This window comes from Rattus rattus, chromosome 4 (genome assembly GCF_011064425.1).
Source record: "Rattus rattus isolate New Zealand chromosome 4, Rrattus_CSIRO_v1, whole genome shotgun sequence".
NCBI classification, from domain to species: Eukaryota; Metazoa; Chordata; class Mammalia; order Rodentia; family Muridae; genus Rattus; species Rattus rattus.
In genome coordinates this window covers 7,648,200-7,720,288 of record NC_046157.1, presented here as the reverse complement: position 1 = coordinate 7,720,288, position 72,089 = coordinate 7,648,200, and the positions used below count along the sequence as shown (strand labels likewise).

Sequence of the window (72,089 nt, the reverse complement as noted above, 5' to 3'; positions counted from 1 at the left end):
TAGGGTCTCAGTTTTATAGGTGATAAACATAGTTATTAAAATCTTTTAAACTTCATTTTATTCATTAGTTATTTGCTTAAATAAATAAGTGAAATTCTGTTGCATTAAAATTCAGAATTTTATGGCTACGTATATTTTATTTTCTCAATCAATAATTGAGGTAATGTGTTTGTTTTGCTGAAATATTTTCATAAGGATGTTAAAAGTTTATGGGTTGAATTTATGGATAACTAATTACATTTTTTGCCCATTCCTTTCTTTGTGTGTATGATATATGTATGTATGTACATGTATGTATGGGAGTGCACACCTGTGTACATACATGTGAAAGCCATGTGCTCAGCAGACTCTAAAACAAAACAAAGGAAAAATTGAAACCAGGGAATAACTATTTCAGTCGAAGGCTTGTCTCTGGCTCTCTCTGTCCCTTGCAAACATTGATAAGCCAATCATCAGGGAGACAGGGACAGGACTTCTGGGCTCACCTGACAGCAGCTACAGCAGTCAACAAACTCATCGTTCAGTGAGAGACCCTGTCTTGCTTGGGCATTGCTGTGCAGTGCGCAATCGTATTTCTTCCCTCTCTGTGGTTTCTCTTCGCCATGGATGTCAGGGCTACCTGTGCTTTTCATTTCTCCTTTGCTTTCAGTTTTTATTCCTTTTTCTTCATTTTCCCGATGCAATCAACTGTAACATAGATACACTGTCATTCATTTTTGATAGATGTTTGTTCTCACAATGACTTCTGTTTGTGATTTTGAACCACCAGGATCATGGTGAGTGTAGGGGTCATACCTACGTGGATATTCATAACACAATTGCTGGCTTCTCACAGAGCTGTGACCTTTATCCAGGTGAGAAATCACACATGGAGACACAGGAAGTGGTGGGGCCTCCTTCTTACTTAGCTACATTATGTCTGTAAGTGACCAAGACAGCATGATGGATGAAGGAACAGTGTGGGTTCTCCAGACAAGGTAGCCTTCAGGGACAGTGGCACCTGCCTTTCCTTTTATATGAATTGTCCTTAAATCTGGTGTTTTGAGTTAGAGAGAACTGTATCTTGTTTTTAACCAGTCACCATGAAATCCTTCCAGGTAAAGGTAGGTTTTCCAGGGTGTTTTATCTGGGGAGCTTTCTGGAAAGCTTGTAGTTAGATCAGCATTTCTAATCAAACAGCTGAGTTCACTCACACTGACAAACAGTTGTGAACATGTCATATTGAGAAACAGAACTGTGTACCTGTTATGAGGAGCACCACTGTGCACCTGTCATGAGGAGCACCTCTGTGCACCTGTCATGAGGAGCACCACTGTGCACCTGTCATGAGGAGCACCTTGTGCACCTGTCATGAGGAGCACCACTGTGCACCTGTCATGAGGAGCACCACTGCACACCTGTCATGAGGAGCACCACTGCACACCTGTCATGAGGAGCACCACTGTGTATCTGTCATGAGGAGCACCACTGTGCACCTGTCATGAGGAGCACCTTGTGCACCTGTCATGAGGAACACCTTGTGCACCTGTCATGAGGAGCCCCTTGTGCACCTGTCATGAGGAGCACCACTGCGCACCTGTCATGAGGAGCACCACTGTGCACCTGTCAGGAGGAGCACCACTGTGTACCTGTCATGAGGAGCATCATTGGCACTGCCTGTTTAATGGAGCCATGGACTCCCAGCTGTCCATTGGAGAGTCATTGCTTTATGTTCACAATCATTTCCCTCAAAATTAAACATTTCTCTATAGTTTACATCAAAAAAGGGAAATTTTAAACTGGGCGTGGCAGTGCACATCTGTAACCATGTCAGTCAGGAAACTGAAACAGGGGGAATCAGAAGTTTTAGGTCAACCTCTGTGACTTATAGAATTCAATGCTGGCTTAGGACCCTGTATCAGGGTAAAAATAAAAAGAAATTATAGCCAATCGGTCAACAGGTGCAAATATGCTCTCCTATGCATATGAACTCCTGGAGAACAAGGAGAAGTGATGGTCTAAGGGCCAATATTCTCTTACTTCTGTTCCGTTTCCCTCACACCCTGTGTACACGAGAATGCAGAAGTTGTCTGTGACAGGATCAGGCCAGGACTACTCTTTGGGGGAACTTACTGACTTTCAATGTTATTTTCTTCAGGAGATGATTTGTTTGAACCACTTCCCAAGAATTGCCGTGGCTGCCCCAGGGAGATACCTGTAGACAGCCCGGAGCTGAAGGAGGCACTTGGTCATTCCATTGCACAGCTTAATGCACAGCATAACCATATTTTCTATTTCAAGATTGACACCGTGAAAAAGGCAACATCACAGGTCTGTAAATAGAAAATGGGAGTTTGGAGCCTATGTATGGATTGATTGGCATCATGTTCCCTATGTTGGCTCTGGTTGGGGACACAGTACTTGGCAACAGAATTTGGTGGGGTGTCCTTCATTTGGGAGGCAGAGATAGGATCCCTGAGTTTGAGGCTAGCTTGATCCGCAAAGTGAGTTCGAGGATAGCCAGGGTTACATGGCAAAACTCTGTCTCAAAAACAAACAAACAAGGAGGGTGGGAAGCTCAAGTGTGGTTTTTACCTGACAATGTCTGAAGCAAAGCTTAAATTGTATAACCCATCACTTCCAAACTCCAAAATAGTGTAAAAATACTAGAAACCACAGTGCAATTAGCAAAATGCAAGTGATGAAGTGCACTGTTTTATTCTCTGGCATCTCGGTCTCATCTCTCATAGAGACATCTTGTGCTGTGTTTTATGGTGCACAACAGTAATGCAAACTCTCAGAAGCTGAGACAGGAGGATTGCCACAAGTTGTAGGCTAGCTTGTTCTACACATAGCAAGTACACCCACATACACACACACACACACACCCACACACACACATACACACACCAATAACAACAAGATCCACAATATGGCCGTGGGTAAATGAAGCCAAGCAGAGCCTTACTCTTGAGTGTTAGGCAGAAAGGTTAAGGCAGCTTTGTAAAGAGTATTTGATGGGGGAGAGTTTCCTGCTTTACTCACTGCCTGTTAGTTTGTTTCCTATGCACTGGTTGAGAGTTTTAGTCCCTTGCTGTTTAGTTGCTCAAATGTTTTGTTAATTCTGGATATCAGCTGTTGTCTGAAGGGTAGCTGTAAAGATTTTCTCCCATCATGGTCTATGGGCCGTGCTGGTTGTTTCCTTTGCTTTGTAGAGACTTTGTATTTTCATGCAGTCCCATCTGTTGATACCTGGGGCAGATTCCTGTCTGTGCTGTTGGTCTTCCTGTCTGTTTTTCTGCCACTCACAGGCTGTCTCTGTCACTATGGCTCTACAGTGTACTTTGAGGTCTAGTATTACAATACCTTCAGTATTGTCTTACTCCTTAAGACTGGTTTGGCCATTCAATCTTATGTGGTCTCATATAAATTCATGTACTTTTCCTAAGCCTATGACATAAGCCATGGGAATTTTTATAGATATCACATTAATTCTGTATGTTAATTTTGGTAGTATAGACATTTTCACGCTATCAAGTTTGCCTGTGAAGGCATGGACGATATTTCCATTGTCCAGTATCTTCAGTAATTTCTTTGCCAATATCTAGAGATTTTTATTATAGAGAACTTTATTGTAATCGTCTTTGAATCATTTGGTTAGACATATCCCTAATAATTTTTTTTAATTTTTGAGAGAGGATCTCATTATACAGTCCAGACTGACTTCAAATTCACTCTGTAGACCAGACTGGCCATGAACTCAACAGAGATCTACCTTCCTTTATCTCCTCAGTGCTGGGATACAGCATGTTCCACCAAGGACTGGCTTGTTTAAATGTTTAAGTGGTTTCTTAATATTAAAAGTATAAGAGAATCAATAGATAATACAAATATTTTCCTAATATAATAATTTAAACTACATAAGAAATTTCTGATTCAGTATTTGGCAGAAAGACAACAAAAACGTTTGAAGAAAATACTTTGTTTTCCCAAAACCTAAGATTGTGCTAAAATCTAAGCACTTGAGTTACTTTGTAGGTGTGGTTTGAAGCCCTTGAACATTAAAATTAGTATGTGTATATTAAAGTAAAAGTTTAGCCTGCATATCTTTTACATAGTGAAGGAAGCTGGCCAGACTAATACCCAGAAGTCTTAGTTATGTGTACAGTTATGTACCAGATATGGGTAGCTTAGGAAGTGTGACACTTTAGATGGTCAGTTTATAATTAAAATTTCAAGATCCTAACTTTAAACTCACTGTAGTAAAAAAGTTTAATTTATTATAGAAATTCTTATTAAATATTTGTCTTGTCCTATTAACTTTACAGGTGGTTGCTGGAGTAATATATGTGATTGAGTTCATAGCCAGAGAAACTAACTGTTCCAAGCAAAGTAAAACAGAACTGACAGCGGATTGTGAGACCAAACACCTCGGTGTGAGTAGCGCTGTCCCTGTGTGAGGATCTAAGGGTCACTGCTCATGTGCCTCATCACTAATGCTAATTTATTTTTTTATTTTTTTTTTTCCGGAGCTGGGGACCGAACCCAGGGCCTTGCGGTTGCTAGGCAAGCGCTCTACCACTGAGCCAAATCCCCAACCCCGCTAATTTATTTTCTCTTGTCTTCTGCTTTCATGATTAGCAAAGCCTCAACTGCAATGCTAACGTGTACATGAGACCTTGGGAGAACAAAGTCTTCCCGACTGTCAGATGCCAAGCGCTAGACATGGTAGGATTTAAGTACGGGAGCTTGGAGTCAGCTCTGCCTATTCCAAAAGCAATATCTGGGTATGGAAAATGAATCATTACTGAAACAAAGTGGGTCCAGGACTACATTTTAAACCCATAAAAAGTTGTACATTTCTATGCTAATCTTGAGGTTGATGGCTGGAAAGGAAAACAGGTAACCTCCCAGTCACTTAGCTCATTGTCAGTGTTCCCAGGCAGTCCTGTGTCTGGTACTGAGGAGAGGGCCAGGGTACTAACACGAGCCACACCTTTCTGAGACTCACCCGAGACCTGAGTACTACTGTATGCTGTGCTCTGCTCTGAACATTGGAGGATTTTGTGAGGAAGGTGGCTTCACTCCCCTTCCACAGTTAATGAATGGAAACTGCATTTAAAAAGGCTCCTCAAGGGGTCCACACACACACAGTTCAAATCTGAAAGGCTGCACTCTGCACCAGGTTCTTTTAAGTCTTAATGTGCCTAGGGCTTCATCCCTTGCCAACGATGGGACACTAAGATTTGAAATGCTCTGAGACTCCAGAGTGAATCATGTCACTAAGTCCCTCAAGCCAGGCTGTGCACAGCCAGCTCCTTGCATATTCTCAATGGTCCTGAGGGCCCTGGGAAGCAGATGTTGTGGTTTTCATTTGGCAGGAAAGTGGACTCAGTCTGTAGAGTGTTGAGTGCAGCTCCTATCTGAGCCCACCCGTTCCATCATGACCCCAACTGTTAGAAGATGTTCGACTCCAAAGCCTAGTTCTCTCCTCTCTCATGACTAGCTTCAACTGTGGCCTCCCCACATTGGTAAAATGGAGGTGGAGCATATCCAGAAAGTCACATGTCTGTGCAGATTGTCACCTCTCTTTTCCTAGCTGAGCTTCTTGTCATTTGTGTAATATCTCTAACACAGTGTAAAAGGCCTTCCTGTCAAGCTTGTGAGAAGGCCCTATGGTGGCACAGCTGACAATGTTTAGCCATAAAGACCTTTATGGATAGTAACAGCAATGGTAGCAACAGAAATGATATCAAATTGCATACCCCTGGGATTACGTGCTCAATCACCCAGTTTTCTAAATGAAGAAAAACTCTTAGCCTTAGAGGACTATTAAGAAGAATCAGGACAGGGCTGAGGCTGTTACTCAGGTGAAGGGGTACCTGCCCAACACTTACAAAGTTCAATCCCTTGGACTACAAACAAAGCCTACACGTTTCAAGAATAATCAAGGGAGAAGTATTGTTGATTCAATTTTCTGGGAAGGTAATATAGCATTTGAAATCTGGGAAAGACTCTTGCTGTTGCAATACAGAATAGCATCACCATGTTCCTAGTCTCTTCTTCCTTCACAGACAGCCTGGTGCTAACACGATGCATTCCTCTCAATATTTCTGTGTAGATGATTTCTAGGCCTCCAGGATTTTCACCTTTCCGGCTGGTGCGAGTACAAGAAACTAAAGAAGGAACAACTGTAAGTCCACCCTACATTGACAGGGTGCAAGAAGAGAGGGATCCAGGAAATGAACACGGACCCATCCATGGGCATGGCTGGTTTCATGCAAAGCAAATAAAGGATAAGAATCACCAAGGTCATAAGCATGGGCAAGACCATGGCCATTGGCCCCCAAAGCAGCATGGTCTTAGCCATGGACACCAGAAACCACATGGCCTTGGTCATGGACATAAACTTAAACTTGATGACCTTAAATAGCAAAGAGATGATGGCTATAACTATAGACATCCAATGGGACATGGTCATGGTCATGGTCTTGGTCATGGTTATGGTCAGGGTCATGGTCACAGTGAGGGCAAACACACAAATAAATACAAAAACAATGTCAAGCACACTGACCAGAGAGCAGAGCCTTTGACAAGCTCTTCTGAAGACAGTACTACATCTACACAGATACAGGGGAGGACAGAGGGCTTCACCTTGAACCCTCCCCTAGCTCAGCCAGCTGTTATCTCTCGTGGTTTTCATGACTCAGGTTTCACTGAAGGTGTGATAGCTACCACATCACCATATGACACGGAGACCCATGATGATTTGAACCCTGATATCCATGTACAACCAGATAGTCTTTCATTTAAGCTGATATCTGATTTTCCAGACTTCCCAAAACTCTCCTCGGTGCTCATGGAATTCATTTAGTAGGAAGGATCCAACCACAGAAACAGCAGAATTTTCTGATTTTGATCTCCTTGGTGCTCTTTCTTTAAAAAAAAAGATTTATTTATTTAAAATATATGAGTACCCTGCAGCTGTCTTCAGACACAGCAGAAGAGAACACCAGATCCCATTACAGATGGCTGTGAGCCACCATGTGGTTGCTGGGAATTGAACTCATACTAGTGCTCTTTCTTAACTTATACAGCCCAGGTACTTTTACAAATGCTTTCCCAGCCTCTTTTTCTACTGCCCAAACAAAAAAATTTTGATATAAGTCATCAAGCCATGAGGCTCAGAACAGCCTGTCAGTAGGACTTTATAAATCCCTGTGGACTGATAATAAAACTGCCATCCTTCTGAATTCCTTCTGAGCCTGCCTCACACACTCTCTGAACCAATACAGGAAGAAGCCTAGCAGAATCCACTGCTCAGATAATGAGTGGGTATCTCAAGATACACATTAGCATTTCCAAACAGAATTATGGCCTCTGTGTTTAGAAAACAGAAAATCAAGAGACTGAAGGTTGAGTTTATGGATGGGGGAAAATAACAGCAAAACTTCCAGATGTCAGAGAAAGATAAGAAAACAGAAACAGGCTGATCAAAGGGAGAAAATGGGCAGTAATGACTTGACTTTATGTTTCTCAAGCAGGTTAAGTATATCAAACGAGACTCTCCCTTGAGCAGGTTAGCCTTGGATTTCCTTTTTGTGGGTGACGGTGTTCCTCACTAGTCTACCCCCTGGCTAGTCTTTGTCATAGCTTTCAACCAAGAGCTTTTCGGTAGTGTTGCTGAGGTCAGATCAAGCAATCCTTAGTTCTCAGAAGTTCTGCATCTAACACCAAGGACAGAAAGTAGAAGGAAGAATATTGAAGTAGGTTTGCTATGGCAACCTTTTAGTTCTTGTGACAAGGCATGTCGTGGGAGTTGATGGAAACTTCATTCCTACCTTTTAGAAGCCGGTTCCTTAACCTCACCTTAAATTGCTCTATCTTTTTGCTATGACGATGAGGACTATTGACTTTGGAGAAAGAGAAAGAGGTTATCACTCATGGCCTTAGAATGTGAGGAAGGTGTGTGCTTTACAACCCATGCCGTGCTTTTGCCTGGAAAAAGAAGATAGGACTTTCTGAAGGCAGAGATAAGTCCTCCAGGCTCCAGCAGACAGTTCCGCATCCATGATCTCTGAGAGACGCTAGGTAAATTCCCCTGGCCACTAAACAAAGACCTGAACCCCGGAAGTGACCCTGTAGGGAGGAGGGACCCCTGACAGGTATGGAAGGAGAACACAGAGTGGGGGATCAGAACAGTCAGAATGTGTGTGATTGTGGGACTCACTGCAGAGTCCCCACAAACCCGATTACAGAAAGCAAGGTGCCTGCAGAATGCACTGGAGAGATGTGTGGAATAGGAAATAAGGATGCTGCTTCACACAGCTACACAGCCTGTGGGTGTGTGTGGCTGCTGTGGGAAACTGCATTTGAGCTGAGTGTTCTTTCATTTTAATCATTGTTTACCTTTACAATGGAGACCCAATGTTACTGGGAAACATTCTCACCCTGTAACTGGCTGCGCTTGCTTTGCCTAAGTTGAGCAGAAGCACGAGATTAACAGCGTTTTACTATATTACAGAGGCTCCTAAACTCATGTGAGTACAAGGGCAGACTCTCAAAGGCAGGGGCAGGCCCAGCGCCTGAGCATCAGGCAGAAGCTTCAACCGTGACACCATAGCCTGGCAAAGACCCGGAGTGGAAGGACCAGAAGACTCCTGGGATGTGTAGCATGGAAGCGTGTTTCTTCATCACCCTGATCCTGGGTGAAATAAAGTTCAGACTCGATGCGTTCACAGTGGTCTCCTTCAGCCATTCCTATCTTGTACTGAATTGAAGCTGTCTCCAAAGCTTGAGTTTGGCCACAGAGGCTGTAGTCCCTCTCTGGAACATTCTCTCTAAGGCAGACAGGAATCTTTGGATGCAACGTCCTTACCTCATAGATCGCACAGGTGCCACAGGGGAGTCTCACTTCTGCAGGAGCTAAGAGCTCACTTTCTGTTCCCTCTCCCTGTTCACTGAGCCAAGGCGAGGAATAGTTAGACTTGCTTATCAGTGTTCCTAAATCTGTGTAATTACCCAACTAGAAAATAATCTATGTCAACACGGTGTCTACAAACATCTTATTATCACAAAGCACCCAGTGACCTGGGTGGCATATACTTGTTATCCCAGTACTGGGGAGACTGAGACCGGAGGATTGCTGAGAGTTTGAGGTTAATCTGGGTTGTATTTTGGGTTCAAGAGTCCAAGCACAGCCTGAGATACATAAAGAAAGGAGATATCTCCAGGAATGGTGATGTTGACCCTCAAACCCAGCCCTTGTCAGATAGCGGCAGGTAGGTCTTTAAGTTTGAGGCTAAAGAGAAAGTCCTAGGACAGCCAGAGCTACAGCAGAGAAACCTGTCCTTAAAACACATGCACAGGGGTTGGGGATTTAGCTCAGTGGTAGAGCGCTAGAGCGCTTTTAGCAAGCACAAGGCCCTAGGTTCTGGTCTCCAGCTCCAAAAAAAAAAAAAGGAAAAAAAAAAAAAAAAAAACACATGCACAAGAGTAGTCTCGTGAGCAGATTCACGTGTGCACACACACACCTTCATACATACACACACCTGCATACACACACATACACACACACCTGCATACATACACACTTGCATACACACCACACACACACACACACACACACACACACACACACACACACACATCTCTTCATACACGTGCCTAACATCTGAGAACCACTCTCTCCACAAAAAGAGATTCCCCCACTTTCCTCGAGCGAGCACACAGAGCCCACATTCTGGGACCCACCTGTAACACCTGCTCCCCTCACAGATAGAACCCTCAGTCCAACTCCCTCTGGTTCACTAACCCTAACCCAACACAGAGCAAAAGCCAATATCCCTTAATAAAAAGTCAAGAGAGCCAGAGAGCCAGACATGGTAACACATGCTTTTAATTCAGCACTCAGGGGAGGGAGGGGTTGCTATGAGTATGACTCCACCCTGCTGGTCTACAAAGCAAGTTCCAGGCCAGCCCAGGGTGGATGGGAAAGACTGAATCCAAAAAAAAAAAAAAAAAAAAAAAAAAAAAAAAAAGAAAAGAAAAGAAAGAGAGAAAGAAAGAAAAGAAAAGAAAAAAGAAAAAAGACTGATTTGGAACAAGCACATCTCAACCCAATATAGGAGCAGGATCATTCTAAATGGAGGAAAAACTTAAAGCAATATCTTTAAAATCATGAGCCAGACAAGGCTGACGATTCTCTTCATTAGTACTCATGTAGGGCAGTAAGAAAAGGGTTATTGCTGAGAGCTAGTGAGGAAAGCAGTGAGGTGCATGGTCAGTGGGGAGTGGGGATGGGGTGGGGGAAGGTGATGACTTCTGGCAATTAACACCTGCTGATGTCAGCCTGGGATTAAGAAAAGAAACTTAGTTATTTAGGCTCTTTATTCTGTGACTGGGATCTGAGCTGGCCAGGCAAGTTTGTTACTGTTTGTGAGCCACAGGAAAAGGAAAAGAAAGAAAAGAGGGAGAGAGAGAGAGAGAGAGAGAGAGAGAGAGAGAGAGAGAGAGAGAGAGAGAGAGAGAGAGAGAGAGCCAGGCACACAGAAGCATGCACACTGGATGAAACAGAAAGGGTACCTGGTCACTTTATTTTCACTCTCAGTGTTTATACTTTTCCAGACAAAAATTACCGCATGCAATTCTTTCCCATTAATTTATTTATTCACTTTACATCCCAATCCAGCTCCTAGTCCCCTTCACACAGATCCTTCCGCCATTTCTCCATCCCTTCCCCTCTGAGAAAGGGGATTCCTCCCATACACAACCATACACCCCACACATACACATCAAGTCACTGCAGAACTAGGCACATCCTCTCCCACTGAGGCCAGAATAGGCAGCCCAGTCAGGGGAATGGGATCCACAGTCAGGTAACACAGCCCCTGCTCCAGTTATTGGGACAGCCACATGAAGACCAAGCTGTATGTCTGCCACATACGTGGGAACCAGGTCCAGCCTATGCTCCCTTCCTGGTTGGTGGTTCAGTCTCTGGGAGCCCCCAAGGGTTCAGGTTAGTTGACTCTGTAGGTCTTCCTGTGGAGTCCTTGTCTTCCGATCCCTCAATTCTTCCCCCAACTCGTCCACATGACTCCCTGAGCTCCATCCAATGTTTGGCTGTGGGTCTCTGGATCTCTTTCCATTCGTTACTGGGTGGAGCCCCTCAGAGGAGAGTTATGCTAGGCTCCTGTCTGCAACAGAGTATCATTACCGGTGTCAGGGATTGGTTCTTGCCCTTGGGATAGCTATCAGTTGGGGGCTGCACTTGGTGGGCCATTCCCTCGGTCTTTGCTCTGTCTTTGTCCCTGCACATCCTGTAGGCAGGACACCTCTAAGTGAGGTAACCAAGGCCCAAAAGGTCTGTACTCACGTATAAGTGTATTCATTTTCATGCTCTGCTTTTTATTGACTACTGAAGCAGGAGAGACGCCCCCACAGCAAACACTACTTACAAAAATACCTTCAAGCTTCTGCCTAACACTCCACCATAGGGGTCTGCTTGGCCTCATTCAATCTTCCCATGTTGTTGATCTTGTTATTAGTGTGTGTGTGTGTGTGTGTGTGTGTGTGTGTGTGTGTGTGTGCACATGGGAGAAGGGTGCATGCCATGCATGTGTGTGGAAGTCAGAGGACAACTTTGTGGGACCAGTTCTCTCCTGTCTTCCTGTGAGTTCCAGGGATGGGATAAAGTCCTTTATCATCTGAGTCATCACTGGCCCTGTGGATCAGTTGGACAGTTTACCACGTCTTTCGTTCTTGTAATCAAAAGGGCAAAGACTATGGTTGCATATAAATTCTCTCGTTTTAGATTCCCAGAAATGCGACTACTAAAGCAAATGTATGAACTTTTAAGTAAGAATTTTCTTACTATGCTTTGAAGATCCTGTCGGCTTCCACAAGAGGTTACTTCTATTTGGAGAAATTTTCATTACTCTGCATCCAGGGAAGCCAGTCTCTAGAGATGAAACCTGTCCTTAAACATTCCCATCATAAATGCAGGAGCTGGGCTGGAGAGATGGCTCAGTGGCTAAGAGCACTGACTGCTCTTCCAGAGGTCCTGAGTTCAATTCCCAGCAACCACATGATGGCTCACAACCATCTGTAATGAGATCTGATGCCCTCTTCTGATGTGTCTGAAAACAGCTACAATGTACTCATATATAATAAATAAATAAATAAATCTTAATAAATAAATAAATAAATAAATAAATAAATAAATAAATGCAGGAGTTGTTGGAGATTTTGGCTTTTCTTATCCAGGTACTCGTTTTAGAGATGGTGCGGTTGTGCTGGCGAGATGGCTCAGTGGTTAAGAGCACTGACTGCCCTTCCAGAGGTCCTGAGTTCAAATCCCAGCAACCACATAGTGGCTCACAACCATCTGTAGTGAGATTTGATGCCCTCTTGTGGTGTGTACTCATGTATAACAAATAAATAAATCTTAAAAAAAATATTAGAGATGGTGCCACAAAGGATGAGATTTTTTTTTTTTATTAACTTGAGTATTTCTTATATACATTACGAGTGTTATTCCCTTTCCCAGTTTCCGGGCAAACATCCCCCTCACCCGTCCCCTTCTTTATGGGTGTTCCTCCCCAACAATCTAGTTCACTGGGGTTCAGTCTTATAGGACCCAGGGCTTCCCTTCCACTGGTGCTCTTACTAGGATATTCATTGCTACCTATGAGGTCAGAGTCCAGGGTCAGTCCATGTATAGTCTTTTAGGTAGTGGCTTAGTCCCTGGAAGCTCTGGTTGCTTGGCATTGTTGTACATATGGGGTCTCGAGCCCTTCAAGCTCTTCCAGTTCTTTCTCTGATTCCTTCAACCGGGGTCCTATTCTCAGTTAAGTGGTTTGCTGCTGGCATTCGCCTCTGTGTTTGCTGTATTCTGGCTGTGTCTCTCAGGAGCGATCTACATCCGGCTCCTGTCGGCCAGCACTTTGCTTCATCCATCTTGTCTAATTGGATGGCTGTATATGTATGGGCCACATGTGGGGCAGGCTCTGAATGGGTGTTCCTTCTGTGTCTGTTTTAATCTTTTGCCTCTCTATTCCCTGCCAAGGGTATTCTTGTTCCCCTTTAAAGAAGGAGTGAAGCATTCACATTTTGATCATCCGCCTTGAGTTTCATTTGTTCTAGGCATCTAGGGTAATTCAAGCATTTGGGCTAATAGCCACTTATCAATGAGTGCATACCATGTGTGTTTTTCTGTGATTGGGTTACCTCACCAGGATGATATTTTCCAGTTCCAATCATTTGCCTATGAATTTCATAGTCATTGTTTTTGATAGCTGAGTAATATTCCATTGTGTAGATGTACCACATTTTCTGTATCCATTCCTCTGTTGAAGGGCATCTGGGTTCTTTCCAGCTTCTGGCTATTATAAATAAGGCTGCGATGAACATAGTGGAGCACGTGTCTTTTTTATATGTTGGGGCATCTTTTGGGTATATGCCCAAGAGAGGTATAGCTGGATCCTCAGGCATTTCAATGTCCAATTTTCTGAGGAACCTCCAGACTGATTTCCAGAATGGTTGTACCAGTCTGCAATCCCACCAACAATGGAGGAGTGTTAAAGGATGAGATTTTAATAACCACATAGTCACCAAGGATAGAGGTGATGTAGACCTGATCCTCTGGCCACAGGAGAAGGGAAATAGCCTTTATTGACAGGGTGAAAGGAGAGTCAAGTCCCTAGGGATAGAGTTATAAGAAATGAGGATGTCCAGGACAGAGGTAGCAGCGGGAGAAAGAACATGGCACCGAGAGTAAAGGCTGTACGTGCGTGCGTGCGTGCGCGTGTGCGCGTGGGTGTATGCATGTTAAGATGCGTGTCCTGTGAGCGAGGAGACTATTATTTTGGAGAATGAAAACTATGCTTTTCATTGCTTGAATTTTGCTAATTACACAGTGGTTTCTGTACCACAGTGGTTTTTGTACACCATTTTGGAGTTTGGATGTGCTGTTATTCATTACCTGACTTTTGCCTCAATTATTTTCAGGTAGAAAACACAGCTTTTTTTTTTAATGTCTTTGTTTTTTGAGACAAGGTTTCTCTGTGTAGCCCTGTCTATCCTGGAACTCACTCCGTAGGCCAGGTTGGCCTTGGACTCAGAGATGCGCCTGCCCCTGTCTTCCAAGTGCTGGCATTCAAGTTGCAGGCCACCACTGCCCAGCAAAAACAGAGCCTTTTAAAGATACTTGTCCAAGACACTCAAGCACACTGCAGAGTTGTGAATTGGGATTTAATCCACCAAATCCTGTTGCCAAGTACTGTTTCTCCAACCAGAGCCAACATAGGGAACATAGTGCCAATCAATCCGTACAGAGGCTCCAACTCCCTTTTCTATTTACAGACCTGTGACATTGCCTTTCTCACGGTGTCAATCTTGAAATAGAAAGGATGGTTATTCTCTGCATTAAGCTGTGCAATGGAGTGACCAAGTGCCTCCTTCAGCTCTGGGCTGTCTACAGGTATGTCCCTGGGCAGCCATGACAATTCTTGCAAGGCAGTTCTACCAAATCATTTCCTGAAGAAAATCAGATCCAAAGTCAGTAGGTACACCCAGACAGTAGACTTGCCTGGCCCTTGTCACACACAACCCCTGCTTCCTCATTCATGCAGAGTGCAAGGTAAACAACAGGGACAAGGGAAGGTGGTCCATGCAACAGTCACTGCTCCCCTGTGTCCTCCTTGACCTCACATTTAGGAAAGTGGGTTTGCCATTCTCACCCATGTGCTGGAACTGCTTTGAGTTTTACTCCCTGACACAGGGTCTTATGTGTCGCAAACTAGGCTTGAATTCTGTGTGTAGTAGTTGACCTAGAACTTCTCATCCCCCTGCTTCAGTTTCCTGACTGACATGGTTACAGACGTGCACTGCCATGCCAGGTTAAAATTTCCCATTTTTGATGTAAACTATAGAGAAATGTTTAACTTTGAGGAAAGTGATTGTGAACATAAAGCAATGACTCTCCAATGGACAGCTGGGAGTCCATGGCTCCATTAAAACAGGCAGTGCCAGTGGTGCTCCTTATGACAGGTGCACAACTTGCTCCTCATGACAGGTACACAGTGGTGCTCCTCATGACAGGTACACAGTGGTGCTCCTCATGACAGGTGTGCAGTGGTGCTCCTCATGACAGGTGCACAAGGGGCTCCTCATGACAGGTGCACAAGGTCCTCATGACAGGTCCAAGGTGCATGACAGGTGTGCAGTGGTGCTCCTCATGACAGGTGTGCAGTGGTGCTTCTCATGACAGGTGTGCAGTGGTACTCCTCATGACAGGTGTGCAGTGGTGCTCCTCATGACAGGTGTGCAGTGGTCCTCATGACAGGTGCACAGTGGTGCTCCTCATGACAGGTACACAGGGTGCTCCTTATGACAGGTGTACGTTGGTGCTCCTCATGACAGGTGCACAGTGGTGCTCCTCATGACAGATGCGCAATGGTGCTCCTCATGACAAGTACACAGGGTGCTCCTCATGATACATATACAGTGGTGTTCTTCATGGCCTGTGCACAGTGGTGCTCCTCACGACCATACAGGGTGGTGCTCCTCATGACAAGTGCACCTTTAGGGTGCACATCATGACACAGGTAATTTGTTGCAGTAACAGAAAGCCGACAACACAATAGATATTGTCTTAGTTAGGGTTCCCATTGCTGTGAACAGACACCATGACCAAGATGACTCTTATAAAGGACTACATTTAATTGGGGCTGACTTACAGAGGTTCCGCCCAGTATCATCAAGGCAGGAGCCTGGTAGCTTCCAGGCAGGCATGGCACTGGAGGAGCCTCAAATTCTACATCTTCACCCAAGGGAAGCCAGGGGCAGGATGACTCTTCCACACCAGGTGGAGTTTCAAAGCCCATCCCCACAGTGATGCACTTCCTCCAAAAAGACCACACCTCCTCCAACAAGGCCACACTCCTAATAATGATGTCTGTATCTGTTCATAAGTTCATTTTATTTTAGTTTTTATTTTTAAGGGACCCTTCCAACTATCAGGTAAGTTACTTAGCTGACCCAGCTTCAGCTTCCTCTCCTGAAAAATCAAGGTAAATAACTTCCAGTACTTGCTAGGAATTGAACTCAGGACCTCTGGAAGAGTTCTCCAGCCCCTGAAGATCTATTTAATTATTATGTATACAGCAAGCATTCTGCCTGCAGGCCAGAAGAGGGCACTATATCACATTATAGATGGTCTTGAGCCATCGTGTGGTTGCTGGGAATTGAACTCAGGACCTATGGAAAAGCAGCCAGTGCTCTTAACCTCTGAGCCATCTTTCCATCCCTTTTAACTGTTTTTAAATATTTATTTGTTTGTTTGTTTATTCCAAACAGGATTTCTCTGTGTTACCCTGGCTGTCCTGGAACTCTCTCTGTAGACCATGCTGGCCTTGAACTCAGAGATCTGCCTGCTGGGATTAAAGGCATGTGTCACCACAGCAGGCTGCTTATAGCTTTTAAGAAATATCATTTCCAACAGTGTGTTTCCCACAATGGAACCATGCTGTAAGGGCAGCCTGTAATCTCTTTTGTTACTATATACAAACACAATGAAGTCCAGGGCTAGTGGTACATTTCTTCAATCCAGACAGCCAGACCAGAGTCAAGTGGGTCTCTTAGAGTTCAAGACCACCCTGGTGTTGAAGTTCCAGAGTAGCTAGAGCCACTGTGTGAGACAATGGTATCTTTTAGGTGCATCTTTAGTTTTAAATCTTATAAATTCATAACTATTTCATTATGTCATAACGTGTAACCTTTGCCCAGTATTAACAATGCACGGCTGAACACTTCAGTAAGAAACTCTGGTAGCACAAGCATTGTTTTGATGATGTCACGGCCTGTGACTGCCTTCACGAGTGCAGAACCACGGTGGACATCGTCAGCCTTTGAAATCCGGCTTCCGGGGGAAACCAAGGGCCCTTCACTAACAGGTATTCCCATGTTTAAAACGTGATTTCACTTACGTTTTTAGTTTCATTCAGGTGCACATGAGGAGTCTTTGTGCCTGAGGCCTAATGGAGAGTAACATTAGAGTTGGGTGAGTTTCTGGGAGGCTGCTCCTGGCTGGGGCTGCTCCTGCCTGAGGCTGCCCCTCATCCTTTGTAGGGAAGTGCTTCCTGGTCCCTACTCCACACCACCCATGCCCAGAGTCATGAGTGGCTTCTTTGTGGACTGTGGCTACTCTGAGAACCTGCTCTCTCCTCTTGGTGAATGCATTTCATGCTGTGCTCGATAGTTTTCTGTCAATGCAACACAAGCTAGTCATGAGACAGGAGGGAGCGTCAACTGAGGAAATGCCCCCACAAGATCTGGCTGTAGGGCAATTTCTTAAATAGCTTAAAACTGTTCAACTCTGCCAGGCCTTGTGGGGCCTGCTCTGTAGACTCAAGTGTTAATGATTAGCAGAAGAAATCATCTGCCACCTGGTGCCCAGCTGTGAAATTGCACCCGGGGACTTTCCAAAACCCACCAGGAAGTCTAGTCTGCAAGTCCACGAAGACTGAAACCTTAAATGTCTTCTGGACCAGGAGCAAAGCGATGGTGATGTTGCTTCCAGATGAAGAGTCTCAGTCTAGACAGCAGTTAAAACTGTCAGAACCAAAATAAAATTTATGAATATAAATTGCATTACGGATCTCTTGCTTCTGGTGGTCTGTTCCAGGCTGATGGTTAACCGTGTCCAGGAAGGAGCTGGGACTGTAGTGCTCGGATATTCTCAAGAGGAAGGTTTAAAGGCTGCTGGCCCTGTAAATGCAGGATTCTTTTGGAGACTCATCATTGCCTTTGTGTGAAGACATGTTGCTTTGCAATCGTCTCAAGTGTTGTGTCAAACTCTCTGGTTATGCTTGGGTCATGGCCCGCTCACATGTTCTGTGATCAGCATGGCATATAATACACCTCCATATAACCCTCAACATAAAAGCATGGTGAAGCCTGCAAAAGGTACTTCCTTTTGCCCAGAGGTGTGGAAAGAGATGGGATTAAGTTTTCCAGTATTTCTGGATGCTAACGGGCATCGGTATCATGAACCCATTGATTTTAAGACTATAAAGCAATTGGCAGAATCTGTCAGAACCTATGGGGAACCCTCGGAGACCCTGATACAGCTATGCCTCTCATTAAACAGCTAGTGTATGAGCAATGTACAAAAGAATGTAGGACTGCTATAACACCATACAAACATAAAGGTTTAGAAATTTGGATGAAAGTCTACAGGGAACTGGGAGGACCATTGACTAATGCTGGCCTAGCGGCAGCTGTGGTACAGTTAAGGAAAACCACCACCACGGATACCTGTTTCAAATGTGGCTTTCAGTCTGTGGGTTTATGTGTATTATTACCAGTGTCTGTGACGCATAGCAATAGTTCCAGGCTATCAGATGTGTAGATGTCTGTGTATTATTACAGAGCCCTAGCTAGGTTTCCAGGTGGGAGGAAGGGGAAAGAGAAGGAAATGGAGGAGCTGGCAACTGGGAAAGGAGGAAGTTAGGAAGCACAGTGTCAGGAAAGACTTGGATCACTGTGGCATTTCTAGTGTAGAATCACACCCAGGAGAGCCAGGAGGCAAACAACGCAGAATTGGAGAAGGAGAATCTGAGTGATCATCTGAGCTGTCCGGGTTACTAAGGGTCAAAGCACGTGACTGAGTAAGCTTCCTTATGTCTGATTATGGCAGCCTGTGTCTCACACCCAATCTCATTCCTCCCTGGATACATTTAGACTGTGTCTCAGTTTTGCATTAAGTGTGCCTAGTGGATTTTAAATTTGACACCAGTCTAGGCAATCAATGAACGCCATCTGAAACAAAATAGAACAAGAAAGACACAGTGATAAGCAAGGGAGAGGGAGGAAAGGAAGGCACACTTCCTTGTCTGTCTTTGTCTCTGAGGTGTTTCCTGCATGCAGCAAAATGCTGAGTCCTCTTTACATATCCAATCTGTTGGTTTTTGTTGTTTTATTGGGGAATTGAGTCCATTGATGTTGAGAGATATTAAGGAATAGTGATTGTCACTTCCTGTTATTTTCATTGTTAGAGGTGGAATTATGTTTGTTTGTCTCCCTTTTGGTTTCATTGCAAGGAAATTATAGTCTTGCTTTCTATAAGGTGCAGTTTTTCTCCTTGTGTTGGAGTTTTCCATCTATTATCCTTTGTAGGGCTGGATTTGTAGAAAGATATTGTGTAAATTTGGTTTTGTCATCGGAATAACTTGGTTTCTCCATCTATGTTAATTGAGAGTTTTGCTGGATACAGTAACCTGGCCTGGCATTTGTGTTCTCTTAGGGTCTGTATGACATCTGTCCAGGATCTTCTGGTTTTCATAGTCTCTGGTGAGAAGTCTGGTGTAATTCTGATAGGTCTGCTTTTATATGTTACTTGACCTTTTTCCCCTACTGCTTTTAATATTCTTTCTTTGTTTTGTGCATTTGGTGTTTTGACTATTATGTAATGGGAGGAATTTCTCTTCTGGTCCAGTCTATTTGGAGTTCTGTAGGCTTCTTGAATGTTTATGGGCATCTCTTTCTTTAGGTTAGGGAAGTTTTTTTCTATGATTTTGTTGAATATATTTACTGGCCCTTTAAGTTGGGAGTCTTCACTTTCTTCTATACCTGTTATCCTTAGGTTTGATATCCTTATTGCATCCTGGATTTCCTGGATGTTTTGGGCTAGGAGCCTTTTGCGTTTTACATTATCTTTGACAGTTGTGTCAGTGTTTTCTATGGTATCTAAGAGATTCTCTCTTCTATTTCTTGTATTCTGTTGGTAATGCTTGTATCTACGACTCCTTGTCTCTTCCTTAGGTTTTCTATATCCAGGGTTGTCTCCCTTTGTGCTTTCTTTATTATTTCTATTTTCATTTTTAAATCCTGACTGGTTTTGTTCAATTCCTTCACCTGTTTGTTTGTACTTTCCTGTAATTCTTTCAGGGATTTTTGTGTTTCCTCTCTAAGGGCTTCTACTTGTTTACTTGTGTTTTCCTGCATTTCTTTAAGGGACTTCTTTATGTCCTTCTTAAAGTCCTCCATCATTATCATAAAATGTGATTTTAAATCTAAATATTGCTTTTCCTGTGTGTTTTGATAGCCAGTATTTTCTTTGGTGGGAGAAGTGGGCTCTGATGATGCCAAGTAATCTTGGTTTCTGTTTCTTAGGTTCCTGTGCTTGTCTCTAGCCATTGGGTTGTCCCTGGTGTTTGCTTGTCTTGCTGTTTCTGAGAGTGATTTGACCCTCCTGTAGGCCTCTGTGTCAGCACTCCTGTAGAACTGTTTTCTTGTTTTCTTTCGGCCTTTTCTGAGAACAGGTGCTCTGATTTCAAGTGGGTATGTGCTCCTGGTGACTGTCTTTCAGCTCTAGGTGTGGGCAGGAATCAGAAAGGTCCTGCCTGTGATTGCTCCTAGGTCTTTTGCACCCAAGGGGCATAGTGTGCACTAAGCAATTCCCTCTTGGGTCTAGAATGTGGGCAGTGGGTAGTCTTCTCTGGCTTCTCAAGAGTGTCCACACTTCTGAGGGTCCAGCTTTCTCCCCCATGGGATTTGGGTGCAGGGAACTGTTTGGCCAGTTCAGTTCAGTCCTGGGCCCAGACCAGAACCACAAGTACCATTGGCTGACTGTTCCTGTACTCCTGTGTCTAGAGGCACTGTGCAGTTTCCCCTGAACCAAGGATGTGGGCAGAGGTGGGTAGAGGTGGCAGTCTGTCTCACAGATGGTCTCAGGATGTCTGCACTTCTGGGTGTTCAGCTCTCTTCCCCATGAGATTTTGGTCAGAATTCAACTTTTGAGATTTGGTTCTTTTATTTCTCCTTTCTTTTATTTCTTCTTTCCTTCATTCCCTCCCTCCCTCTGTCTTTCCTTTCCTTTCTTTTATTCTTCATTATTATTTTTAGTGTGTGCTTGTGAGAGACAGAGAAAGCATGAGAATGTCTGTGTGCTCACACAGAAAAGACATGGCCCACATGTGCATGTCAGAGAGCTCACAGGAGTGGGTGCCTTTCCAGACACGTTGGTGTGACAGGTCCCCTTGTTTTTTGCACTTTCATACTCGAGGGCACCTCATCTTCCTGGTGATTCTGTGGCCTTCCCCTCCAGGTTAAAAATATGAATGCCAGGATGACAAATGTGTGTCACCATCCAGAAGTTTCCTGTGAACTCCCAGCTTCAAACTCTGGTTGTCAGCCTGAGGCTGGTGAGGCAAGCACTTCATTCAGGTGAGAATCTGCTGGCCCCTCCCCTTCTTCTCATGGGCTAATAGAACTGAGCAGAGAGGCTGGCATGGCCTGAGGCCAGACAGGATGCCCATGGTTTGTCAGATGTGCCAGTGTCCTGGGTGGAGCTCCCAGCCCTTGGCTGATGTTCCTGCACTTGTGCATTTCAGGAATGTACCAGAACTGACAAAACCCTGTGTCTGTGTCTGTGTCTGTGTCTGTGTCTGTACTCCCTGACATGCCATGAGCAGTGATGTGTGGGAAGAGGTGCTCATTGTTCTCATTGTCCTCATTGTTCATGTATGAAGAGACCTTTGTAACTGGGCCAGGAGTAGTAAGATGATACTGGAAATGGTTGTTGGTTTAGCATTTACTGGTTTCTGCTGCAATTCCCTGGGGAGAGTTGGGCAATGTTTTAGAAATGGGCTGTGTACTCCCACATTCTTTCCAAAGGCAAACAAGCAGGTCAACAACCCCTTGTTGCAATGCCCCAGCTGGGTACCTGCTTGGACATGGAGCAGAGTCCTGTTTGTTCTCTGGGAAGAGGGCAAACAAGGGGTGACTGCAGGAATCCAAACAAGAACCAAGGCAGGGAGAGCATAGGCAGGAGAAGTCAGAGACTGGAGGCTGCTAAAAGCAGCTTCTGAGTTGGTTTCCCATTCTTGGCAAAACAATTCCTCAATTCCAGAGGGAACCTTTAATCATGAAGCTAATTACTATCCTGCTCCTCTGCTCCAGGCTTCTGCCAAGTTTAGCGCGGGAAGAAGATGCCCAGGAAATGGACTGCAATGATGAGACTGTATTTCAGGCTGTGGATACTGCTCTGAAGAAATATAATGCTGGGTTAGAAAGCGGCAACCAGTTTGTGTTGTACCGAGTTACTGAGGGCACTAAGAAGGTGAGTGACAGTTTTTCTGTGAAACTACTTGTAATTGGTGCTCTCAGGCACAGGGGTAGAGGGCTGGAATGGCTGGTCCTTAGGCTTCCTGGGTGATCATGAAAGCAGTATCCCAGGAGGAAAGAAACCACAGCAGATGGAGCTGTTTGAAAGAGACAGGCGTGGTGGGACTCCAGCAATCAGTCAGCTTGCAGCAGGAGAATCTGTGAACTCAGCCATCTCCCAGCCTTAAGTGAGAGTTCTACATGGGGATGGATACAGGGAATGAGAAGAGAGTTGGCATTATTGCTTGGACCAAGAATCTAGCACAGAATGTGTGTGGATGACTCTTTGATGTTAATGGTAATGTTTCCATTTGTTCTTCAGGTTTTTTTTTTGGGGGGGGGAGGTTATTCTAGGGTGTCATATAGCCTTAGGCTAAGCACAAATATCTGTGTAGCTGAAGATGAACTTAAACTTTTGATCATCCTGGAGAACAAAGTCAGGATTGTGTATGATAGGCCAGGACTTTACCTCTAAGTTCCATCTGGAGCACTCTTTGGCATGTTTTTTACTATTTTCTTCCTGCTTTGTTAGTTCTCTCAGGTAGGAAACAAATGAAAGCAGGATGCATAAACTAGAGAAAAACAATCTTCAAGAATTTTAAAATATAGTTTATACATTATAGAGATGGCTCCACGGTTCAGGGTACTGGCTACTCTTGGAGAGTACCCACAGTTACTTCCTAGCATTCACTGTAGCTCACAACCATGTATAACTCTAGTTCCAGGGACGTTGGTGATTCTTCTGAACATCCTGGGCACCAGGTACACTTGTAGTATACATACACACATTCACACATACACTCCTATGCTTAAAATAAAACTTAAATAGAATTAAAATTTTAAATGTTTTCAATAAATAAATTTCAATTAAAAGATTTTCTTTGCATTGGTCATGCTATTTTCCAGGGAAAAAATTCAACCTTTGAGACATGAGGATGAAAAGAAAGCCCTATGGGACACAGACATGTCCGATTCAGAAGGGGAATGAAGCCCTTTGCTTGTCACTGCAGCACAGCCTGCAGTCTGTCCCTCCACTCAGGGCCACAGCCTCCCAGTGTCTTCATTGACTGACAGATGGGGGCCCATGGGAGTTTGGTTGCCCAGTGTTCATGTAGCTGCCCTGGCCTTGAACTCACAGTACCCCTGTCTCATTCCACCAAGTGCACTACTGGGCTTACAGGCTTCAACCAGACAGGATGAACTGATAAATGTCCATGAGAGCCAGGGTTTACATAAGAGAGGGCAGGGACAAAACTGCGGATACTGCTATGAGATCACTAAGAATGCAGGCATAGTAAGCATATCCTTCCAAGGGGCATTTACACAACTGTAAGCACTTATATTTTAATGAACGTAGCTCTCCTTGAGTCTGATTAGGACTGGTATTTGTAATATGTCAGGGTCCACAAACTTGCTGCTGAGTGACTCCAAGTGTCACCTTTGCTTTCCCCAGGATGGCTCTAAAACATTTTATTCCTTCAAGTATCAAATCAAGGAGGGCAACTGCTCTGTTCAGAGTGGCTTCGCCTGGCAGGACTGCGACTTCAAGGACGCTGAGGAAGCCGTGAGTGTGCTCTTTATACAAAAGCCCCAGCCTGACCCACACAACCCTCATTTATATTTGTAAAATATAAATGAGACAGGAAAACTGATAGACCAAGTATGAAACTTGTGTCTAGCATGGGGTACACCTGATGACTTGGTTCCCAGGTACTTGTTTAAAGCAGGGTCACCTGTCACCTCAGTCATCAGCTGTTCATGGTGACAAAATTTAAAGTCCTTTTAGCCATTCTCAGTTAAAAATATAGCATTGTCATCTTTGTCCACTCCAGTCTGTCACTCAGTAATCCTTGGCCACCCCTGTCCTATGCCAGCCTCCAACTGCTGGTGACTCCTGTCCTGCTCCTAGCATAAGGGACATCACCCCCTGTCATACTTTGAGGTCCTGTCTCTAGATGCTCTCATTAACCAGCTGGTGTCCAGTTCCTTCCATGTTGCAAGTGGCAAGATATAATTATTATTCTCTTCGGTATATACACACAACTGCTTGCACACCATTAGATATGGATTACTATTAATTACAAGGAAATGATATATATTATAGAGCCTATTAATACAGGATGTACATGTTATATCTGTGTTCTTGAGAAGAAAGGAAAGCCGGGAATATGCCAATTGTTAAACATGTGTGTGTCCACTCAGTAGAAGGTGGTCCATGCAAACAACCAAAGCTTGTGCATTGGACCCCAGGGAGACAACAGGAAGACATTTGGGCTGAGTTCGAGGTCTAGTTTAGGAAGAGTATGGCAGTTTCAGCTCTATTGAGCCCCAGTACTAGTCTTGACTCTGCTGCTCATCCTCCCTCAGTAGGTGCTTTATCCTATTAAAATGAGACATTCTTGATCTCACTGGCTGTAGGAGGCTGACACTAGAGACATTATACAAAGCAGCTGTTAACCAAAGCATCTTAAAGAAACACTGGGTCCACCTGATGCTTGCCTTGCACTGTGAGAGGGGATTATCTGCCTGAGAAGCAAGCCTGTCTTCTCACAGGCTAGCATTCCCCTCTTAACCAAGATGTCAGCATCGTCCATGTGTTTGTTTAAGCACTGTGCTCATTCACAATTGTAACATGCACTGGGTTCCAGATTAGGAGACCAGGATTGCCATTCTGGCTCTGGCTCTGGCTCTGGCTCTGTGAGGTTGTGTGGCAGCGCTATGCCCTGCAGTCAGTCTCTCCGAGCTACCAGGAGACATCACAGTGAGCTCTAGCTTCACACAATAGCCTCTGATACTCAGGACAGGGGGCTAAAGTGAAGGTCAAGTCAAAACTATTCAACAAATGTTATTCATCACTAAGAGTGGGCAGACAAGTGTAAGCACCGACTGTGTGCTGCTCTGTTAGGCGCTTTCTGTGTGTGGGCACACCGATTCTCCACAGCAACCTTTTAAGTACATGTGGTGCTGTTTCCACAAGGTGGGTAAACTGAGGCAGTGGGGAGCACCAGGGCAGCAGGAACAACTAGCAGCCAGCGGTGTGGAAGTGGGATGTTCTAAGAGGTTCAACTGAATTTATGTAAAGAGCAGGTAAAAACAAACTGAGGGGGGAATCAAAGAGGAAGCTCATCCTGTTGGTCCTGAGGCATGGCATCCATCTTGGTGGCAAACAAGCAGCCACAGATCGCTACATCATGGCTCAAGTTTTAGGCCTTACTCTGCCTCTCCTCAGTCCCGTGAAGATCAGTGGCCAGTGGAAATAATCACAAGGTCACATAAATATTCATTTTCAAGCCTCACAAGTTTCTTAATGGACTGGAAAGATTGCTGAGTGGTTAAGAGCGCTTGCTGCTCTTGAGAATTCCTGGCTTGGGTTTCTAGCACCCAGATGGACACTTGGAACCATCTGTAACTCTAGTCCCATTGCTTCTGCTGCTATCCTCTGGGTTCTGCAGGCACCAGGCACACATGAGGTGCATAGACACTCACATGCATAATAACAAGTAAATCAAAAGAAAACAAAACCAAATCTCTATTAGAGAAAAACCTTAGTCCTTTCTCTGTTTAAAAATCCACCTTTATTACCAGCACTAGCTAGGTGTCTCCAGGAGAAAGAAAGAGCAGATCAAATGCCCTCTTTTTTTTTCTTTTTTTTCTTTTAGGCTACTGGTGAATGCACAGCAACTTTGGAGAAGAGAAGAAATAATAAATTCTCCATAGCCACCCAGATCTGCAATATTACTCCGGGTGGGTGATATATCTGGGGACCTGGCCTGTTGGTGGCAGTGTGTCAGAGCCTGGGGTTTGTTGATGTTAATTATTCCTGTGTACCAAGAACACAGCCCAGACCAGACTGCTTCACTCTCCCAGAAGGTGGCAATGCCATCTGCAGTGTTGGAATTGTGGTAGATGTTGGGTAGAGTAGCACTGCAGCAAGTTCTTGGATTGGCTCAGGCTTGTGTCAATCATCCCCTGAGACCTATCCGAACTCCCTGTGCTGTGTCAGCAGGGGTAGGTGGAGGTGGGTACTTGGGGTTCACTGAATGAGGCACCATGAACCTGCCTCCAATCCTTCACAGCATCCTACATGGAGCCGAGTGTGGGCTTTGAGGCGTGCCCTGGTCTGGAATCATTCCTTCTTTGTTGTCAAAATTATTTAATCTCATTCCAGGGTTTCTACTTTGCCTTAGGTCATTTAGTTCCTGGATAAAAGTCACACTCAGCCTTCATATTTACAACAAACCTGAAACAGTACAAATTCTGGGCAGCTGCCTCACCCCTATGCTGTTAGAATCTCTTTCCTATAAATAAGGCCAATAATTACTTACTATATTTCACCTGGCTGCTGTTAACTGCAACTGGCCAACCCACAGGGATATGTTTCTATGGTTCACCCACCCCATGGTAGCTTCTCCTTCTCCTTCTGCACCTTTTTTTCCCTTAGTGGTCGCTGTCTGACCCCCAGTCTGGGAAACCTAAACCCCACCTATTCTTCTTCTATGAAGCTATTAGTTGTTGGAATCTTTATTTACCAATCAAAAATAACTTGGACCAAGGTATATGTGCTTTGGGACAGCCAGGTCTTAAAGGTCCACACTCAGCATCACAACAGATAGCAAAAGAAGAAACCTCAGCACTTCTTTTTTTGTTTCTTTGTTTTGTTTTCTGTTAGTTTGCTTTGGTTTTGGTTGTGTTTTATTTTTCAATGCACAGTTTCTTTGTGTAGCAATTTTGACTGTCCTAGAGTTGGCTTTCTACACTGGGATGGCCTGGACCTCACAGAGATTCACCTACTTCTTCTTCCTCAGTGTTGGGACTAAAGTTGTTCACCATCACATCCAGCTTCATTCCAAATTTTTATCCTCTTCCTTTTCCTTTTCCACGTCTCAGAAGGGACATAAGAGAACTGCACCCTTGAGAGGATGGGGTGCCGGGAAATGAGATGATAAATCTAAAAATGCAATGTCTGGGCATCTTACCCCAGACTCGGGACATTGATAGCTGACACTCATGTGTTTATATAAAGATAAAGAGAGGTGCCATTATGTTCTATGGAGGTGTGAGGGAAGGGGGGTGCCCCTGTGTGCCAATGCTGAAGCATCCCTCCCCCCTGTTGGACCAGTCACATAATGGTATAGTATAGAATAGAGTTTATTTAGGGCATGGGGAGGAGAGTTAAGATGGTTAGGGACAGAGAGAGAGAAAGAGAGAGAGAGAGAGAGAGAGAGAGAGAGAGAGAGAGAGAGAGAGGAAGAGGAGGAGGAAGATTGAGAGGAGGAGGAGGAGGAGAAAGAGTAGAGAAATAGAAGAGTAGAGTCGAGTATGAGCACATGGAGAGAGAGAGAGAGAGAGGGAGGAGAAGGGAATGGGGCAAGAAGGGGCAAAAGAGGGAAAAGGGTAAGATCAAGAGAGCAAGAGAGTGAGGAGGGGGCAAGCAGTCCCTTTTATAGTGTTAGGCATACCTAGCTGCTGCCAGGTAACTGTGGGTGTGGAGCTTAGACAGAATGCTAACAGACACTCACTGAGCATTTAAGATCTGGAGACTTTACATAAATTCACTCCTCCCACCATTACAAGTCAGTCAGTGTGGTATACACTCTCATTGTCAAATGAGGAAACTGAGGCTGGAATTGTGAAGTAACTTACCTAAGTTATCCAGACAGTCTGTAGGAGAGTGGGAAGAATAGGTCATTAGTTGTAAAAAGTAAAAAATCCTCCTTTAAGAATAAAAAGAAAAAGCGAGATACAGCCATTATTATCATTTTCTACAATGTTGTAAAGGTGCAAAGGCTTTATAGAGCGATGGGTGTGTATGGTTGATGCCAGTCATGAAAACTTTCCTGGAGCTGGCCTCTGCAAGGTAGAGAGAGAGAGAGAGAGAGAGAGAGAGAGAGAGAGAGAGAGAGAGAGAGGGAGAAGAGAGAGAGAGACACCATAGAGGCATGTTTTCCATGCATTGGCCGCAAAGGCACCAAACTTCAGTACTTGCAAGAAGTTGCATTTAAAAATATCAGCCCAAGGCAGAGAGGAGCTCATCAGTCCCCATCAGCAGTGAAAAGTTCTATTCCTATTTTAAACCCTTCTGTATAAAAATATGCAGCATGGAAGGCACTCACTTACCCAGGAAAAATGTTACCCTTCTTACTCTTCCCTCCCTTGAAACCACTCTCTTCTACTCCATTCTGCCTTGCATGAGAGCTGGCTGGTGGGGGACAATTCTGCCCTGATCATCTCCACAGCTTATGTGGCTTGCACCTCTTTTGATCAGTAAGTCTCCCATCCTTCCCATCAAATTCTACAGTGCTTTGATTCAATATCTTCTGAGAGAAGAGAAGGGGAAGCCATTTATAAAGTTTTCCTGACTGCAGTAGAGAGGCCATACACCACACAGTCCTGAGGAGAACTGTGTTGAGCACCTTGTAATGTGAGGGGTTGAATATCATCAGCAGAGCCCAAGGCTTAGTCTACCGACTAGATCACACCTATTGTGTTAAGTGAGCTTTTGGCTACCACAACAAAATTACCTCAATTGGTGCCTGGTACCAGTGCTCCCTCCTCCCCCACCCCAGGGTCTTCTTTCTTGTTAGTTGTTTTTCAGGCAGTGGAGAGGGAAGAGGGTAAGATTTTGTCTTATGAGGTATTTAGTGTTGATGTATAATAAGAAAAATTTACTTATCTAAGTTTAGGCTACTTTGTTACTGTAGCTGTCCTGCCTTTTGTGTTCCTCTGAGGCCAGAAACTGCAGTCTCTGGCACTTAGCACCTCATCTTAAAACAGCAGGAGATTAAATAAAGGATTAATTGTTAGAGCTTTTTCCCTTTTGTCCAGATGCCTCTTGCTTGTCATAGTAGGGGGGAAGTTTGGAGAAATAAACTTCTATTGATACCAGGAAAGAGAATCACACTCTTGCAGAAGGAAAAACTTCTACATAAGTAAATATGCATAAACTCACATAAGTTCATATACAGATTCACGAATGCACATTAATACATTTCTATTCAAATCAATTGGGTCCCACTTGCATGCATTCTCACAATTACATCCTTACCTACACATATCCATACTTACATGTGTATAGGAGCAAAAGCCCAAGTATGAGGGAAGACAGACCTCATTTATTCTGGATGAAAAATGAGCTTCAATCTTTATCGCATAGAAAAGAAAACTCTTCTACCCTTTTATTGATAAATGAATTAAACCCAAGTTTGTAAGAAGAAAGCTTTGCTCCTTTAATAAGACTAAGCCTGTCCTGTTACTAAGGACCTGTGTGTCTCATGGTTAGGAGAAGCCTGCCTGCTCCCTCTGCTCTCTGCAGCTTCTTCTATTTTCCTCTTTCCCTCTGCATTCTGCACATTGGTCTTATAATTCTTTAAAGTTGCCTCATAGCTTCTAAGTTGTTCCACTCTGCATTCTCCTTCTAATCTTGCTCTCTCCTCCTGCTCTGATGTCACAGTAATGCTCTTACTCTCAATGTCTTTCTCCCAATGCTATGCCTTCACTTCTAAGATCTTCTTGAGTTCAGTTCTGTCTAAAAAGTGTTCTGTTTATAAAATTCTCCTCAGCTCAGTTCTGACTCTTTTCTTTGTCCTCAGCACTTTTACATCTTTCAGAATACATGATTGCATGTTAAAAAGTTCATCACAAGTTCACACATAAATTCAATTCATAAATTGAAATAGAAGTTTACAACCGAGAATGCTTATGTGCATATCCATTAGGAGTAATTATCTGGCTAAACATTCATCACCTGTCAGAACTCCACAGGTTCACTGAAGGTTTAAAACCATAACTAAGTTATTAGTGAAGTTTTGTATAGATAAATGCAGTCGATATTTTACCTTCTGTCCAAACACCTATAATAGTCCCCCTTTATGACCTTTGGTCAGTGGTTTTACAACTTCTCAGAATGTGCTCTGAGTAGTTGAAGCAATTAACTGGTGACACATGGAAGAATGGCAGAGTTCTCATTACAGTTTTGACTATCAGAAAAGGACTTAGTAGCACTCCTACTATAAAAGAGCTGAATAAATACTGATATAATTTTGGGAATTCTAATAGGATCATCATAAAGATTTGAGAAGTCATCTATTTGTTTATATAGCATCACTATGAGACAGTACATACTCATAGATTTGAACAGATCTGCTCAAAAAAGTGGGGTAGTACCTAGTGATTGTCATATATGTTTAATAATAACAGGAAAAGCATACTAATAGCAGGAATCTTAATTAAAATATTTTCTCCTAAGCCTTGCCTAATGGAGTTCCATTGTAGATTTTAATCTGAGGTGGTTATCTCAGAAAGATCACCTGCTAGTTATTAGCTTGTCCTATGCTGACTCCTGACAAATTGGACTTTGTGGTACATTTAAGATCCAAACACATCAAAGTACAGCACACCTATAAAGCCCACACTGGGGAGATTGAGGCAGAAGAAGAATGAGGATGTTACATTCATTCTCAACTATAGAGCAAGCCGGAGGATATCCTGGGGTATATGAGGCCTTGTCTGAAAAGAAAAGTGGGGAAGAGGGAGGGAGGGAGGGCTGGATAGGGAGGCAGGACTTGAGGGAGGAAGGAAAGGGAGAGGAGAGGGAGAGGGAGAGAGAGGGAGGGGAGAGGAGAGAGAGAGAGAGAGAGAGAGAGAGAGAGAGAGAACAGAGGTAGAAGGAGAGATCCATGAACAGTAGGCACCCAGAAAGTGTGTTCCCAAGAGGTAAGGAAGCCTTTGATCCTGAGACAATTTAGCATAAATACTGATAAAAATGTTTGACATCATTTTATTGCAAACCATTCAGTGTTTCCTCCTTCCACACAGCAAACTGAATAGATGTCACGTCACACACTACTGTTCCTTTCCCATCCTGACTTCTCAGCACCATCAGCCCCTTCTCCCTGCCCCCCCCACTGCGAGTCACCCCCACATGTCTTGTCGATGCCTCTTGCCACCTTCTTCCTTTTCTCTCAGCATTCTCACCTTTTCCATACCCATCATCCCTCAGCCCCTTTGGCCTCATGTATTTTCCTAGCTCTTGCCCATCCCATGAAATGGTCTGTCTACACTCTTTCCTTTCTACCTGACAGTCATTCTTTCACAGATGGGACACTTAAAATCTCCCTATAACCTGCCTATAACCTATTGCCTGCCAGGGGATAGCAAGGGCAGATAGACTTCAAGGAGAGGCTTCTCTTGGGCTGACTGATAAGAAAGCCTCTTGTCTTGTGTTCTAGTCAGATGCAAACAGAGAGGAATACTTTCTGGCTAGCACACTACCTCACACTGACTTGCTTTAGATGGTGAAACACTGAATGTAAAGATTAACAAATTTAACAATAGTGTGCGACATAAAACAGAAAGACCATCCTGGTTTGGGTGGAGGGGAAGGCTCTTCTCCAAGAGCCAAAGCATTTGACTGACATTATCAGATGGAGTTAGGTGTCAGGGAGCTCTCATTAACCTTGAGAAACAATGATGTGCCTATAATATCTTCCCTTTTATAAAATGGTTGGCGTATTGTTGTGATCATTAAAATACATTAAAATAAGGGCCTAATGATGTAGCTCAGCTAAATTCATGACCCTTAAGGCAATGGGACCTGGGAGAATATACCTGATAAACGAGGCAGGCTACAGTCTCATGAAATAACCAACTTTATTCAGAGCTTCAGATAATGTATGCTCTGAGGGTTAAGAAAGGTCAGCTGAATTGGGTTCCCATGAGTTCAGACTGTATACAATCACAGGGATAAGCTGCATGTGACAAAATAATGTTTTCCATAAGGTCAAATACAGGAGAGTTTAAAGATTGAATTGAAGAACAACAGCAAACAATAATGAATATTCTGAAGTAAACTCATTCCTACCCAATACATCTGGGAGGAGCCTAAACCCTCATTCCAAGAATAATTCTCTGCTTTGAAGAAACTGAAGTCACAAGTCTCCTGTCTTGTATTCTTGGAGTGTTCTCACAAGCACTCAGAATTCTCCTCACACAACTTCCTTCCTCAACCCTGTTGTGACAAGCTAGAAGGCCTGCACACCTGGGTTCCATCCCCTCTGTCCACACAGCAGGCATAGAAGCCTCTGGAGAAGAGCAGAGGAAGGAGGATGAGCACTGGAGGCCAGCCTTAGCTGCATAGACAGTTCCAGACCAACCTTGGATATAAGAGACCCTGTGAAAATGGAAATCAATAGCATAGCCATTCCTAATACTCTGCACCTTTGCCTCTGACTGCACTGGAGTCCTAAACTCTCATTAGCTTTAACTCATACCGGAAGGAGATACAGGAAAGTCAGGTGTTCAGGATCTTTCTAAATGACCTTGTGCTTTAGGATCATGACTATGAGATGTGTTTTCAGTTATTAATGCTGTGTCTTTGTCTGCTCTTTGTCAAGGTAAGGGTCCCATAGTGACAAACGAGTACCACTGTCTGGGGTGTATGCACCCCATCTCGGTGGATAGCCCAGAGTTGAGGCCTGTTCTGAAACATGCTGTGGAGCATTTCAACAACAACACGAAGCACACCCACCTCTTTGCTCTCGGAGAAGTAAAGAGTGCTGACAGACAGGTTTGTTGTTCAATTGTTCTTGACATGAGATATTGTAGTGACAGGGAAATGTTTGTGGTTCCCCAAAAAAAACAGAGGAGCTGATCTGATACACCTCCCAGCAGGGTCTTTATTCTATTCGAGCTAGCTCCCCTCCCCTCCCCTCCCCTCAATCCACCACCATCACACAGGATGGTTTTGGTGTGTGTGTGTGGGGTGACCTCTGAATGTCTATGGGGCAAGGCTTTATAGTAATCAGCAAGCAGGGGTAAGTGGGTAAGCATCTAATTGGAAAGCTACTGTGTCCTTTACCATAGTTGTCTGGTGCTAGGAGTCACATCATAAACTTAAGTTCTGTTCCCCTCTGCATTGGTGGTTGTTAGACAGGGGTTGGGCTTGTAACCTGGGGGTGCAGGTTTCCTGGGGAGTAACCTGGAGACACTGGTCTTGTTGAGGGTGTATCCTGGAAACGTTGGTCGGGTTGGGATTAGCCTAGAGATTAGAGTGAGGCTCAGGTGTTTTTGGGGGAGCAACTTGGAAACTAATGCTAGGTACCAGCCTGCTAGTTTTCATGAGTTCAAACTTAGGTCAGGTACTCAAAAACGGAGTCTGACCTTAAAAGATGTAGCATCTCAATATGGTTGAAAATCTGTTAGATTGGCATTTTGTCACTTAAAAAAGAACCACTGGCAGGAGAACCTGCCTGGCCACATGCTGGCATGTGCTGGAGTGTCCTGTGTTTTCATGAGAATATCTCGTATGACAAGGGGCTTTGTCAGGGTCCAGGGAAGTTGAGAGACCCATGAAAAGGAAAGGAAACTCTCACACTCCAGTTCCCTTGGCATTACGTGCTTTCTTCCCAGAAATGGAAAAATGGATGGCATTATGGCTTCAAGGCTTTACCAAATCTATATTTTTATCTTCTTATCATTAATTAAAAATGGCATAAATACATTAAATTGTTTGTAAAAAGATGCACACAACTTTTGGTTACACCCTAAATTATACTGCCCACTTCTTCCTGGTGGCGTGGGGTGGAATATCTACTAATCTGACCATTTATTTATTTGCTTCTCTTGTTCGCTTGAGGCAGAGTCTCTACAAGTCCTGGCTGCCTTGGACCTCACTCTGTAAACCAGGCTGGCCTCAAACTCACAGAGATCTTCCTACTTCTGCCTCTGATGCTGGGATTAAAGGCTTTGATCACCAGGCCTAGCTTGTGATCAGAACTTTGTATTGGCTCCTTTATCAAGGCTTTTCTGAGGTTTCTTAAGAATCCCTCAGGTTAGAGAGTAACACTCTCTATTTTTAGTTCAACTTGCTCCTGTGTGAGATGTGGACCTTGCCCACCTGAGGTCCTGTACAGCGCTCAGCACAGGGACATGGTGACCATGGACACAGATTGTGGGAAGGGGCCGCGAAGAGCAAAGCAGGAGAACCTCACTACCTGGTGACCTGCACCCAGAGGGCTCGCCAGGAGAGGTCACTCCCATTCCACATTGCTCCGAGCTAGACAATCATACTGCTTCACTAACCTGATACTCCTCCACTAACATACATGCATTCTTGGCAACCTGGGAAAGAAAGATTGTGGGGGTCTTTGAAGATACAGATATATCATGTATATGATATATAATGTATACACATATGATATATATGCATATTTTTTTATGTTTGCAGTTACTTAGAAATGCCATGGGAGTGTGTTGTATGTGTATGTGTGGGTGTCTGTACATGTGTTTGTCACAATACCCAACATTTGCTTAGTGATTCTATGGTCTACTAAAAATAATGGTTTGTATTTCTGGAACAGTTACTATATCCAGTTCAACATTTCAAGACATTTATAACTTTTGCTCACTGTGAATATTGTTCAACCTGAGGTTCAAGTACTCATTCCACATAAATCATTTCAGGTGGTGGCTGGCATGAATTATCAAATTATCTACTCCATTGTGCAAACAAATTGTTCAAAGGAGGATTTTCCTTCCCTCCGTGAAGACTGCGTGCCCCTTCCCAGTGGTGTAAGTAGTAGACGTTTAGCAATAGCCTTTCACACTTTGCTGACAGCATTTCCGGAATGTCAAGCTCTGGGACTTGACACCGAGATGTCATTTAGTGGTTCACATTCATGTTCACCCGGGGTCTTAGGACCTAAGTTGCTGGTCAGGCAATCCATGTGTGTGTCACACTAAGTATTTCTGTCCTGTCAGGGATTAGAATGGGATTTGCCATGCTGATGGGTTGTCACACTCTCCTGGCCTCCTCTGCCTTCCTGTGTGTTCCATATTCACACAGGATGCTCTGTGTCCCAGCTCCTTCCTGTAAACTCTCCTGTGGTGTTTGCTCACCCTCCCTCTTCTCCTGTCATTCCAATGAATGCATTCTGGGAATTCTCTCCCTCTGTGCATGACATCTTGTCATTGTAATGATGTCAGTGGCTGACCAGTGGCTTGTGGATGCCAAGGTGACCAAGGACCGAACCTTTCTGGAATATTATTGCAGATATTTCTTTAATCTAGTGTCTCTGCTTTGAGAGTTCTATGTTGTGAGGAAAAGGTGAGAAATCTAGACCACACTTTGCTAATTTTAATGGTAGAGCACTTGGGACATATGCTATTATGCCTTCTTAGGTCATGCATATGTAGGTTACAGTGGACCATAGATTAATACTGCTTCCTGAGCCTTCTGTGTCACTGGAAAATCATTGTAATATGTTAAGGACAAGTCAAAAACCAGGACACAAAGTGTATTCACAAGAGCATGGAGAAAGGAGGATTAGGAGTTCAAGAGCGTCCTTAGCTGCATCCTTAGTTTGAGGCCATCAGTGGTTTGAAAAGCTGCTGTTTCAGAAAGAAAAAAAAAAGACATAAGCAAATAAATGAAGACAAGGAGGAAGCGGGAGGTGGGTGTGGTTACACACACCTTTGGCAGCACTCCAGAAACAGCTTATGTCCATGAGTTCAAGACGAGTCTGCTCTACAGAGTTCTAAGCCATCTGGGGCCATATAGAGAGATGATGCTGTATCAAAATTTGTTTTCAATTTAAATTAAAATCAAAGGAAAGGAAGAAAGGGCAACTATGTATGCAGAGTCAGTCAAATATACAAAGTAAAGTAATATAAATATAAAAGTAATAGAAAATACATGTGTTATAATTCAGAAAGCTGTTACCTTCAAGAAGAGTTGTGGGTGTTCTTTTCTGAATTTACATACTTTGGGGGATTTATTCAATACTTCTCAAATGTTCTGGTTAGTAATGTATTGATTTATAGCCGCTGAAAGAATCATAAATGACTATCAAGAAAGACACAAAATGAAAGAAAACATTTGTGAATCTTCTGCCCTTTAAGGGCTTAACATGGAGATCATGTTCAAAATTCCAGAACTCAACACCAAAAGACAAACCACTTCTAAAATGGGCAAAGGACTGAACAGATGCTTCCAGATTGACAGGTGACCCACAAGCCCATGAGGAGACCCACAGGACCACTAGCCATCAGGAAATGCAAATGCAAGCAGAATGGTCCTAACCCCCAGAGGGATTCCTGCACATTCTCTTTGTCTTTTTCCTGGGTGGAGATGAAGGAGACTTGTGGGAATATTTCAATGACTTTTTCTTTCTTAAAAGTTGTGGTTCTTTTATTTAAATTTTTTAGATTCATTTATTTCAAATATATGGGCTTTTTGCCTACATATATAATCTGTAGACTATGTACTTACAATATCCACAGAGGCTGGAGAGGGCATCAGATCCCTTGGGACTGAATTTGTAGGTGGTTGTGTGTTGCCATGGGGATGCTGGGAATCGAACCCCGGTCCTCCATAAGAGTAGTTAGTGCTCTGAACCTCTGAGCCATTTCTCCAGTCCTGCAATTATTTTACATGCTCTACTTTTTTTCACCTAAGAATTTTTCCTCATCATTAGAAATCTTGGTAAACTTTAAAAATGACTCTGTATTAATATTCCAGAAAGGACAGCATAGATTGTTTTTTACCACAGCACTCCTATCTTTTGATACCTAGGTTATTTCTACTTTTTTATATAATTACTAACTTAGCAGACATTTGTATTTTTTCCTTCAGAATAGGGTCTCAGTTTTATAGGTGATAAACATAGTTATTAAAATCTTTTAAATTTCATTTTATTTGTCAATTGTTTGCTTAAATAAATAATTGAAATTCTATTGAATTAAAATTCAGAATTTTATAGCTAAGTATATTTTAGTTTCTCAATCAATAATTGAGGTAATGTGTTTGTTTTGCTGAAATATTTTCATAAGGATGTTAGAAGTTTATGGGTTGAATTTATGGATGACTAATTACAATTTTGCCCATTTTTTCTTTGTGTGTGTGATATATGCATGTATGTACATGTATGTGTAAGAGTGTACACCTCTGCACATACATGTGAAGGCCATGTGCTCAGCTGCCTCTAAAACAAAACAAAGCAAAAATTGAAACCAGGGAATAACTATTTCAGTCAAGGGCCAGTCTCTGTCTCTGTATCTCTCTCCCATGTAGACATTGATAATCCAATCATCAGGGAGACACAGACAGGACTTCTGGGATCACTTGACATCAGCCTACAGTAATCAATGAACTCATCGTTCAATGAGAGATCCTGTCTTACTTGGGCATTGCTGTGCAGTGTGCAATTCTATTTCTTCCCCCTCTGTGGTTCTTCCTCGCCATGGATGTCATGGCTAGCCGTGTTTCTCACTTCTCCTTTGCTTTCAGCTTTTATTCCTTTTTCTTCATTTTCCCGATGTAATCAACTGTAACATAGACACACTGTCATTCATTTTTGATAGATGTTTGTTCTCACAATGACTTCTGTTTATGATTTTGAACCACCAGGATGATGGTGAATGTAAGGGTAATGCCTTCGTGGATATTCATAACACAATTGCCGGCTTCTCAGACAGCTGTGAATTTTATCCAGGTGAGAAAGCACAAATGGAGACAGGGGAAGCACTGGGGCCTCCTTCTTATTTAGCTGCACTGTGTCTGTAAGTGGCCAGGCAGCGCGGTGACTGAAGGAACAGTGTGGGTTCTCCAGACAAGGTAGCCTTCAGGGACAGTGACAGCTGCCTTTCCTTTTGTACAAATTGTCCTTAAATCTGGTGTTTTGAGTTAGAGAGAACTGTATCTTGTTTTTAACCATCCACCATGGAATCCTTCCAGGTAAAAGTGGGTTTTCCAGTGTGTTTCTGGGGAGCTTTCTGGGAAGCTTGTAGTTAGGTCAGCATTTCTAATCAAACAGCTGAGTTCACTCACATTGCCAAACAGTTGTGAACGTGTTATGTTGAGAAACAGAAATGTGCACCTGTCATGAGGAGCACCTCTGTGCACCTGTCATGAGGAGCACCACTGTACACCTGTCATGAGGAGCACCACTGTGTATATGCCATGAGGAGCACCACTGTGTACCTGTCATGAGGAGCACCTTGTGCACCTGTCATGAGGAGCACCTTGTGCACCTGTCATGAGGAGCACCACTGTGCACCTGTCATGAGGAGCACCTTGTGCATCTGTCATGAGGAGCACCTTGTGCACCTGTCATGAGGAGCACCACTGTGCACCTGTCATGAGGAGCACTTTGTGCACCTGTCATGAGGAGCACTTTGTGCACCTGTCATGAGGAGCACCACTGGCACTGCCTGTTTAATGGAGCCATGGACTCCCAGCTGTCCATTGGAGACTCATTGCTTTATGTTCACAATCACTTTCCTCAAAGTTAAACATTTCTCTATAGTTTACATCAAAAAAGGGAAATTTTAACTGGTTGTGGCAGTGCACATCTCTAACCATGTCAGTCAGGAAACTGAATCAGGGGGAATCAGAAGTTTTAAGTCAACTTCTGTGACTTACAGAATTCAATGCTGGCATGGGACCCTGTATCAGGGTAAAAATCAAAGAAATTAAAGTAAATGGGTCAACATAGGCAAACATGCTCTCCTAAGCATAATATCTCCTGGAGAACAAGGAGAAGTGATGGTCTGAGGGCCAATATTCCCTTAATTCTGTTCTGTTTCCCTCACATCCTGTGTACACGAGAACGCAGAGGTTGTGTGTGACAGGAGCAGGCCAGGACTACTCATTGTGTTTCAATATTATTTTCTTCAGGAGATGATTTGTTCGAACCACTTCCCGAGGATTGTCCTGGCTGCCCCAGAAACATACCTGTAGACAGCCCAGAGCTGAAGGAGGCACTTGGTCATTCCATTGCACAACTTAATGCAGAGAATAACCATACTTTCTATTTCAAGATTGACACCGTGAAAAAGGCAACATCACAGGTCTGTAAATAGAAAAGGGAGTTTGGAGCCTATGTATGGATTGATTGGCACTATGTTTTCTATGTTGGCTCTGGTTGGGGAAACAGTACTTGGCAACAGGATTTGGTGGTTTAAATTCCAAGTTCTAACTCTGCTGCATCCTTGAGTGTCTTGGACAAGTATCTTTGAAAGGTACTGTTTTCATTGGATACAGGTGGTTCACAGGTTGAATCCCATCATTTGGGAGGCAGAGGTAGGATCCCTGAGTTTGAGGCTAGCCTCTTCCACAAAGTGAGTTCAAGGATAGCCAGGGTTACACAGCAAAACTCTGTCTCAAAAACAAAAAGGAGGGTGGGAAGCTCAGGTGTGTTTTTTACCTGACAATGTCTGAAGCAAAGCTTAAATTGTATAACCCATCACTTCCAAACTCCAAAATAGTGTAAAAATACTGGAAACCACAGTGAAATTAGCAAAATGCAAGCAATGAAGTGCACTGTTTTATTCTCTGGCATCTAAGTCTCATCTCTCATAGACACATCTTGTGCTGTGTTCTTTGGTGCACATCTGTTATCCAAGCTCTCAAAAGCTGAGACAGGAGGATTGCCACAAGTTGTAGGCCAGTTTGGACTACACATAGCAAGCACACACACCCCCACACCAATAACAACAAGATCCACAATATGGCCGTGGAGAAATGAAGCCAAGCAGAGCCTTACTCTTGAGTGTTAGGCAGAAAGGTTAAGGCAGCTTTGTAAAGAGTGTTTGATGGGGGAGAGTCTCCTGCTTTCCTCACTGCCTGTTAGTTTGTTTCCTATGCGTTGGTTGAGAGTTTTAGTCCCTTGCTGTTTAGTTGCTCAAATGTTTTGTTAATTCTGGATATCAGCTGTTGTCTGAAGGGTAGCTGTAAAGATTTTCTCCCATCATGGTCTATGGGCCCTGCTGGTTGATTCCTTTGCTTTGTAGAGACTTTTTATTTTTGTGCAGTCCCGTTTTGTTGAAACCTGGGGCAGATTCCTGCCTGTGCTGTTGGTCTTCCTGTCTGTTTTTCTGCCACTCACAGGCTGTCTCTGTCACTATGGCTCTATAGTGTACTTTGAGGTCTAGTATTACAATACCTTCAGTATTGTCTTACTCCTTAAGACTGGTTTGGCCATTCAATCTTATGTGGTCTCATATAAATTCATGTATTTTTCCTAAGCCTATGACAATAAGCCATGGGAATTTTTATAGATATCGTATTAATTCTGTATGCTAATTTTGGTAGTATAGACATTTTCACACTATCAAGTTTGCCTATGAAGGCACATGGATGATATTTCCATTGTCCAGTATCTTCTGTAATTTCTTTGCCAATATCTAGAGATTTTTATTATAGAGAACTGTATTGTAATCGTCTTTGAATCATTTGGTTAGACATATCCCTAATACATTTTTTTAAATTTTTGAGAGAGGATCTCATAATACAGTCCAGACTGACCTCAAATTCACTCTGTAGACCAGGCTGGCCATGAACTCACAGAGCTCTACCTTCCTCTATCTCCTCAGTGCTGGGATACAGGCGTGGTCCACCAAGGACTGGCTTGTTAAAATGTTTAAGCGGTTTTATAATATTAAAAGTATAAGAGAATCAATAGATAATATAAATATTTTCCTAATCTAATAATTTAAACTACATAAGAACTTTCTGATTTAGTATTTGGCAGAAAGACAACAAAAACCTTTAAAGAAAAGACTTTGTTTTCCTGAAACCTAAGATTGTGCTAAAATCTAAGCACTTGAGTTACTTTGTAGGTGTGGTTTGAAGCCCTTGAACATTAAACATTTAATATGTGTATATTAAAGTAAAAGTTTAGCCTGCATATCTTTTACATAGTGAAGGAAGCTGGCCAGACTAATACCCAGAAGTCTTAGTTATGTGTACAGATATGTACCAGATATGGGTAGCTTAGGAAGTGTGACACTTTAGATGGTCAGTTTATAATTAAAATTTCAAGATCCTAACTTTAAACTCATTGTAGTAAAAAAGTTTAATTTATTATAGAAATTCTTTTTTTTTTTTTTTCGGAGCTGGGGACTGAACCCAGGGCCTTGTGCTTGCTAGGCAAGCGCTCTACCACTGAGCTAAATCCCCAACCCAGAAATTCTTATTAAATATTTGTCTTGTCCTATTAACTTTGCAGGTTGTTGCTGGAACAAAATATGTGATTGAGTTCATAGCCAGAGAAACCAAATGTTCCAAGGAAAGTAACGCAGAACTGACAGCAGATTGTGAGACCAAACGCCTCGGTGTGAGTAGCGCTGTCCCTGTGTGAGGATCTAAGGGTCACTGCTCATGTGCCTCATCACTAATGCTGATTTATTTTCTCTTGTCTTCTGCTTTCATGATTAGCAAAGCCTCACCTGCAATGCTAACGTGTACATGAGACCTTGGGAGAACAAAGTCGTCCCGACTGTCAAATGCAAAGTACTAGACATGGTAGGATTTAAGTACGGGAGCTTGGGGTCAGCTCTACCTATTCCAAAAAGCAATATCTGGGTATGGAAAATGAATCATTACTGAAACAAAGTGGGGCCAGGATTACATTTTAAACCCATAAAAAGTTGTACATTTCTATGCTGATCTTGAGGTTGATGGCTGGAAAGGAAAACAGGTAACCTCCCAGTCACTTAACTCATTGTCAGTGTTCCCAGGTAGTTCTGTGTCTAGTACTGAGGAGAGGGCCAGGGTACTAACACGAGCCACACCCTTCTGAGACTCACCCAAGACCTGAGTACTACTGTGTCCTGTGCTCTCCTCTGTACATTGGAGGACTTTGTGAGGAAGGTGGCTTCACTCCCCTTCCACAGTTAATGAATGGAAACTGCATTTTAAAAGGCTCCTCAAGGGGTCCACACACACACAGTTCAAATCTGAAAGGCTGCACTCTGCACCAGGCTCTTTTAAGTCTTAATGTGCCTAGGGCTTGATCCCTTGCCAACGATGGGACACTAAGATTTGAAATGCTCTGAGGCTCCAGAGTGAATCATGTCACTAAGTCCCTCAACCCAGGCTGTGCACACCAAACTCCTTGTATATTCTCAATGGTCCCGAGGGCCCTGGGAAGCAGATGTTGTGGTTTTCATTTGGCAGGAAAGTGGACTCAGTCTGTAGAGTGTTGAGTGCAGCTCCTATCTGAGCCCACCCATTCCATCATGACCCCAACTGTTAGAAGATGTTTGACTCCAAAGCCTAGTTCTCTCGTCTCTCATGACTGGCTTCAACTGTGGCCTCCCCACATTGGTAAAAGGGAGATGGAGCATATCCAGAAAGTCACATGTCTGTGCAGATTGTCACCTCTCTTTCCTAGCTGAGCTTCTTGTCATTTGTGTACTATCTCTAACACATTGTAAAAGGCCTTCCTGTCAAGCTTGTGAGAAGGCCCTATGGTGGCACAGCTGAGAACATTTAGTTATAAAGACCTTTAAGGATAGTAACAGCAATGGTTACAGCAGAAATGATATCAGTTATCAAACTGCATACCCCCGGGATTACATGCTCAATCACCCAGTTTTCTTTCTTTCTTTTTTTTTTTTTTTTTTTTCGGAGCTGGGAACCGAACCCAGGGCCTTGCGCTTGCTATGCAAGCAGTCTACCACTGAGCTAAATCCCCAACCCCACCCAGTTTTCTAAATGAAAAAAACCCTTAGCCTTAGAGGACTATTAAGAATAATAATCGGGACAGGGCTAAGGCTGTAACTCAGTGATGGCGTACCTGCCCAACTCATACAAGTCCTTATTTCAATCCCTAGGACCACAAACAAAGCCTACACATCTCAAGAATAATTAAAAGAGAAATATTGCTAATCCATTTTACTAGAAATGTAATATTGTGTTTTATAATGAGAGAAAACTGGGATATGTTTTTTGGAGGCATGGTATGGTGTTGGGGATGGGGTGCACCTGGGGCCAATGCTGAGTCATCAGTTCCTCCTGAGGTACCAACCGTATGATAGTGTAGTATAGAGTAAAGTTCATTTAGGGCATGGGAAGGGGAATTGAAGGAGTAGTAGAGACAGAGAAGGCAGAGAGAGAGAGAGAGAGAGAGAGAGAGAGAGAGAGAGAGAGAGAGAGAGAGAGAGAGAGAGAGAATAGGAGGAAGATGAAGATGAAGAGGATGAGCAGGAGGAGGAGGAGGAGTAGAGGCTGACCATGAATATGTGGAGAGAGAAAGGCAAGAAGGGAATGGAGAGATAGGGGAAGAGGGTAAAGGAGCAGAAGGAAGAAGAGAAGGGAGCAAGAGAGAAAGGAGGGGACAAGCAGCCCCTTTTATAGTGAGTCAATCCTTCCTACTGTTGCCAGGTAACTGTGGGGTGGAGCCTAGACTAAAGGCCAACAAATATAGTATTTAATATTTTTTTGAAGGACTCAGCCCATTACAATACAGAATGGAATCACCATATTCCTAGTCTCTTCTTCCTTCACCAACAGCCTGGTGCTAACACAATGCATTCATCTTAATATTTCTGTGTAGACATCAGTGATAAGAAGGCCTCCAGGATTTTCACCTTTCCGGGCACCTCGAGTAAAAAAGCCTAAAGAAAGTACAACTGTAAGTCCATCCTACATTGCCAGGGTGCAAGAAGAGAGGGATCCAGGAAATGAACAAGGACCCATCCATGGGCATGGCTGGTTGCATGCAAAGCAAATAAAGGATAAGAATCACCAAGGTCATAAGCATGGGCATGGTATTGGCCATGGACACCAGAAACCACATGGCCTTGGTCATGGACATCAACTTAAACTTGATGATCTTAAACAGCAAAGGGAAGACGGCTATGACCATAGACATCCAGTGGGACATGGTCATGGTCAGAGGCATGGTCATGGTCATGGTCGTGATAAACACACAAATAAAGACAAAAACAATGTCAAGCACACTGACCAGAGAGCAGAGCCTTTGACAAGCTCTTCTGAAGACAGTACTACATCTACACAGATACAGGGGAGGATAGAGGGCTTCACATTGAACCCTCCCCTAGCTCAGCCAGCTGTTATCTCTCGTGGTTTTCAGGACTCAGGTTTCACTGAAGGTGTGATAGCTACCACATCACCATATGACACGGAGACCCATGATGATTTGATCCCTGATATCCATGTACAACCAGATAGCCTTTCATTTAAGCTGATATCTGACTTTCCAGAAGCAACTTTCCACAAGTGTCCTGGGCGCCCATGGAAGCCAGTTAGTAGGAAGGATCCAACCACAGAAACAACAGAATTTTCTGATTTTGATCTCCTTGATGCTCTTTCTTAACTTATACAGCATAGGAATCTTTACAAATGCTTTCCCGGCCTCTTTTGTTGCTGCCCAAACACAAATATTGTGATATAAGTCATCAAGCCATGAGGCTCAGAACAGCCTGTCAGTAGGACTTTATAAATCCCTGTGGACTGATAATAAAACTGCCATCCTTCTGAATTCCTTCTGAGCCTGCCTCACACACTCTCTGAACCAATACAGGAAGAAGCCTACCAGCATCCACTGCTCAGATAATGAGTGGGTATCTCAAGATACACATTAGCATTTCCATACAGAACTATGGCCTCTGTGTTTAGAAAACAGAAAATCAAGAGACTGAAGGTTGAGTTTATGGATGGGGGAAAATAACAGCAAAACTTCCAGATGTCAGAGAAAGATAAGAAAACAGAAACAGGCTGATCAAAGGGAGAAAGTGGGCAGTAATGACTTGACTTTATGTTTCTCAAGCAGGTTAACTATATCAAATGAGACTCCCCCTTGAGCAGGTTAGCCTTGGAATTCCCTTTGTGGGTGATGGTGTTCCTCACTAGTCTACCCCCTGGCTAGTCTTTGTCATAGCTTTCAAGCAAGAGCTTTTCGGTAGTGTTGCTGAGGTCAGATCAAGCAATCCTTAGTTCTCAGAAGTTCTGCATCTAACACCAAGGACAGAAAGTAGAAGGAAGAATATTGAAGTAGGTTTGCTATGGCAACCTTTTAGTTCTTGTGATAAGGCATGTCGTGGGAGTTGATGGAAACTTCATTCCTACCTTTTAGAAGCCAGTCCTTAGCTTCACCTTAAATTGCTCTATCTTTTTGCTATGATGCTGAAGACTATTGACTTTGGAGAAAGAGAAAGAGATTATCACTCATGGCCTTAGAATGTGAGGAAGGTGTGTGCTTTACAACCCATGCCATGCTTTTGCTGGAAAAAGAAGATAGGACTTTCTGAAGGCAGAGATAAGTCTTCCAGGCTCCAGCAGACAGTTCCGTACCCATGATCTCTGAGAGACTCTAGGTAAATTCCCTGGCCACTAAACAAAGACCTGAACCCCAGAAGTGACCCTGTAGGGAGGAGGGACCCCTGACAGGTATGGAAGGAGAACACAGAGTAGGGGATCAGAACAGTCAGAATGTGTGTGATTGTGGGACTCACTGCAGAGTCCCCACAAACTCCGATTACAGAAAGCAAGGTGCCTGCAGAATGCACTGGAGAGATGTGTGGGAATAGGAAATAAGGATGCTGCTTCACACGGCTACACAGCCTGTGGGTGTGTGTGTGGCTGCTGTGGGAAACTGCATTTGAGCTGAGTGTTATTTCATTTTAATCATTGTTTACCTTTACAATGGAGACCCAATGTCACTGGGAAACATTCTCACCCTGTAACTGGCTGCGCTGCTTTGCCTAAGTTGAGCAGAAGCACGAGATTAACAGCGTTTTACTATATTACAGAGGCTCCTAAACTCATGTGAGTACAAGGGCAGACTCTTAAGGGCAGGGGCAGGCCCAGCGCCTGAGCATCAGGCAGAAGCTTCACCCGTGACACCATAGCCTGGCAAAGACCCGGAGTGGAAGGACCAGAAGACTCCTGGGATGTGCAGCATGGAAGCGTGTTTCTTCATCACCCTGATCCTGGGTGAAATAAAGTTCAGACTCGACGCGTTCACAGTGGTCTCCTTCAGCCATTCCTATCTTGTACTGAATTGAAGCTGTCTCCAAAGCTTGAGTTTGGCCACAGAGGCTGTAGTCCCTCTCTGGAATATTCTCTCTAAGGTAGACAGGAATCTTTGGATGCAACGTCCTTACCTCACAGATCGCACAGGTGCCACAGGGGAGTCTCACTTCTGCAGGAGCTAAGAGCTCACTTCCTGCTCTCCCTCTCCTGTTCACTGAGCCAAGGCGAGGAATAGTTAGACTTGCTTATCAGTGTTCCTAAATCTGTGTAATTACCCAACTAGAAAATAATCTATGTCAACACGGTGTCTACAAACATCTTATTATCACAAAGCACCCAGTGACCAGGGTGGCATATACTTGTTATCCCAGTACTGGGGAGACTGAGACCGGAGGATTGCTGAAAGTTTGAGGTTAGCCTGGGTGGTATCATGGATTCAAGAGTCCAAGCACAGCTTGGGATATATAAAGAATGACTGTCAATAAAACAAAAAGCCAGGAACGATGGTGCTGGCCCTCAATCCCAGCCCTTGGGAGATAGGGGGAGTTAGTTCTTTGGGTTCAAATCTACCATGGCCTAAAGGGAGAGGTGTGTTACAGTTGGGGCTACACAGAGAAACCTGTCTATGAAATTGGTGTGTGTGCTCACACACACACACACACACACACACACACACGCACACACACACACACACACACAAGTACATACACAGTAATACACAGCTGTGTACATACACACCTGCATACACACACACACACACATACCACTGCATTCACACACATATACACATATACCTGCAAACACACACACCTACATATACACACACACCTACATACACACACACACTTGCATACACACACATATACACATATACCTGCAAACACACACACCTGCATACACACACACACATACCTGCAAAAACACACACCTGCCTACACACACATACACACACACACCTGCATACATACACCTGTATACACACCCATGTATACACACATATACCTGTAAACACACACACACCTGCATATACACACACACACTTGCTAAACACACACCTGCATACACATACATATACACACATATACCTGTAAACACACACCTGCATACACACACACACACACACACACACACACCTGTGTACATTCACCTACCATCTGAGAACCTAAGTTAAGCAACTACTCTCTACACACACCCCCCCAAAAAAAATCCCCCACTTTCCTCGAGCACTCAGACCCCACATTCTGGGACCCACCTGTAACACCTGCTCCCTCCACAGATAGAGCCCTCAGTCCAACTCCCTCTGGTTCTCTTATCCTAACCCAACCCAGAGCAAAAGCCAATATGCCTTAATAAAAAGCCAACAGAGCTCAGGGGGTATGGGGGAATGGATGACTTCTCACTGTTTAACTCTCTTTTGCTGTTCTGGGGCTAAAAGCTGATGGCTTCTGGCAATGATCTCCTGAGAGAGCAGCTGGGGATTAAGAAAAGGAACTTAGTTACTTAGGCTCTTTACTATTGACTCAGGAGCCTCTTGCTGGCCAAGCAAGAGGAGCTTGTTAGGCCAGGTGAACCAAAGAAAAAGGAAAAAGGAGGAAAGAAAGGATGACCCAGAAAATGCTACACTGTCACTTTATTTTTGTTCTCAATTTTTGTACTTTTTCAGAAAAAAATTAAGTCATATAATTATCAGGTAGAATCATTATAGCAGGATAATTGATTACATGGTTTTCTAAGCACTTTTACATTCTATAAGTTCAATGTCATCATGTCATATATCGTTGTGGTTTAAGGAGTTACTGCAGAATTGTTTACATGTTTTTCTATTAAGACTAGTACCTCCTTAAACATTTTTTACCTAGCTCCACAACTTCATTATAAATTTAAAGCAAATTTTTTTAAATCTCTAGAATAGTTATTCTTGTTCGCTTGTTTTTTTGTTTTGTTTTTTTCTTTCTTCTGTTTAGGTCTGAGTTATATCCTCCCCTCTTTTTCATTAATTTCATTATTCACCTTACATCCCAATATCAACTGTCACTCTCCTCCAATACCCCCTCACACAGATCCTTCCCGCCATTTCCCTCTCCCATCCCCTTCTCCCCTGACAAGGGGGATCCCCTGAAATCACCCCCTCTCCCCTGAAACTCAAGTTACTGCAGGACTAGGCATCCTCTCCCAATGAGGCCAGACAAGGCAGCCCAGTTGGGGGGATGGAATCAACAGCCAAACAACAGTTTTCAGGGAAAGCCCGTCCTCCAGTTGATGGGTTACGGCCATGAAGACCAAGCTATAAATCTGTTATAAGCCCTGCCCTCGGTCCAACCCATGCTTGCTTCCTGGTTGGTGGTTCAGTCTCTGGAAGCCCCCAAGGGTTCAGGTTAGTTGACTCTGTAGGTCTTCCTGTGGAGTCCTTGTCTTCCGATCCCTCAATTCTTCCCCCAACTCTTCCACATGACTCCCTGAGCTCCATCCAATGTTTGGCTGTGGGTCTCTGGGCCTCTTTCCATTCGCCACTGGGTGGAGCCCCTCAGAGGAGAGTTATGCTAGGCTCCTATCTGCAAGCACAACAGAGTATCATTAACAGTGTCAGGGATTGGTTCTTGCCCTTGGGATAGTCGTCAACTGGGGGCAGCACTTGGTGGGCCATTCCCTCAGGCTCTGCTCTATGTTTGTCCCTGCACATCCTGTAGGCAGGACACTTCTGAGGGAGGTAACCAAGGCCCAAAAGGGCATGCATGGTCTGTACTCACTTATAAGTGTATTCATTTTCATGCTCTGCTTTTTATTGACTACTGAAGCAGGAAAGACAGCCCTGCAGCAAACACTACTTACAAAGATGCCTTCAAGCTTCTGCCTAACACTCCACCATAGGGGTCTGCTTGGCTTCATTTAATCTTCCCATATTGTTGATCTTGTTATTAGTGTGTGTGTGTGTGTGTGTGTGTGTGTGTGTGTGTGTGCATGTGTGTGTGTGTGTGTGTCTCCCACGTGCATGTGTGCATGTGTGTGCGCGTGTTTAGGGCGGGATGTGCTCGTCTTGTGGAAGTCAGAGGATAACTCTGTGGAATCAGTTTTCTCCTGTCCAGGGGGTTGGTTATTCAGGCAGCCAATGCTGTCTGCCATTTCTATAGTTTTGAACACTGCTTGCCTGCACTTCCTATATAATCAGATCTCCCTCCGATGGGGTTGAAGACTAGGCAGTCATAGTCTCATAATTAAATTTAAGTTTTTTAGGATTTAAGAAGATGTTTGTAGGTCTAAAAATGCTTTTAAGTTATCAATACACGTTATGATAGAAAATGATTTAGGTACAAAACTCTAAACTCAGCGAGATAGGATGGATAATGCAATACTTTATCCAAAGTTGTCAAACCCATGGACTGGACTTTATGAATGTAAACCTTACCTAATAGTTTCCATAAGTGCTTCATATCTGTTCCTACTATGTGCCATTTATTATTGTAAAAGAAAGAGCCTTCTTGTCTGGACAAAATGGGAAATGTGGCAGTTGGTCTGGTGTTGCTATGTGTTTAATGCTAAATACTGACCCCCCCCCCAAGACTTTGTTGCCCTGACAAGCAGATCTACACGTACACCATGATACTGTGTGAACCTTGCTCCCCAGTTTAAAACTATTTGTTAAATAAAGGTGAATACAGCCAATTACTGGAGAAAATAGAGGTGGGGGTTCCAGATAAACACCAGAAGGAAGGAAGAAGAAGACAAAGGAAGAGTAGGTTTCCATTAGCTATGATGGACCAGGCGCATTTTCCTGAGTGAAATGTACCATAAGGAGAAGGTGGTGGTACAGAAATAATCCTGGAAGACACAAACAGCAAGTATTTGGGAGCACAACTGGGGAAGTAGGTGGTCCAGTTAGAAAATTAGATTAGCGCAAAGCTAAATAAATAATTCAATGTCTGAGTCTCATTCATTTGTAAGCTAGACTTAGTTTATGGGTCTGTGTTGTGTAGAGGGCCCCTATAACATTCACCACCACAAGATGGCGCTGGCTTCCACTTCGCCCCACATGGAAGGCCAGGATAGCTTTCGCCATTACAAGATGGCGCTGGCCTCCGCTGCGCCAGCCGACTTCCTTTCAGGAAGTTAACTGTGTGCGCATGTGCAAGAGTGCCTTTGTGCCAGGTCTTTGCCCACTCCAGGGCATGCCTAATGAGGTCATGGGTAAGTGACCAATCAGGTGTGGATGCGTCATGCTAGGGTGTATATAAGCCGTGCCATGCAGGCGCGAGGGGCTTCTCCTTAAGATTCAATAAAAGTTTGGCTGCAGCAAGGATTCGTATGTCCCCGCGTGTTTTCTTCCTGGCGAGAGGTCGCGCGGGACATTTGGTGCCGAGAACCCGGGACAAAACGCCTCACCATCGCCTCACCATTTGCTGCTCAGATATCCCGTAATATATCTCAGTATCTTACAGGAATTGGGTTTCAACACGTTGATGGACTAGTCCAGGAATTGAGACAATCCATCGTCCATATCGACTCCACTCGAGTGGATAGTCACCGTGAAAGGGAAAATCTTACCTCTCTGCTGACACCATCTGGTTTTTTCCCTCTTTGTCTATTGTCTGTCCTTGGTGCACCAAGCTGTCCATGTATGTCAGTTTATGTCTGTGGTTTTTGTTTCTCGTTGTTTAAATGTTTTATGTTTCATGTTCAAAAGAAAAAATGGTAAAAACTTTATCTGCTGGTCGTTCACACCTTGACTTGGTTTTAACTCGCTTCAAAAAAGGAACAAATGAATAAAAAACAGTTTCAATCAGGCCTTTAGAGCCCTGCACCTGCAGCCAGGAGTCTGGGTCAGCTGGAGAAGCTGCCCAGGAGCTAAGCATCTGCACGAGCTGATCTTAAAGGCGCCAGCAGCTCCTCAGCTTCTTTGGTACAAAACTGATGGCTGTTAATCTTCGAAAAATCTTTGACTGTGATTATTAGACTCAACAGGTGACAAGGTGCTTCTCTTAAAATCATAGCTAAAAAGGTAAAAATGGTGTTTGGTCTAAATATTAAAGATATGTGTAGCCACTTCAATTTTGTTTCTCATTGGTTTTAAATGTGTAAATATGCTCTACTTGCCTTGGTCATAGATTGTTGGCTTTTAAGTTATTGGATATGGTTAAAAAGGTATAATATTGGTAACAGAAAGTTGACATAAAACTGGTAATTTGGATGGAGTCATTCTAGACAACATGTGACATGAGCCAACCTAGGGAAACAGATCTAAATTGAGATAATATTTTTATGGAATTCTTATCCTAGAAACCAGGCTTCTAAAAGAATTTAGGACAATGTCTCTTTGTTGAGGTACTGGAGACTACACCATCGTGCGTTCATATATAGGAATTGGCAGTCAAACTTTGTACTAGATTGTTGGAGGTCGAGTTTTGCTTTCCAAAGTTGTGGTTTGCCCTGAAGCTATCTGTATTTTGATGCTAATTCCACTGCCCCAAGAACAGCTGCCTAGTCAGTACTCAGAACTCAGGTGACTTCCCAAAGTTGTGGTTGTGCTCTGGTGTTACAAGGAGAATTTAAGGATTATGATTAAGGATTGCCAATGTTACATTGACTAACTCAAACTTATTTTTAATTAAGAAAAAAATCAAACAGGTAAAGATTGTTACAGGATTTACAAAGGATTGATGAGGTTTTAGAACTTGTGAGAGCATTACAGCCAGTTTCCTTACTCCAACTGCCATTTCAAGAAAGATTTAGAGGATTGTTTTTATGCAATTTGTTACGTCCTGGCGATTGTGAGTCTTCATTTCGTGGGCTTGCTTATAATTTTAGAGAGCCCATAAAGTGATATCATTAAAAATTTTACAAAAGAATGGCTAATAGCCTTATATTATGTAATTTTGTTGCTTCTTCAATGTAAGGAGTTAGAACTTTGAATCTTTCAGTGTATATAGACATTTTTACTACAAACCTTTGCTCTCAAAATGAGCTTTAATATTTGGGGAGTAGCTGTTAGACTACTCCAGAAAAGAATATTTGAAACTAATTTTAAGCTTCTAAGGATATGTTAATTGGCTAAGTACCTCACCTTACCAGAGGACTTAGGTCTTTGTTTGTTATCCTCATTGGAGATAAAGCTTCAGTTGTGTTAATACAGAATTGTAGGCTAGATTCATGGAAGTATTTTAAAAAGAAACCTGGTAAAACATATCTTATTCCAAACAACAATCAAATTGGTTATTACAAAATACTGATATTTGGCCTATTACATATACAAATTTTTCAGACAAAATTGATAATTTTACTCTTTACATGCTTTTGTACTTCCTATATATTTGTGCATACAACCCATAGGAAATGCGCTTAGTGTATTTATAGGTGGTTCATCTAATGAAAAGGCTACATGTATGATTGGATCACTTGTTTATTCTCTTGAGTTTCTATTGCTTCAACACAGATTATTAAATTCCGTAGTTTAGCCACTGTTTTTAAATCAAACTTTCTATTCACATACTGATAGCCAATGTGTGGCTTGTGGTTTACAATTGATTTCAATTACTTAATGCTTTATTAGAGACAGGTTTTCTACTTAAAATCAGTGAGTGATTTCAGTGTAAATTGTCTGACAACTCACTGTCCTTTCAGTGCTCTGGTTCAGACAACTAAATTAAACCTTAGGCTCATACCTAACTTTGAAAATGGTAATAGAGTTGATATGAAAAGAAGAAGACTCCATTTGCTTACTTTAAATTCTCAGCCTCACCCTGCCAGCTCAGGGATTTCTAGTACGACTGAAATTGAACAATATTTACAGGATTTGACATTTCTAATTAATGCTTATGTTTAGGTAAATAAAGTTTGTGAGGGGTTGGGATTTGGCTCAGTGGTACAGCTTGCCTAGGAAGCGAAGGCCCTGGTTCGGTCCCCAGCTCCGAAAAATAAAAAGAACCAAAAAAAAAAAAAAAAAAAAAAACAAATAAAGTTTGTGAGGTGCTAGAGAAATGGCTTAGTGGTTAAGAGCACTAAGTGTACTGTTCCTTAATAGACCATTTAAGAACTCAAACTGGATTGCCTGGACTCATTAACAAGGGAGGACAATGATACTAGACAGATTGTAGGCCTTACATAGGAACAATTAGTCAAAAAATCTCATTCTTTATATATCCAAAACAATAATGCTGGAGACAATAATTTGGTATACAAGTCAATTTATAAATACAAGTGCTCAGTGTCCTCAATTTAATCCTCAAGGACTTACCTTAATAAATAATATCTTTACTATATCTTAATAAATAAAAAGGGGGAGTTATCCCTGTATGCTAAATAATGCTCCTTTTATTTCAATTTTAAAATTTGGATGCCAAAGTTTATGGCACCCTACAACTAGGCATACTTCTGCATAGGTGAAATAGAGAGATCCACATATTGACATGATCCTGTCCAGATATTTTATATGGGGAAGAGGGAATGTTTGTCTTTTTTCTACAGGATGCTACAAGAGTTTGCCAGCTGCCAGAGGTGGTTGCTGAGACTTGCTGATCCTGGTTGCATAAAGATTCAGCTCTCCTGGTTCGGGTCCCTGGAGTCATTCCTCTGCCCTGAGAGGAAGATGGAAGATTCCCCCTCATCTTTTGTCATCACAGAGATTTTGCCGTTGCTGCAGTCAGTGTTACCGCTGCGTGTGTCCCGTCCCACTGTGGCCCGCTCTCTGACCCTCTATGCACTGCTGCTTTCTGGAGAAGACTGGACTCCAGCCGTTGCTGCCCCCCTCATTTCCCTGGTGACTCTTGCTGCCTTAACTGGTGTTGTCATTTTACAGACTGTAGCTTCACAGGAATGCCACCTGCGTAAAGCTGCTGTGGACTGGGGAACTCTGCCCTGGTTGTACAGATCTCAGAAATGGTTCCATTGTCTGCTGGTTGTTCCAGAGAAAAATGACTGATCCTGAACTGTCCTGGAAAAGACCTTGACACTTTTGCTGCTATTGTAGCAGCCATTACTGCTGCAGACATTGTGTCTGCAGTGTCTGGAGTTATCCTCCCCCAATCTGTTGTTAGACAAGCACAGTGGGTGAACTTTCTGGAGTAGTTGCTAACAATTGGGAATTCTAAATTTTATTATAGGAGCGGCTTGACTACGGCCCTTGGTGGTAACAGCTGAGGAGAACCAGATGAGGTGCCCACTACTTATTGGGAGTGGCTCTGTCTGGTGCAGCCCTATGCTGTGGATTAGTGTTCATGCTATGGTTGGTTTGCAAACTCAGATCTCAACAGAAACGTGACAAGGCCGTTATTACTCAAGCACTTGTGGCCATTGAACAAGGGGCCTCCCCTGGAATTTGGTTATCTATGCTCAGGAATTAGTCGGTATCTGAGTTCTCTGCTCTTGCACCCCATGGATCTGTGGATCCATTGCACTGGGATGAGAGAGACTCAATGATTCCTTTGATCAGCCCTTCCACATCGCTGAGGTTTCCTCATTGCACGCAATAGGGTGATCATGATTTGTTATAAATAAAATAATAAGGGGGAGATGTAGAGGGCCGCTATAACATTCGCCACCACAAGATGGCGCTGGCTTCCACTGTGCCCCACATGGAAGGCCAGGATAGCTTCCGCCATTACAGCCGACTTCCTTTCAGGAAGTTAACTGTGTGCACATGTGCAAGAGTGCCTTCGTGCCAGGTCTTTGCCCACTCCGGGGCGTGCCTAATGAGGTCATGGGTAAGCGACCAATCAGGTGTGGATGCGCCGCGCTAGGGTGTATATAAGCCGCGCCATGCAGGCGCGCTGGGCTTCTCCTTAAGATTCAATAAAAGTTTGGCTGCAGCAAGGATTCATATGTCCCCGCGTGTTTTCTTGCTGGCGAGGTCGCGCGTGGGACAGTGTTGTATCCATAGGACATAAGAATAATTAACATCAACATACGCCACTCACCAGGCTCCTACCCACTGATACCCACAGGACAGGTCCCCAGATGTATCACCCATCAGAGTAACCACTGTAGGTCTATGTGGCTATAGAGAATTTATTATTTCCACTCTTCTCCACAGTTTCTGTTCATTCTCCAGTGGCCTAAAAGAAAAAGAGGCCATTTGCCTAAATCTTTCTTTGTGATGACAACATCTAACAATGGTGTTGTTAAATGTGGCTTTTTAAAATGAAAAAGAAGTAAAAGTAATAAGGATGTTTTAATAGAGTTTTTGTTTTGTTTTCTTTAGATTTACTTGTTCTTATGCATGCAAGTGCTTTTCCTGGATGTGTGTCTATGTGATTGGTGTCTGCAAAACCCAGAGGACAGCAGCAGAAGCAATGGGACTAGAGTTACAGATGGTTCTAAGTGTCCATTTGGGTGCTAGAAACCCAACCCAGGAACTCTCAAGAGCAGCAAGCGCTCTTAACCACTCAGCAATCTTTGCAGCCCATTAACAAACTTGTGAGACTTGAGAATGAATATTTATGTGACCTTGTGATTGTTTCCTCAAGCCACTGATGTTTATGGGACAGGGGAGAGGCAGAGTAAGTCCTCTAAGGTTGAGTCGTGATGTGGAGATCTGTGGCTGCTTGTTTGCCACCAAGATGGATGCCATGCCTCAGGACCAACAGGATGAGCTTCCTCTTTGATTTCCCCCTCAATTTCATTGGTTACCTGCTCTTTACATAAATTCAGTTTAACCTCTTAGAACATCCCACTTCCACACTGCTGGCTGCTAGTTGTTCCTGCTGTCCTGGTGCCCCTCACTGCCTCAGTTTACCCACCTTGTGGAAACAGCACCACATGTACTTAAGAGGTTGCTGTGGAGAATCAGTGTGCCCACACACAGAAAGTGCCTAACAGAGCAGCACACAGTCAGTGCTTACACACGTCTGCCCACTCTTAGTGATGAATAACGTTTGTTGAATAGCTTTGAGTTGGCCTTCACCTTAGCCCCCTGTCCTGAGTATCAGGAGCTATTATGTGAAGCTAGAGCTCACCCTGATGTGTCCCTATGGCTCTGAGAGACTGACTGCAGGGGATAACAACTGCTACACAAGCTCACAGAGCCAGAGTAGAAATCCTGGTCTCCTAATTGGGAACCCAGTGCATGTTACAGTGCTTAAACAAACACGTGCATGATGCTGACATCTTATCTAAGAGGGGAACTCCAGCCTGGGAGAAGAAAGGCTTGCTTCTCAGGCAGATAATACCCTCTCGCCAGTGCAAGGCAAACATCAGGTACTCCTGCTCAATCCAGTGTTTCTTTAAGGTGCTTATTGTTAACAGCTCCTTTGTATAATGTATCTAGTTTCTGTCTCCTACATCCAGTGCCATCAATATTTCCTCATTTTAATAAAATAAAGCACCTGCTGAGGGAGGATGAGTGGCAAAGTCAAGATTTATACTGAGGCCCAATAAAGCTGAAATTACCATATTCTTCCTAAATTAGACCTTGAACTCAACCCAAATGTCTTCCTGTTGTCTCCCTGTGGTCTGATGCACAAACTTTTGTTGTTTACATGGATACCTTCTAGTGAGTTGACACATGCCTGTTTAATGATTGGCATCTTCCTGATTCATGTGTCTTTCCAGGAGCACAGATATGGTGTGGGTCAATATTCTACATATTACAAAGTTTTCATCTTTCATGAACAGGCTCTATAATATAAATCATCCCCTTGTAATTAACCACAACACCAAAATAAACAAAAAACAAAAAACAAAACAACAAAAAAACCCAGTATCTGATGAGTGGGCAAGTATGTTGGTGTATAGATACAGAATAGAATACCACACATGTATGAAGGAACTGGAAACCTGCTGGTTAGTGAGTGCATCTAGGCACAAGATATCAAAGGCTGACAGGGCTGATGTCACCTAAGCTAGGAGCAGGAGTCATCAGCAGTTGGAGACTGGCATAGGACAGGGCTGGCCAAGGATTACTGAATGACAGATAGACTGGAATGGACACAGAGGACAATGCTGTATTGTTCACTGAGAATGGCTAAAAGGACTTTGAATTTTGTCACCATGAACAGCTGATGACTGTCTGAGGTGACAGGTGATTCTGATTTAAACAAGTACCTGGGAGCAAAGTCATTAGGTGTACCCCATGCTAGATACAAATTTCATACTTGGTCTATCAGTTTTCCTGTCTCATTTATATTTTATAGCACCCTGAGGGTTGCATGGGTCAGGCTGGGGCTTTTATATAAAGAGCATACTCCCAGTTTCCTCAGCATTCTTGAAGTCGCAGTCCTGTCAGGTGAGGCCACTCTGAACAGGGCAGTTGCCCTCCTTGATTTGATACTTGCAGGAATACAATGTTTCAGAGCCATCCTGAGGAAAGCAAAGGTGACACCTGGAGTCACTCAGGGAACCCAGTAGCAAGTTTGTGGACCCTGACATCACAAACACCATTCCTGATCAGACTCAAGGAGAGCCATGGTCGTTAAAATGTGTTTATTTTTATATAAATATTTCCTGGAGGGATGTTTATCATAGTTCCTAAGTGCACAGCCAAAGTTGTCAAAGCAGTGGCCAACCCCTCTTTCCTGTCCCAGCCTAAGGACCCTGTAAGATCTTAAGATGGCAGCATTTGTTAAAATGGCGGTACCTGTCAAAATGGCGGCACCTCAGATTGGAGCTGTCGCAAGAAACTGTTCAAGGTGGTGCATCTCCTTTCTCACACCAGCTGAGCTGTCCTGCAGAAACTTGTATAGTAGCTGCACCCTCCGCAGCTCCACAGATACAGAGCCTCAGCCAAAACTGCCTGTGACTAGGAAGGTCTTCCCAGTCTAACCCATGGGCCCAATGCAGGAAGAAGGAGGTGGGGGGGAAAAGCGACCAATCCAGGAGCAGGAAAAAACCCACTAGTTTAAAATCCCCACGCTTCCCACAAAAATCCCACTAATCCTGTAATCCTTAAACAGGAAAATCCACCAATCTCTGAGCTCCCTAAATTCATGATTTGAAATCCTCCAATCCTCAATCTGGAAATCTCTGCCTTGAAAAGCTGTGCCTCCTAAGAAATCCTACATAAGGCCTGTCCTTTGTCCGATTCCCTGGATTCTTAGCTCCTTTCACTGGATGTCTCAATACATCTGTCTCATGAGATTTGCTGCCTGGTGTGTAAACAATTAAGCTTTACCACTTGCAACATGGAAGGAACTGGAAAAAAGCCAGTTACTGGAGGATCTATGCACAAGACACTGATGCTGACAGTGGGTGTTGTCACAGAAGCTAGCAGCAGAGCTGTAGTGATTATCAGAAGACACCAAGAAGCAATGAATAGAAGGGAAAATGAAATGGATGAGGGTCTGAGGCTCCTCAACTCCTCAGCTCAGTTAAGGATACCCCCACCCCCAGGGGAGTTGCAACATCACTGCTGAAGAGGGTTTGTCTGTGAGCTTTGTGGTTCCTGAACTCCCTTGTCTCAGTTTGCCTTTCAATTGTGACACCGTCCCTCCTTATAACCATCTGATTCCTGAGTTCCCTGCCTCAGGTTTCCCTTCTACTCAGAGATGTGTGGTTCCTAGGTTTCTGAGTCCCAGGATACCTTCCCATCTGAGCAGAAACACTTATGTTCATACTATGCTTATATTCTTAGTGATCTCAAAGCAGTAGCCAAAGAATTATCCCTGCCCTCTTTTATGTAAACCCTGGTTTACATGGATATATATGGGTTCAACATGTCTGGCTGAAGTTGGACATAGGACAAAGCCTGTAATTCCAGTAGTACACTTGGTGGATTTAGACAGGGGAACTGTGGTTCAAGGCCAGGAGAGCTACAGAATGAAGCACTGTCTCAAAATCCCCAAGAGCCATGGCACAGCTTGGTGATAGGATATTTGACTGACACATGCCCAGGGCTGGATCCCAGAGGGAAGGAAGGCTACCAGGACATTGTACAACAAAACTCCTATGGGGCCTTTCTGTCAGTCAATGGAGACACTAGGAGATTGTAGCCCCAAGTGCCAGGAAGCAGTACCACAGTTTAATCTCCTGAATCAAGCAAACCTGTGTCCATTAGGGCTTTCTTTTTATCCTCATGGTGTCAAAGGAATGGATTTTTTTTCCTGCTGGAATAGCTTGGTTAATCCAAAGAGAGTATTTTAAAGTAAAATGCATAACATTATTCATTTATCTTTTTGAAAGCTTTTTCATTTTAAGTCTATGACTGCTTGCCTGTATGTTTCTATGTATGTATGTATGTATGCATGTTTGTATGTATGTATACATGTGTGCATAATACATATATGTATGTATGTATGTATGTATGTATGTATGTATGTATGTATGTGTGTACGAATACTACAAAGGTGCCCAAGGTGGCCAGAAGACGCACCATAGTCCCTAGAACTGAATGTGTTACCATGGGTGCTGGGAACAGATGCCAGGTCCTTCCCAAGAGTAACCGGTATCCTGAACCACTGAGCTGTCTGTCCATCTTGTGAACTCTTTAAAAAGAGTCCTGAGCTTGCTTCCTCAGTACCACATAAACCTAGCATGGCAGCCAGGGAGATGGGCAGGAAGATAAAATTTTAAGGTCATCATCAGCTACATGGCAAGTTCATGGTTAGTCTAAAGCTACATGACACCCTGGCTCAACTCTCCTGTCCCCCAAAACTAAAGAACTAATGGAGACATCTATTAACCTCAAAGAATCAGCTATACACACTCGGTGCTAGATATTTGGTCCAAGCAATAATGCCAACTCCCTTCTCATCCCCTATATCCATCCCCATGTGGAACTCTCACTTAAGGCTGGGAGATGGCTGAGTTCACAGATGCAGTGGATTCTCCTGCTGCAAGCTGACTGAGATGCTGGAGTCCCACCATGCCTGTCTCTTTCAAACAGCTCCATCTGCTGTGGTTTCTTTCCTCCTGGGATACTGCTTTCATGATCACCCAGGAAGCCTAAGGACCAGCCATCTCCAGCCCTCTACCCCTGTGCCTGAGAGCACCAATTACAGGTAGTTTCACAGGAAAACCGTCACTCACCTTCTTAGTGCCCTCAGTCACTCAGTACAACACAAACTGCCACTTTGTAACCCAGCGTTACACTTCTTGAGAGCAATATCCACAGCCTGAAATACAGTCTCAACATTGCAGTCCATTTCCTGGGCGCCTTCTTCCTGCGCTAAACTTGGCAGGAGCCTGGAGCAGAGGAGCAGGATAGTAATTAGTTTCATGATTAAAGATTCCCTCTGGAATTGAGGAATTGTTTGCCAAGAACAGGAAACCAACTCAGAAGCTGCTTTTAGCAACCTCCAGTCTCTGGTCTCCTAGTGTCTATCTGCCTCACCACTTGGGTCCCTATTAATATTCCTGCAGACATTAGTTCTTTGTCCTCTTCTCAGAGAACAAATATGACTCTGCTCACTGTCCAAGCAGGTTTCAGGCTGGAACATTGCAACACAGGGGTTGTTGACCTGATTGTTTGCCTTTGGAAAGAATGTGGGGGTGCAGAGCACATTTCTAAAATGTTACACAACAAAAAGATATGCCCAAGTTGCATATTCCAAGAGTCAGTAATATTAATAATAAAAATTAAAGCTTGTAGGGTGGTGGTGGCACATGCCTTTAATCCCAACACTTTGGAGGAAGAGGCAGGCACATCTGTGTGTTCAAGGCCTGGTTATCTACAGAGTTCTAGGATATCCAGGGCTACACAGAGAAACCCGGTCTCATTAGGGGAGGTATCGATTCCCTAATTGGTTGTTGATTGTGTCATTAAAGATGGCAGAAGACAATCGCTGGGAAAAGGGGGAAAGGTGCGACTCTGGGTCCCAGGAGGAAGAGAAGGGGATGAGGCAGAGCATAGGAAGTCAAGGGGAATGGGGCAGGATATTCTTCACCCAGCCATTGAGTTATCTGACTAGTTTAAAATATTAAGGCTGTCTGGTGTTTTCCATTGTCGGCGACTCAGGTGGAAAGGAGAAAGGGCACAGCAGGGGCGGTCATTGGCAGTTTGGAGCTAGCTGTGAGAGGTTGAGGGAGCTCGGAATGAGCTTTTGAGAAAGAGCAAACATGACATTAAAATTACATGCAACAAAGTTGTGTTTTACTTTAATAGGGTTATTAGGGTTGGAGATTTACCACAGCAGATCTACAGAGTTCCAGGACAGTCAGGGCTACACAGAGAAACCCTGTCTCAAAAGAAAAAAAAAGAAAAAGAAAAAAGAAAACAAAACAAAATGAAGAAAACCTTAGTCCTGTAACAGACTGAGTAAAACTCTGATTAAAGAGTGGCATTTAGTATGCTCAAGCTTATAAACTGTTCCCCAAAAGCAGCAATGGCGGGCAGACTGGGTAGGAAGTCATGTGCTCCTCATCGACAGGTTATCTACTTTCTAATATGCAAAATTAATACAGACATTTGTAAAAGTTTGCACAAAGCTACTGCATTTATAAGAAGCACAAAAGTGAATACAGTAGTAGTAGAGAATAAATGATATATTAAGTTATGGTCTAATCAGGGAACAGCCGGAGTCATGGCCTAGGAATTTGTACAAATATTTGAGTCTCAGAGTCATTATTCTGGGACCCTGGGGTTGAGAGGAAAAACTCAAGAATTACAGTTGGCACCCAACTTGGGGCACAAATCAGCAACCCTGGACATAAGAATCCCATGCTCTACTGAGTGAGATATATCTTAGAATAGATATTTTTAGCATAAAAACAGAGTAAAAATTAAAAACACATATAGAAAATGTTTCTGAATTGATTCTGAATGGAAAAATAAGACTTTGTCAATTTGCAAGCATGGATCCAGTAGAGACAGTGGTACCTTTTACTAATGCTGAAATGGCCTCATTATAGGCAGAAAATGCACATTGACAAAGAACTTGGAGTCAGTTTTTAGGAAATATTAATAGCAAACACCTAAAGAGCAAACAACTTTATTTTATAAAAAGAGCCAATTGGATTTTCCCTCATATAGTAAAAGGGACTTCAATTTCTAAAGCCTCTACAATTCAAACTGATGCAAATAAATCAGGACACAGTATGAGTCACAAACATAAATGAAGTGGTTGAGAGTCCTTATGATTCAGTTAAAAAAATCAGTTATATGCAACTCTTATGGTGTTATTAGATTTTTCAAGAATCTCTTAATATAGTAACTGACTTTTAATATACAGAGAGAGTTGTTTTGCGTATAGAAACTCCTGAATTTAATTCCAAATTTACTTCACTGTTTATTCAACTACAACAAGTGATCAGAAATAGGAACCATCCATTATATAAAATATGTAGGAGATCCCATATGGATCAGCCAGGTCCTGGACCACAAGATAATGATGAAATTGAACTGCTATTGATAGGAAATGTTCTAACAGTTTTGAAATTTCATTAAAAACCACTATGTTAGTAGTTAAGGTTTAAGCAAAAATGTCCTATTACTTGGAAACAAGCCAAGAAAATTATAAAGAAAAAATCTACTTATTTCTTATAACTAAATTCCATTATATGCAAGAAGTAACCCTAAAGGTACTAAAAGAAATAAAATTTTGCAAATGGATGTGTTCCATTTTGCAGAGTTTGGTAAATTGAAATATGTACACTATACTATAGACATATATTCAGGATTTCAATGGGCAACTGCTTTAAGTTCTGAAAAGGCTGATTCTGTAGCTATGCATTTATTTAAAGTTATCACAATTATGGGAATATATGTACAAACTGACAATGATCTAGTATATGTCACTAGTAAAATGGGACAATTTTTACTTATTATAATATAAAGCATATTACAGGTATACCATACAATCCTATAGGACAAACGATTGTAGAGACATTGAATTGTATTTTAAAAGAGCTGTTTAACAAACAGAAAAGGGTTACAAAGACCCCAGGAAATAGAATACATAGTGCATTATTGATTTTTTTCACTGTTCAAGGTTTATTTGGTGTTTTCATTGGTATGACACTTGAGTAGTTGGTTCCATCATCCATATGCAGCTCTTACATTTCACACAATATTGTAATATGCACTACAGACACATATAATACAAAAAATATCCTGTAGAACATTTATGTACAAGATATGCATAATGGACTGGAACCAGGTTAAAACTAACTGGGAACTCATTGCATGGCAATGCAGCAAGCTCACAGGGTAGTCAAAACTTGCAAACAGTTGACAGTGTGTCTTGGAGACAGTGGGACTGTCACACTAACCAGGTTACCACTATGTCTCACCCACCTCGGCCAGCAAGGAAGACGCAACACGGTCGGATTCTTCTCAACAGCCTTTATTGCAGGACCACCTCATTGCTGATACGGGGACCTCGAGCGGCAAAAGTGCTCACCTTATATACACAACAGGCTGGGGCTATGCTAATTGTCCTTCAGGGATTGGCAGAGCATGAACCACCCCATTAGCATGGTACCGCCCCGACCAGATTGACGCCAGGTGCAAACCCGCACATGCGCAGTACTGTTGTTCACCACAGGAGGGCGCCGGATCACCTCATTATCCTATGGCCGCCCTGGCAAGGGGACAAGCCTACGCATGTGCGATAAGTTGTTTACATCTAGACGGGGCTGGATGTTGGCGCCATCTTTGTTTTACTGCGCCGCTCCCTACATCTCCCCCTTTTTTGTTTAATAAAATGACTGGTCTAGATCTGGGTGTCACGTCAATCTTGTCATTGCTCCTGTCTTAGATCGTTCCTGACGATGACTCGGCATTACCCGTCATTGGGTTACCCTATCGCCACCAGGCCCCGTGTCTTAGGTTGGTCCGAGCCCGAGGAAAGTTGCCCATCTCTGGATACAATGACTTCATTTGATAGTGACAAAAATGATCTAGGGCGAACTCTTAATTTTTCAAAGAGGCCAGCCATATGTTGGGAGAAGCACCATTTTCAATGGCAACCATACCCTGGTAAATAATCGCTTTGTGTCTGGCATGTTCTCGTTGTAAACGGCAGAAGAGCCATAGACATACTCCACATCCCAAAAGGACAATGGCCCCCCAGGCAAACATGCCAACTCATTCTTTAAAAAAGGAGAAAGCATGGGTAATCCATGAGGTGAAATCTCCAAACGTGATAGGTTCCAATCTAGTGTTGTAAAGGACAGCAATCTGCATCAGCAATTGTCTCGATAGTTGCTCTGCTTTCATGGACCAGTTTCCTTTCAGATAATTCGAGATTTCTTTGCTCTGTTGAGAATACTGAGAAAAATTAGCTCACAAAGGAGTAATGCATAAACCTCTAAGGGAGGAAACACAAGACAGCTGCGTCATATGATACAGTGCTTCAATTTGTTCTTGAACTAAATCTATCCTTTGATTAGCTAATATAAGGCCAGATGCCAAATGGGTATTAAATTCTTCTTGTATCTCTAGCACCACTGCAGTTTTTTCTACAATCTGATTGACAGTCTCAGCCGTCTGTATTTGTTTAGTCATGGTTATTGCAGCTGTAGTAGCTGTGGCAGCAGACAGCACAATAGCTGAAATTATAGCTGCCGTAATTCCAAATTCTCTTCTGGCTCTTAGCAAATTAAGAATAGGAAAGCTATCTGGGTTTGCCTCCACTGGGATTGGCACAAAGGAGGGAATCTTAACCATCACTGTGGTGTCGTTGGTGCCATCCCAGCATTCAGCTAAATAGCAGACTACATCAGAGCTATTACAATTTAAAACATCTTTGCTTACATTAGTGCTTATCAGAAAGAAAAAAGGTGATCTTACACATATTGAAGTACTAGTGGCAGTATCATTTGCCAAGAGGTTACTATATTGAATATTGATCAACCTGGTATCATTTTTTCTGGTAGCTGAAACATTATACAGTGTGAAGTTCTCACCCATCAACCTAGCAAAGGGGGTTAGTGATGTATATGCCCCTTGCTCATTGGACAGCACCCACTGAAACCAAGGCCAGAGATTTTCCATGCCAGACTTATTCTGTTTCCAATTAAATTGTGTTTTGCTAAGAGGTGGGGAAAACTCAAATCCTGGCAAGATTTGTTTTGCTCTATGAAATGGACTCTGACATGGGGTAAAATCAGGTGGGAACTCTTGATATGGGGGGCAAGTGGGTAAGACTCTATGACGGGTAGAGTTATCCTGTGTATAGTTACCTTGCCCCAGGCATGATGGAATGCTACAATTATGCATCACAATCAGTGTTGTAATGTTCAAATCAGCAGAACTATTGACTGACATGTTTCCGCTGGGTGAAGAGACCCCCTGGGTAATTTGACTCAAAGCAGCCAGGATGATCCCAGTGCTCATTGCACTGTCACTCATAGGATCCAACCAATTAGCTAATGTGGCTCTGCGCAACCAAACACAGGGCAGGGAAGAGTTCTTAACAGTAAAACATAAGGTATGCGACAGAGAAAAGTTAGTGGCAGCATACCGTTGGGGCATTTGTCTATTTGGCACTATACAGGGAACATCACGCAGATAGGAGGTGGAGAAAAAGGTTGGCAAAACAGTAGAATTGCCATGAACTGGCATGGGTACTGGCCAGGATCTGGCAATAGCCCACAAGATAAGTGACTCAGCCTGTATTACCATTCCCAGTAGTAATAGTAGGGTTCGTAGTCTCATCTTCAGGAAGAGCAGAAGGCACTTTTCTAGTCAAGCGCTCAGGTACCCAAATTGGATTTTCTTGATTCTGCGGAAAAACACAAACAGCTCCCCTACATCTCGAAATCACAGGATCTGGGCCATGCCATTCATCAGTTAAGACATCCTTCCACTTTACTTCTGCATTAGTTATAGGTGTATTAGCAGCATGGTGATCCATGGCAGAGCGGCCATGCGCATCCAAAATTAATAAATTTAGAGTAAAAAGAGCTAAAGAAAGTTGTTCTTTTGGTGTTCGGCCGCTGGCAATTCCCTCTTTTTGTTTTTGTATAAGCTCTTTTAAGGTACGATGTGCTCTTTCCACAATTCCTTGACCCTGGGGATTGTATGGTAATCCTGTAGTATGACTGACCTGCATTGTCTGGCAAAATGCCTGAAAGGACTTTGCAGTGTAGGCAGGCACGTTGTCTGTCTTGAGACTATCAGGCTTTCCCCAGTCTGCCCACGCCTCTAAGCTATGACTAATGGCATTACGAACCTTTTCACCAGTCATCAGAGTGGCATGTATAATACCGGAACAGGTATCAACAGAAACATGAGCATATTTAAAATTTCCAAATTGAGATATGTGTGTGACATCCATCTGCCAAAGCTTTAGTGGGATCAGACCACGAGGGTTAATCCCCACATGAGGAGGGTGGTGAAATTGAACACAATTCTGGCAACGTAACACCACATCACGAGCTGTAGCCCTAGAGATGTTAAATTTTTGTTGAAGAGTAAAGGCAGGAACATGAAACTTTTGATGAAATTCTCTAGCAAGATCAACCAGAGTTGCATGAAAAATAAACTCTCTATGAGTACTAGCATCCACCAGGGCATTATTGCTGGCCATGGGACCAGGCAAATTAGTATGGGCTCGAATATGTTGTATGAAAAATTTATTTTTTCTGGCCCAAATCAATTTTTGTAATTCTAAAAGAATTTGACATACAGTACTAGTCGACCTAATTGGCCCTGTAATTTCAAGTGAGCGCACAGCATTAACTACATAAGCAGAGTCAGAAATTAAATTAAAAGAATCACGAAATCTTTTAAAAACTTCCAATACAATTTTACATTCTGTAATTTGGGGGGGGTGCCTGGACTGTATTGGATTAATACTGGTTCTTGAGAATCAACCATATAGGCACCTACCCCTGTTTTGGAGCCATCTGTATAAATATCTAAAGCTCCAGACAAAGGCTCAGAGGCAGTGACCTTAGGAAAAATCACTGGACGTTCAGTAAAAAATTGTAGCAAAGGATCCTTAGGATAATGATTGTCAAACTCTCCATCAAAACTACAGCGTAATATGGCCCAATCATCTATCAAGGCACACAATGTTTCTATCTGAGCTGTAGTATATGGTATAATAATTTTCTTGGGTAAAATACCAAAATGCTGAATGCAAGATTTAACACCTAACACAGCAAGCTGTGCAACGGCAGAAGGGTAATATTCAAGGGTCTTATTAGGAGAAATATGGGGATAAATCCAAAGAAGCGGACCTTGTTGCCATAACACTCCTGTAGGGTGACGAAAAGTTGTTAGTATACACAAAAGCAGATCCTCCTTTTCCTTGTACCTTCTTAGCATTGCCTTTTCTAGTCTTTCTTCTACTTTCCTCAAGGATAATCGTGCTTCCTTGGTTAAAGCACGGGGTGAAGTAAGCTGAGAATCCCCTTTCAGGATCTCATAGAGTGGTTGTAAATCTACATTGGGCATATTAATATAGGGTCAAATCCAATTTATGCTTCCTAGTAATTTCTGAAAGTCATTTAATGTTTTTAAATGATCTTTTTGTAATTCTATTTTTGAGGGGAAATACTATGAGGAGTGATTTTAGTTCCTAGATATTCCCCCATTTGGCCCATTTGAACCTTTTCAAGTGCGATGAACAATTGATTGTTTTCAAGCACCTTAACCACTTTCGCATAGGCTGCTTCTAGGGTCCCACAATCTTTAGCGGAAAGCAAAATAACCTTAGCCAGATTGGTGGGACATTTTCCAGCCCCTCAGAGACCCACCCTTGGAGCCTGGCGGTAGACCTGGGCGTTAGATGTCAAGTGGCTGACAAAAGAATTGTAACCAGTTCACCTGGGACTTTCAGGACCTCAGTAGCAGCCCTTTATCAAACCGTCTCAGTGGGCTAAAGACCCATGGAAAAGAAAACATTAATCTTGACCTTGGCCACAGCCTCCAGTTGGAGTAAGCTGAAGAGCTGGTGCCTAGACTTTCTCCTCTTATCATCCTAGAGTAAAGCCTGTTCTGTCTGGCAAAACAAAGTTCCTCGCAGTCTCCTGCAGACTCTTTCTGAAATTACTTTAGGGGCTCCCCTGTTCCCAAACCTGGGGCATTTTGACCATAGGGGCAGGAACTGGCTGCTGAGGGGATAGGATCAAAGGCACTCTCCATGCCAATGATGACCAACGGGAAACATAACTTAATGTTGGAGATCAACTCCTCTCTTGGAATTTCTCTTAATGAACACTCTCCTTCTGTGAGCAAGTGTTGAAAGTCAGGCCACTAAAGGCAGCAACTGGAATTTTTTTTTTCTTACCTGTTATTTGAGGGATGGATAAATTCTTTTCTTGTTCTTGTTTTCCTTAGAGTCCTCCTTGCCTCACTCTCAGCCTTTTCAGATCATTCCTCCTGTAGCATTTCTAACGCAGCCTGTCCCTTTTCTATAGCCTGCTGACAGCATTTCTGATCTTCTAGGCAGCTACGCACTAAGTGCCATACCGGCCGAACCCCCGCCTTTAAGGTTCCTTGCTCCCAAGCAAAATCTAAATCCTTCCCCAACTTATCCCAGCTGCCCACCGTGAGATTCCCAGAGACAGCAAACCAAGGTGCAATGGCATCGCACTCACTAAGAACTCTCTCTATAGTGCTTCTTTTCATCCTAAGCCTTTTTCTTTCAAACAGCTCCTGAAGAGCCAGAAAAATTGGGTGAAACTGAGAAGTCTCCATGCTCACTGTAGCAGCTCCGAGGCTAGTTTCGCTCCCCCCTACTGTGTGGGCCGCGAGCACGAGCACAGATAAAACACTATGTTTCAAAAAATAACGTTGGCTATCAACCAACACACCGCCACTAGAGTGGAGTCCATAAAATTAAATTTCCTGCTTACTACACTTGCTCCATAGCCGAAGGCCTTATCGCCTCTTACTACCGCAGATTTGTATTGTCCCTCGTTATGGGGAACTTTTATTTACAAGTGGTTTTATGAGCAGGGTGGGCTGGCATGTTTGTCTACACACGACTTCATAGCCTGGCACTTGTTGGCTATTCCCAGCAAATGCACTCCGGTCCGGGATGGTGGCAATTCAAAAGAAAACAAATCCACCACACAAAGAAGAAAAGAAACAAAATTACAAGTCCTCCCCACAAAGGATCAATTGGAAACAACATTGCTGTAGACCACAGACTTTTTAGCCTCTAAACCAAGGCTTTCAACGTCTCTGCTTACCTCCAGAGAACTTTATGGTCCCTTACCTGGGAACTTTCTGACGTCGCTGTCCTGGAGCTGAAGAGTTCTGAATCCACGAGGATGTCCTCGTCCCTGTACGGGCCACCAGTTATCTTGCCCACCTCGGCCAGCAAGGAAGACGCAACACTGTCAGATTCTTCTCAACAGCCTTTATTGCAGGACCACCTCATTGCTGATATGGGGACCTCGAGTGGCAAAAGCGCTCGCCTTATATACACAACAGGCTGGGGCTATACTAATTGTCCTTCAGGGATTGGCGGAACACGAATCACCCCACTATCACCCCTGCTAATTGTCCTTTAGGGATTGGCAGAGCATGAACCACCCCATTAGCATGGTACTGTCCCAGCCAGATTGACGCCAGGTGCAAACCCGCACATGCGCAGTACTGTTGTTCACCACAGGAGGGTGCCGGATCACCTCATTATCCTACGGCCGCCCTGGCAAGGGGACAAGCCTACGCATGCGCGATAAGTTGATTACATCCAGACAGGGCTGGATGTCGGTGCCATCTTTGTTTTACCACGCTGCTCCCTACACCACTACACAAGTACCACTTAGCAGCAGAGTAGAGCTGTGGGAACTGATGCTTTCCCCAGACAGACCACCTCAACACAACTGTACTAACCACAGCTCATATGAGAAGTGTGTGTTCTCTATAGAAGCCCTGCTGCAGCCTGGACAATGACGCACTAGAACACTGGGAAGACTTTAGAATTGCAGCTCCTTCTGGATTCCCCAGAGGGTTTCTGCACTCTTCTTCAGGTGGGCCTCCTCCTCAGGAGTCAGTGTCACCTTCACAACATCTGAGATTCTATTTTGTCCCAGGATACACGGGACACTGAGGAAGACATCACCGTTGATTCCATAGAGACCCTTAATCGTGGTGGAAATGGAATGCACCCATCTAAGGTTCTTCCTTATGCTCTTGGCCAAGTCTGCCAGAGAGGCCAATGGCCCAGGATGTGTAACATTTCAGTTTGATCACCTCATATGCATTGTCAATCACCTGCTTGTGAACATCCTTCCACTGCTCCTTGTCTACATTTGTGCCCAGTTCTGGGATCAGAGACTTCAGGGAGATACTGGCAACATTCACACTACTCCACACAGGCACACTAGAGTCATCATGTTCTCCCAGGACCCACCTGTGACAGCTCAGTGGGTGAACTCCCAGCCTTTCTCCCAGGTAACAGAACTGAGCAGAATCCAGATTGCAATCACTTCCAATAACTCTGTTTTGGGAAAGCTACTGATTTTCCAGCCACATAGGTCAAGATATCCACTGGATTTGAGACAATGAGCAGTTTGCAGTATAAACTCTACTTCACAATGTTTGGAATGATGAACTTGAAGATGTTCACATTTCACTGGAATAAATTGAGCCAGCTCTCTCCCTCTTGCTGACCAGCCACCACTGTAATGACCAGCTTGGAGTTTACAGTCACACTATAGTCTTTGCTGGAGACAATTTTTGATGTCTTAAGGAAAAGGCTGCCATGCAGGAGATCCATCATCTCTCCCTTTAACTTGTCTTCCATGACATCAACAAGGGCAAGCTCATCAGCCAAGTCCTTCATTAAAATACCGATGGCACAAACGATTGCCAACAGCACCAACCCCAACAACTGTAATCTTGTTCTGGGGGACCTGGTCTTCCTTAAGAAGATTCACAATCAGCTGGTCCTTGAGAGTTGTCATCTTGGACTTTGAATCTTTTGAGATTGGCAGCCTGCCTCTTTTCACCTTCTCCATGACTGCAAGGCCGATGGCTTTCCTGAGTTGCAGGGCCTGAGATGCAAAGAATCTTATGTCTCCATCCTTGACCTGCTAGGGAGTGCCGTATGCAAGGTAGAGGTTCCTCTGCCTGCCTGTCTGTATGTCTGTCTGTCTGTCTGTCTCAGTTTTCTCTCTCTCTCCTCTCTGGTGAGAGAGTGACACCTATCCCAAGAAACTGCTTTGCGTCACATGCCCCCTCCCCTAGTCCCCAGCCTAACCACCACTCAGTTGATGGGTGTGAAGTGTCACATTATTGATTTTAAAATTATTTGAATGCTGATGAACAAAAAATGGCTGCTGAGAGACATTTGATTATGGGAAAAAAACTGCTGAACTAAATCAGCCTGTATATATTAAGAATGTCTTTCCTTGTGAATGGAGGAAAGGAAATGTATTAGGCTTGGGGAGAGGCTTTGTATATGTTTCTACAGGAAAAGAATAATTGTGAATTCTGTCAAAATTGATAAAAATCAGATATGATAGGGGAGACCCCTGAAGATCTTGGTTACAAACATGAAGAAATTATCAAAATCAACAAGGCAGGTAATGTATACTCTGATCCTTCTGCATGGGAACAGCTCTAAGATTGGCTGAAGCTTGTCTATACATAGCTAATACATTTTGTTGGCTACAGAGTCCTCATAGCTTATTATTACTTGCCATCCTTTCATCTGGCATGGGTGGGAATTTATATTGCAGTTTGTTTATAAAGTGCCAGGGGCCTGCCCCTGCATTAGTCTTCTTTCTCATTAGTTCTTCTTGAGGCAGTGGAGGGAGAAGAGCATCGGCAGAGGGTAAGACTTTGTCTTACAAGATATTTAGGGTTGCTTTATAATAAGTTTACTTATCTAAGTCCAAGTTACTATGTTACTGTAGCTGATTTACTTATCCATGTCTAAGTCACTATGCTCTGCTACTGTAACTGACCCGCCTTCTGTGTTCCTCTGAGGCCAGAAACTGCAGTCTCTGGCTTTTAGCATCTCATTCTAAAACAGCTGGAGATCAAGTAGAGGATTAATTGCTGGAGCCTTTTCCCTTTTGTCCCTATGCCTCTTGCTTGTCAGGCTAGGGGGAAGTTTGGAGCAATAAACTTCTATTGAACCAAGAGAAGTGAATAGCGTTTGCAGAACGAAAAAATTTTACATAGCCAAATATGCATAAATGTATATAATTTCATACACAGATTCATAAATGTGCATTTATATATTTCCACTTAAATCAGTTGAGTCAAGCTTATATACATTCTCACAATTACATTCTTACACACACACATGCATACATTCTCACAATTACACACACATCCATACTTACATATGCATATGGAGCAAATGACCAAGCATTGGTGCAGAAAGAACTCACTCATTCT

General features: G+C 43.3%; 2 protein-coding genes and 1 pseudogene across 4 annotated transcripts in view; 2 read left to right on the top strand and 1 right to left on the bottom strand.

Annotated features, from left to right (window-relative positions):
- The window catches only part of LOC116897813 (T-kininogen 1-like), a 21,690-nt gene extending 12,973 nt beyond the window's left edge, over positions 1 to 8,717 (top strand). The window contains 6 exon segments of the mRNA XM_032899229.1: positions 770 to 854; positions 2,138 to 2,310; positions 4,308 to 4,415; positions 4,621 to 4,707; positions 6,101 to 6,172; positions 8,504 to 8,717. Of these exon segments, the coding sequence (XP_032755120.1) occupies positions 770 to 854; positions 2,138 to 2,310; positions 4,308 to 4,415; positions 4,621 to 4,707; positions 6,101 to 6,172; positions 8,504 to 8,602 (624 nt within the window). The 3' untranslated portion in view covers positions 8,603 to 8,717.
- Positions 8,718 to 21,788: 13,071 nt separating this feature from the next.
- On the top strand, positions 21,789 to 45,907 carry Kng1 (kininogen 1). 3 transcript variants are annotated; one of them, XM_032899228.1, is made up of 11 exons: positions 21,789 to 22,099; positions 23,597 to 23,707; positions 25,803 to 25,887; positions 32,535 to 32,707; positions 34,603 to 34,710; positions 37,547 to 37,631; positions 38,816 to 38,988; positions 41,148 to 41,255; positions 41,357 to 41,443; positions 43,479 to 43,556; positions 45,697 to 45,907. In XM_032899228.1, exons 1-11 carry the CDS (start codon positions 21,905 to 21,907, stop codon positions 45,793 to 45,795), a joined length of 1,302 nt encoding a protein of 433 aa, XP_032755119.1. In that variant the 5' UTR covers positions 21,789 to 21,904; the 3' UTR covers positions 45,796 to 45,907. The 3 variants fall into 3 exon arrangements, with proteins under 3 accessions (XP_032755119.1, XP_032755117.1, XP_032755118.1); XM_032899227.1 differs by lacking the exon at positions 45,697 to 45,907 and adding an exon at positions 44,019 to 44,261 and having other exon boundaries at positions 21,905 to 22,099; XM_032899226.1 differs by lacking the exon at positions 45,697 to 45,907 and having other exon boundaries at positions 21,894 to 22,099; positions 43,479 to 44,424.
- A 23,748-nt stretch (positions 45,908 to 69,655) lies between these two features.
- Positions 69,656 to 70,645, bottom strand: LOC116897811 (annotated as a pseudogene).
- Positions 70,646 to 72,089: the final 1,444 nt, after the last annotated feature.

Coding starts and splice junctions, on each gene's coding strand:
- Kng1 (XM_032899226.1), top strand. CDS start 21,905: ATGAAGCTAATTACTATCCTGCTCCTCTGCTCCAGGCTTCTGCCAAGT. Junction 25,888..32,534: donor GATCTGCAATATTACTCCGG/GTGGGTGATATA, acceptor CTCTTTGTCAAG/GTAAGGGTCCCATAGTGACA. Junction 34,711..37,546: donor GCGTGCCCCTTCCCAGTGGT/GTAAGTAGTAGA, acceptor TTGAACCACCAG/GATGATGGTGAATGTAAGGG.